This window comes from Gossypium raimondii, chromosome 13 (assembly GCF_025698545.1).
Source record: "Gossypium raimondii isolate GPD5lz chromosome 13, ASM2569854v1, whole genome shotgun sequence".
Taxonomy (NCBI): domain Eukaryota; kingdom Viridiplantae; phylum Streptophyta; class Magnoliopsida; order Malvales; family Malvaceae; genus Gossypium; species Gossypium raimondii.
The window spans coordinates 40,427,176-40,499,264 of record NC_068577.1 but is presented as its reverse complement, the minus strand read 5'-3'; the positions used below and the strand labels follow the sequence as shown (position 1 = coordinate 40,499,264).

The 72,089-nt window shown below is 33.0% G+C and overlaps 1 protein-coding gene, 1 long non-coding RNA gene and 1 pseudogene across 7 annotated transcripts; 1 reads left to right on the top strand and 2 right to left on the bottom strand.

Moving 5' to 3' along the window:
• Positions 1-19,740: 19,740 nt before the first annotated feature.
• Positions 19,741-22,353, bottom strand: LOC128036094 (uncharacterized). The gene is made up of 3 exons (XR_008192978.1): positions 21,848-22,353; positions 20,384-20,452; positions 19,741-20,284 (listed from the first exon to the last, which is right to left on the bottom strand). It is a non-coding gene; the product is annotated as an uncharacterized LOC128036094 (long non-coding RNA).
• Positions 22,354-23,804: 1,451 nt separating this feature from the next.
• LOC105783014 (protein BCCIP homolog) lies at positions 23,805-46,434 on the top strand. 6 transcript variants are annotated; one of them, XM_052626924.1, is made up of 11 exons: positions 42,009-42,154; positions 43,034-43,047; positions 43,252-43,367; positions 43,802-43,977; positions 44,087-44,157; positions 44,257-44,481; positions 45,158-45,367; positions 45,484-45,549; positions 45,636-45,725; positions 45,833-45,889; positions 46,092-46,434. In XM_052626924.1, the coding sequence occupies exons 4-11, from the start codon at positions 43,815-43,817 to the stop codon at positions 46,188-46,190; spliced, it is 981 nt and encodes a 326-aa protein (XP_052482884.1). In that variant the 5' UTR covers positions 42,009-42,154; positions 43,034-43,047; positions 43,252-43,367; positions 43,802-43,814; the 3' UTR covers positions 46,191-46,434. The 6 variants fall into 6 exon arrangements, with proteins under 6 accessions (XP_052482886.1, XP_012463626.1, XP_052482882.1 ...); XM_052626923.1 differs by having other exon boundaries at positions 42,012-42,154; positions 43,135-43,367; XM_052626925.1 differs by having other exon boundaries at positions 42,017-42,154; positions 43,016-43,047.
• LOC128036190 (rho GDP-dissociation inhibitor 1-like) lies at positions 25,194-32,238 on the bottom strand (annotated as a pseudogene).
• Positions 46,435-72,089: the final 25,655 nt, after the last annotated feature.

Sequence of the window (72,089 nt, the reverse complement as noted above, 5' to 3'; positions counted from 1 at the left end):
TTTGAGTTTATCCTACATAGTGTCAAGTTCGTGATTTAAAGACTAGAGAGGTGCTTCTCTATGGCTCTGTACATGATGGGTTATCCAAGTTACATCTCACCAATGTTGGCTCAACGATGTTACTTGCTCAATCCGCACAATGTTTTTCTGCTCATTCTATAATTTCCCTTAATGTTTGGCATTACAGATTAGGACATCCGTGTAATGTTCTACTAAAAAAGGCTCTGTCTTGATGTAATATACACTTTGATATGAATAAACATGTTTCTTTTTGTCATGCATGTCATTTAGGGAAAGAATGTAAGGAATCATTTCCTCAGTCCGTCTCTGAATACTCTGCTCCTTTACAACTTGTGGCTGCTGATGTCTGGGGACCTGCTCCAGTGGTGTCAAATTATTTTCGTTACTATGTGGCATTTACGGATGCATATTCAAGATACACATGGGTATGTTTTCTACAGAAAAAGTCAGATGTTCTTAGTGTGTTCTCAGTGTTTCATAAACAAGCTGAAAGGATTTTGGGCTGCAAGCTTAAAACTTTGCAAACTGATGGAGGAGGCGAGTTTCAAGCCTTGAAGGGGTATTTGACACAACATGGAATTATGCAACGTGTCACCTGTCCATACACGTCACAGTAAAATGGCTTGGTCGAACGCAAACATAGGCAAATTGTTGAAGTCAGTCTTTCTATGCTGGCGCATGCAGGTATGCCAGTTACTTACTGGAATGATGCCTTCAGCAGTGCTATTTTTTGGTTTATTTCTCGTCATGTCATGCTTCATAAAGACGATTTTCCATTCAAAAATCTCAGCTCCAGGCCATCAGCTCCTTTACCTGCTCCAGCCCAGTCGAGTTCTAGGCTGCTTGTTCTGCAACTTAGTCATCCTCCTTTAGTCTCATCAGTGGCTAGTGTTTTCACATCTCCCATGGGTAGTGCTAATCATCACTTACATGTTGTCCTGATTGTTGCCAATGATACTCCAGCTCAGGGTTCTTCTTCTAGCTCAAGACGGTTCACTTTAGATGTTGCCAGTAACTTTCCAGCTCAAGGTACTGCTACTAGCTCGAGACGGTGCACGTTCGATAGGCCTGTTATCACTCCTTCCGGCTTGGTTGTTCCTGCTAACTCACATGCCATGGTTACAAGGAGTAAAGCTGGTATCTTCAAGCCTAAGGTTTACTTGAGTAGTGTGGATGCTGCAGCAATTGATGTTCCTTCTGACATTCATGAAGCCATGCAACAGGCTTGTTGGCAAAAGGCGGTTCATGCTGAGTTGCAAGCTCTTCATCAGAATAAGACATGGGAGCTTTGTTCTCTACCAACTAACAGACAAGTTATTGGGTGTAAGTGGTTATTCAAAGTAAAAAGGAAGTATGATGGCACTGTGGATAGATACAAAGCGCGTTTGGTGGCGAAGGGGTTTTCACAACATGTTGGCTTTGATTTTCGGGATACTTTTAGCCCTGTAGTTAAAGCAACGACTATAAGAACTGTGCTAGCTATTGTTGTTATGAAAGGCTGGCCCCTTAGACAGGTTGACATCAATAATGCGTTCCTTAATGGAGAGCTGACAGAAGAAATCTATATGGCGCAACCACCTGGTTTTGAAGTTAAAGGTACAAATGGACAGCAGCTTGTGTATCGACTGACCAAAGCTCTTTATGGGCTGAAACAAGCCCCCTAGCTTGGTTTCAAATACTAAATGAGTATCTTGTATATCAGCTTGATTTTCGGGCTTCAAAAGCTGATCCATCCTTATTCATTCAAGATTTTGATGGTCAATTGCTACTACTCATGGCGTATGTGGATGACATAGTAGTCACAAGTAGCTCTGTTGCTTCCATTGACATAGTGATCAAGTTACTTCATGACAAGTTTGCCCTTAAAGACATGGGACAACTAAGTTTTTTCTTGGGCATTGAAGTTCAGCGTACATCTCAAGGGTTGTTCCTAAATCAAAATAAGTACATTGGAGAAATACTACACAAAACAGGGATAACGGGTGCTGCATCCACACCCACACCTATATTGAGCTCCCCAAAACTAGTGGCCTCCGACGGTTCCTCGGTGTTTGCTGATGGTCCCTTATATCGGAGTATAGTATGTATGCTTCAATACCTGTGCATTACACGGCCTGAATTGGCATTTTGTGTGAACAAACTAAGCCAATATATGAATTCTCCTAGTGATGAGCATTGGAAAGCAGTAAAACGGGTCTTGAGATATCTGGTGGGACTATGGATCATGGTTTATTTTTTTCAAAAAGACAGTTTAAACTAGAATGTTATTCTGATGCTGACTGGGCAGCCTCAGTTGAAAATAGGCGTTCTACAACAAGATATGTAGTTTTTCTCAGGTCAAATCCAGTTGCATGGTCTTCTAAGAAGCAGCCTGTGGTGTCAAGGTCATCTTCTGAAGCTGAGTATCGTAGTTTAGCTAATTGTGTTGCTGAATTACTATGGGTAAAGCAACTGCTAGATGAAATTGGATTGTCAGTTTGTCAAACACCAGTCATCTGGTGTGATAATACCTCCACAGTTTCTATGGTTGCAAACCCAACTCATCACTCTTGTATGAAACATGTTGAAATTGATCATAACTTTATTCAGGAAAAGGTGATGGCAAGAGTTTTACATGTTAATTTTGTTCCTTCTACAAGGCAAATTGCAGATGTTCTTACCAAACCCATACCCCCAACTCAGTTCATTGGTTTTCGGCAGAAGCTCCAAGTTTGTTCAAATGATAGCAATTGTCAAAGTTTAGTAAACCGGGAGAATGTTAAAGTAATTGATAGGCAGTTAGTTAGTTAGCTGGTTAGCTAACTGTTGAATGTATCAGTTGAAAGCAGTTAATGTGTTAGTTGAAAGTTGTTAGATCAATTTACTTATTTGATTCTATAAATAAGTAAATAGAAGATTGTACTGATAAGCTTTTGATGAATGAAAGATTAATTCAGTATAGATAGATATGTCTTTAGTTATGATATCTTAGCAACGGCAATTGCCAAAACATAGCTGCAAAAAGTCTCCACCTTAAAGTGGACACCCAAGACAAGAAAAAGAATCCAACATGGTCTCAAAAGAGAACGCAAGCAAGAAAATCCCTTTGTTAATAATATACCTTCTACAGTTCAATGGAGACTGTTTAAGGTTTATGGGATAATTTTAGATGTTTTTATCCCTAAAAAATTGAGTAGGAGCGGCAGAAGATTTGGTTTCGTAAGGTCTGCTAATAATGATGATGCGAAAAGAGCTGTTTGTTGTCTAAACGGATTTACATTTCATGGGAACAGGTTAGGGGTTAACATGGCCCGGTTTAAAGGGAGATCATCGTATTGGAGAAAATTAAGGTGTAAGGTGCCTAGAGATGCGGTGACTAGACTGGAAGAGAACATAGGCGAATCTGAAGCCTCCCAAAAATGAAAATTTTCATTTTAGTCCTCTTATAAATAGAAAATTATAAATTAATACATAGTGAAATTACACTTTAACCCCCCTCCAAAAGAAAAATTGTCAATTCAGTCTTCTTATAAATATAAAATTATAAATTAATATATAATAAAATTACACTTTAGCCCCCTAAAAATAAAATAAATTTTGTTTAGTACCTTAAAAAATAATGAAATTATAAATTAATATAATAAACATATATTTTGAGCTATGAAAAATTTATAATTAAATACCGACCCCTGCTAAAAAAATTTCTAGATTCGCCCTTGGAGGAGAAATCAGGGCAGAGTAGCAGCTGGTAATTCGGCCTGTGTTAATGAGCGGCCCTCAACTCCTTCAAACTAGGGATGAGCATTCAATCGAATCGAGTGAAAAAAAAATTCGAGTTGACGAGTCTTATTTTATCATCCTAACTCAATTTAAAAAATTTTCGAATTGAGTTGAGTCAAATCGATTGAAATTGTTTGAGTTAAATTTAAAAATTAAACATGTCAAATTAAAATATTGTTACAAGATAACTAATTTCATGTTAGAGCACATAAATTTGAAACCATATATATTTAAAAAAATTCAAAGCAAAATAATAAAAATACTTTAGTATGATAAACTTAAATCATTAATTAACTTATTTAAGTCCCCAAAATTATTATTCTAGAAAATGTTTAATTTTTATTTTTTATATATTTTTAGAATTTTTTGAAATTTTATAATTTTTATTATGGCCTCAACCATTATCTTTGTTAAAAAACGATCAACCAATCAAGAGTTGATATGTGACATTTTAGTTATCTAATATTCAATATTAAATAAAAGTAGATTAAATTAAATTATTATTTAATATTTTCTCTCTCCCTTTCATCTTGGAATGACTAGGGATTAGGTATCTGTAATTTTGGATTATTCAAATCTCAATCCACAAATCTAAAAAAGAAAAAAAGAATTAGTAAAGTATCCAAACCCGAATGTTAATTAAATATCATTATTAGTTGGATATCCGAATTCACATAAAATTTGAATCAAAATCCATAAAATAATATAAAAACAAACAAAAATTCATTTTAATTAAAAATAAATAAAAGTAAAATAAAAAAGTAGTTAAATAATAATCCAAACAAATTAAACATAATAATTTCACAACACATAGCTAATAAGTTGAATATAAGAAATTTGAACAAATTAAAAGTTTAAAAACAATCTTGAAAAAGTTCCCTAATTTAACATTTTCAATCATATGTTAAATATTTGAATATATAAAATATAAATTTGAAACCATGAAATAATATAAAATAAAACAAAATTTAATTTAAAAAAATTATTCATAATTTTAAATAAATAAATGTAAATTAACAATCCCAACAAATTAGCATAACAATTTAACAACAAACTAAATATAACAATCTAAAATAACTTAATTACTTAACCCATGATAATTATATATATTATAATCTACCATAAAATTTTAATAACTTACCTTAATTGCATAATGATAATTTTGTGTATATATATATATTATATTTTACCATAAAATTAATTACACGTTTAGGGTTTAAGTTTACCTATTATCAATATCATAATTGTATAATAATTATTATACATTTATAATTTACTTATATATAACAATTAATATATTATATGTAATTAAACGTATATGTATAATATGTACTAAATATAATTATATCAAATATTATAAAATAAATTCATATTAATTAATTTTTTTATTTAAAGTAATTTAACTAATTGAGTTGATCAAATAATGAAGTAATAAACATAAATCTAAGAATTTAAATAGGTTTATGAATGCAAAAGAATTTAATTCAAGATGAACCAAATGAGATTTAAGAGAACAATACGTTAAATAATATATCTTTTCTAATAAAATTATTATAGTTAATTAGAAAAATATTTTATTATATTTTTATATGGTATTTATTAAATTGTTTTAAAACATTGCTTTATATGTAAGAGGTCTTTCTAAGTTCAAATCTTATTGAAAGCACTTAGTTTGTAGTTAGTGAATTCGAATCGAATATATTTGGATATCCAATATTATTTGAATCGTCAAAATTCAAGTCGAATATTTACTATCCAAATTGTGATCCCTACTTTTATCTTCGTTTTCTTCCATTCCAATTCATCCAATTTCGTCTTCCCTCTCCCACTTTCATCTTGATCCTCTCTCTCGATTTGGTGATGAAGATTTCGAGGGTTCAAATTGAAACGACAATGCTCTAATTTTGTGGTCCTTTTTTGGGGCTTTGGATTTTCTATTTACCGTATTGATTTCTTAAAATCTGATGGTTTAATTAAATGAATCAGCAAAATTTTGTGTCTTGAATTTAAAGGAGGCAAATGGTATTGCTAAAACGGGCATGGAGGAGCTTTTTATGTTGGTTAATCTGAGTGTGATTTTTTATATTTTCTTATTGGGTGCTTTATTGCAATTGGATTGTGTATGTGCGATGTTTGGTGTAGTGATGTTTTTGTTTTGTTGGCAAGGGAGCTGCTTTTATATTGTTATTTTTGGGATGTGGAGGCTTCATGAAAGATGCTTTTAACTGGTTTTGATGTAGTTTATTGAGGGTCCTACTCCTACGTAATTTGATTTGATATTTCTTCATTGCTGCTGCATTGACTGTGTGGTGACGATGGGAGTTGTTGGTTCGATTTTGGTTCCAAGGTGTCCCAACTATGGCGAATCGTCATCGGAATTAAGCAGCGAGTGGTTCAGCCATTTGCAAAGCCAACGGAGAAGCCTACAAAGAGGAGTATGAGAAAAGTAATCGGAGAACTTGATTTGGGTTCTATGGTAACTTGGATTCTGAGTCTTGGGTTTTCTAAATATATATATATATATATATAATGGGTATTAAAACTTCGTTACTCGACATTATAACATGAATATGTCTCAACCACGAATAAGTATCTTAAATCATGGGCTCAGATGATTGTTAGTTTGTTACTGGTACTAATTATAAAATCCTTAAACTCTTTTCCATAACCCATATATTTTCTTCTTCTTTTTCAGCATGTAAGTAGTAGTTTTTTATTTTCCATTTAAGTTAATGTCATAACCAAAGTCAATTAATTTGATTTGGGTATCTGCATGATAGGTTAGTATGTCTAGTTGTTTTCTTTTTATCAACTATTATTTTTAAATTGATTTACATGTTTCGAAAGAATTATATGAAATTGGGATACCATATCATTTATATCCTTTTCAATAATTTAATGTTATTTCAGCATTTTCATATTAAATTTCAATACATCATGTTGGATTTAATTTTTTTAGGATAAAATGTTGAAAATTAGGATGAAAATGTTAAAATGACATTAAATTATTGGAAAGAGATACAAATGGCATGGTATCCCACTTTCATACCTCCTTTCTTGATCTTTCTTTGACAATGATGTTCTATTTGCTTAAGTCTCAGTTTTATATCTAATATTTAAACTTTGTATAAGATATATAAGATATTAAAGATAATTGAGGTGTTGGTTTGGTCATGATTTTTTTTACTATTTATGCTAGTTTTATTGTGCATGTTTAAAGTTCGTAATTGTTCCTCTCAGTAATATCGTCTCCAGGTTCAAACTTGCATTCTCTTATTAGGAGCATAAGGTGCCTTATCACTACACCTAACCATAGTAAATCTATTTCTTTTTTGTTTGTTTTCTTGCATTTTTTTGTTATTTCCAAGCATTTCTTTTGTGGGTATTTTTTAACTTTACTTTTACTTTTATAAATTTAGAGTATTATATACTCCATTGTCATGTTTAAATATATATGGATAACAAAATGCTAAAATTAGGTATTTAAGAAAATCCAAATAAGATAATAAATTAAAAAGACTCCAAAACACAAGAAACTAGTATGAGTCCCAAACATAGAAGAAGAGCCCATTCAGGGGCATCTTCATTGAAAAATGCAACACTTTTATTTAAATAGAAGGATTTCTGTCCTTCTTTCATGAAATAAAAAAGAATAAAAATCTAATTTATTAGAAAAAGTTGGAGCATCCTTCATCATGTGCTAACATAAGTTGGCGATCAAAGCTTCCTTTGGCTACTTTCTTGCTATCAATTCACTGTAGAAACAAAGAACAAAAAGACAGCTATTTCAACCCTAAACATAAATCGATACTTAATGTTAAAGAAAAAATTTTCATAGTCTAGTTATAAATGCTAAGATTCAAACTCTCAATTTACTGATATTACCTCTTAAAATTAATCGCATGAAATCTCATAAGGAAAAGACTTGTATATAGAATATAGAAATCGTGAATAGAGAAGTACCGGAGAGTAGAAGTGAGGTGTGAAGCTTGGGCAAAGTCATGATTTTGTCTGGCTTTGAGGATTTGGAACATAAGAGCAAGGCGGATTTGGGTATTCACACTTTGTTGTCTTACCATCGTAGTCTCCTCCCGAAGTTGCTCGCATTCCAAGTCTATGGCTTCGATTTTTTCTCTTAATTCTCCTTGCAATTCTCTGATATTCTTTTGCTCCTCATTTATTTCTTCCATCTTCACTCTTAGCTTTTTCATGCCACAGTTTGGTTCCTCAATCTTCTTGTCTTATGCTACAATATAATTCAACAACTTCATTTAGGTGTAAAAAGTTGTAGAAATTATAAACATTGTTAAAGTTAGATCCGTTGAAGAGTTTGGTTAATTTTTTCGTTGAATAGATTTGGTTCATTCAAGTCTGGTTTTGGGTAGAAGTATTCACAATTCAGCTCGACTCAGATCGAATTATTATTATAATATTAAAATAGTTTAATTTCAATTTAATGATAAAAATATTTAAAATATTTTATTAATTTTAAAATAGATAATACAAGTTATTAGTTTGATCAGTTCGAGTTTAATCTAAATGGACTTAGAAAAAAGTTTGAGGCTACGGTCCAACTCAACTTAACTTATTCACACTTAATGTTAAACTTTAGATACAGATTCATCAAATATCAATTTTCTTAAAGGTAAGAAAATAATAATTCTTAAAAAAAAATCGAACCATTTCATTGAAATGATTAGGTTTATATCGATTTGAGTTGTTGAAATTTAGTGGATGAGAAACCAAGCATGGTGGGAAGTAGGACAATTTGCGGGAACAGGGGAGAAGGTCATATTGGATGAACTAGAACATGAAAAATTGAAGACGACGATAACTTACTTAGAAGAGAGAGAAAAAACCTAAAGATGTAAACTCAAAATCTTTAAATGATATAGTGATGTGGGAATAGAAAGAAAAATATAGTGCAAGCTGATGAAAGGAGAAGTGGGTAAGATGTTAAATCAGCAGTGTTGCTCTCAAATATGGGCATGAAATAATCTTGGGGAGCCTTGGAATGTTGAATAATGCCCAATATTAGTCATTTTATACCCAAAATTTTGCTATTAAATCAAAAGTGTGTATTCTTTGGCGCTCTTTTGTGCTATATATGGATTCCAATAGTCACATTTGAAGATATAGTAACATTTGATAGACTCATGCAGATCAAATAAGGTATTCAATATCGTATCAATAGATTTATTATTTTTTAACTGGTACTTATATATATTATTATTGATCTATTTTGATATACCGTTTTAAATTTATTGTTAGTTAAAGAACATTTGATATATGTATATAAAAATTTACAAATATCAAATAATGAGATTAAATAAATCTCAAATATAAAATACTCATCAATTATATAAAATCTAATAATTATATTTAAGCACTTATATAACAATAATTCAACAAATCCAAAATAAATAATAAATTTAAAAAATAATTTAAAATCATTTTTTGGACTGGTCGGTACGAACGAAATCAACTAATACTCACTAATAAGATCGGTATCAATCAAAATTTTCACTGGAACAAAATCTAAAATTTGTTGTTTCGATTTACTTCTGAAACGACATGTTTCAACTGATACGAATGGTACCGGAAAGGAATTACAATAGTACCAAAGAATTGTAAATTTCAAATTTGAGCTCTTACAACATAATCGAATGTATTAAGCCAGATATAGTGAAAAAGAATAGCAATAAGGAACTAATGAGACCTTTGGTTAATGAAAATGTTAGAGGTCTTGGATCTCAAACATCTTGCTCCCTTCAAGATACTTTGACATTACGATTTTTAAGGAATAGACATGAACTCTAACTATAAGTCTTAAGAAAAACAAAAAACAAAAAATTAGGATGCATGTGCTTTAATAATCACGATTCAAATAATAAATTATTTTTAGTAGGCCATCAAATGAAAATGACATACAAAGTGAAGTCATTGCCCTTCTTGTTAGGTAAAGCCAGTGTGATGGTTTGGTGTTCTAAGTAAATATTAATTTACTTCCAGAAATGACAAAAAGAAATCAAGTTATAGGTAGTTGAGGATATAATGGAGGGGTCTTAAATATTTTCTAATAGTTTTTACAAAATCTGAAATAAAAAAAAATACAAACAAGTGATAGAAAATAAAGTTCAGGAATCATGATGCTACACTCGTATAAAAAGGAAGTGAAAAAAAACACTAGCCATATTATATAGTATAAATATATATGTTATATTCTTCTATTAGTCCATATACTTCGTGAAAGTTGTGAATTTGTTCTTGGTATTTTAATTTGATCAAAATTAATCATTATACTTTTTGAATTTTAAAATTTCAGTTCTGACCCAAGCAGTAGTAGTTAATGAAAGATAGTGATTTTGGTTTGTAAATTCAGCTCTATTGTATTCGACTATTGATAGCAAATATATACAAGATTACATCAGAGTGTTATCTACAGCTATTCACAATTTGAATTTGAATTTTAAGTAGAATAAGATCCTAAAGAATAGGAGTGATAACAAGTCTAGTTTGACTTGGTTAACTCTCAACAGCCCCCCGCAAACGGATGGGGGAAGTCACCATCAGTTTGTCTCGAAGCGTAAGAAACCGAGTTGTCGATAAAGGTTTCATCAAGACATCGGCTATTTGATCAATGGTCGGAATATAGGAGACGAGAAGATTCTTCTGGCGTACTTGGTCTCAGACAAAATGAAAGTCCAACTCAAGGTGCTTGCTACGAGAATGAAAAACGGGATTCGCAGCTAGATAGGTAGCGGAAACGTTATCGCACCATACTTTTGGCGTTGTTGGCAGCTTGTAATTGAGTTCCCGAAGAAGGCACTGAAGCCAATAAACCTCCGAAGTAGCTGATGCTAAAGCTCGATATTCCAAATCCGTGCCTGAACGAGCGACAGTCTTTTGCTTACTAGAAATCCAAGAGATCGGATTGGAGCCAAGAAAGACAACATATGCAGAAGTGCTCTTTCGATCAAGCTTGTCGCCACCCCAATCAGCATCCGAAAAAGCAACAAGTGAAGCTTGGCAAGAAGAGCGAAGCACGAGACCATGATCTATTGTGCCGCGGAGGTAACGTAGAATCCGTTTCACGGCTTGCCAATGATGGAGGCAAGGAGAATGCATAAATTGTGCAGCTTTGTTCACTGCCATGGTTATGTCGAGGCGAGTGAGTGCCAAATATTGAAGAGACCCAACAACTGTCGATAAAGCTTAGGATCATCAAAGGTAGAAGAAGTAGTCTTGGGTGAGGTCGACTGCGGCGTTGAAGGAGTCGAAACCGACGAGACATCTTGCATATTCGCACGATGGAGCAAATCTTTGATATATTTGGATTGCGTGAGCTGCAAACCACTCGAGAACCACGCAACTTTAACACCCAAGAAATAGGATAGTGGTCCTAAATCCTTGAGCGCAATAACCTTTCCAAGTTGAGCAATAAACCATCAGAATAAATGAAGAGGATGATCTGTCAACACCAAATCATCAACATAGACCAAGCAATATGCATACTCGTCATTACCGGAATATATACACAGCGAACTGTCAGCCTTGGAACCGTGAAAACCAAGCTGTTGTAGTGCATTCGAAAGGCAAAAATACCAAGCTCGTGGCGCCTACTTTAAACCATATAGCGATTTCTTTAGAGCACATACAAAATCGGGTTTAGAATGATCAACAAATCCCTGTGGTTGTTCCATAAAAACAGTTTCATCAAGAGTCCCGTGAAGAAAGACATTCAAAACATCAAGTTGCCGAATGGGCCAATGACGATTGACGGTAATGGAAAGAATTAACCTTATGGTGGCCGGCTTTATAACAAGGCTGAAAGTCTCAACGTAATCAAGGCCTGGTCGTTGATGAAACCCTTTTGCAACCAATCGCGCACGACATCTATCAAAGGAACCATCCGCTTTTGTTTTTACACGGTATACCCACTTGCAACCAATGATATTCGAAGCTCGAGAACGAGGAACAAGATCCCATGTGCCGTTTGATAGAAGAGCATCAATTTCTTCTCCCATTGCAAGACGCCATACTTGTTTGTTTTGTGCTTCGATGTATGAAGAAGGGGCTGACAGTGTAGTAGACGCAACAGAGCATGAAAAACCTTTGGTTTAAGTGAGCCAGTATGGGAGCGTAAAGTCATTGAATGACGCACGGTAGGTGCCTGAGCAGTGGTAGGAGAAGCATTGGGACTACTAGAACCTATCGGGAATGTGATAGGGTCATTGGGAACAATGGGAGCAGGTTGGGAGGACACGGTGGTGATGGCAAGAGATTGATCGGCAGTCGATGAGGGGTACTTTGGACAGTAGGGAGCTGTTGGTTGGGGCATGGGGCTATAGGCAGTGGGACGGCAAGTAATGAATTAGAATCGGAGCGATGGCCAAGAGAAAAAATGGTTGTCGGGGAAGGTGGAGGACCGAGAACCGATACGTGCCATCACTGGACTTGAATGGAAAAACCTGTTCATCAAAAACAACATGGCGTGAATAAAACACTTTATGGGTGGACAAAGATAAACATTTATAACCTTTGTGAAGAACACTGTAACCAAGAAAAACACATTTGGCAGACCTAGGCTCAAGCTTATTTTTGGTGTATGGATTCAACCAGGGATAGCAGCAACAACCGAAAATTCTCAATGACTTGTAATCAGGGTCACGATGAAAAAGGGCTTGGTAGGGTGATTTATGGTGTAATTTTGGAGTTGGGAAACGGTTGATAGTGTATACAGCAGCAACAAAGGCATGATCCCAAAATTTGGGAGGGACAGAGGCATGATGTAACAAGGCGCGACCAGTTTCGGTTATATGACGGTGTTTTCTTTCGACGCAACCATTTTGTTCAAGGGTATGGGGACAAGAGTTGCGTTGGATTATAGCTTCAGAGGCCAAATATTTTTTAAGGGCTTGGAATTCCCCACCCCAATCGGATTGGAACTGCTTAATGGGTAAACCAAAGTATTTCTCAACAATAGCACGAAATTGAATAAAGCAATTATAAACATCCGATTTATGACGAAGAAAATAGATCCAAGTATATTTGCTATAATGATCAAAAAATGCCACATAATATAGAAAACCATCACTAGAAGCAATTGGAGAAGGACCCCACAAATCCGAACAAACTAACTCTAATGGTTGCTTTGCTTCATAAGTAGAATCCGAAAAAGACAATTTGTGTGATTTACTAACACAGCAAGTTTCACAAAGAGATGAATCATGCTTATTAGAAGCAGACAATTTATTGAAACTAAAAACTTTATTGACAGTGTTTGAGCAAGCATGGCCTAGTCTAGCATGCCATGTAGACAACGAAACTGAATGACAAGCAGGAGATACTGGATCAGTGGCTAGATGATATAAACCATTCTCGATGTACCCTCTATACAGAGTTTGCTTCGTCCGTCGATCCTTAACCACAAAATAATCATGGAAAAATTCAACAGAGACATCATTAGTAAGTGTAAACTGAGGAACAAACAATAAATTTAGGTTAGCCTCAGGAACATGAAGAATAAATTTAGGTTAGCCTCAGGAACATGAAGATTATTAGACAATTTGAAAGGATGAGAATTAAGAGTTAAGACAGACGAGCCAACACGAAAGATAGGTAAGGTTTTACCATTGGTGAGAGTGACTTCATCGGAACCAGTGTACTCAGAATGAATGCCCAGGTTTCCCAATTCAGATGTCAAATGATGAGTGGCACCGGTATCAATGATCCATGGCTTGGGATTTGTTTGAAGAGACGAGCTATAGTTTGCTGAGGGTTTGGGGTAGGACTCGGCATATCTTGGGCTGGGACACTGACGACTTGTGTGGCCACGTCCTTTGCAGTTGTAACATGTTGGATCCTTGAGCGAGGAGGCAGCTCGGCCACGACTGGAATAATTGCCATTGCACTTACTGCTACGACCCCGTCCACGATTAGCGGAAGCAGAAGGCTGCCGACCGGCAAAGTGGGCAACGGCAATAGGATGAAGAGGCTCTTGAACAGCTTTCAATTGTAATTCCTCAGAAAGTAATAAGCCAAACAAATCATCAAAGGATGTTGACTGTAGTTTTGCCTCTAGATTGCGAACGAATGGTCGATAATCGGCACCAAGTCCTCGTAAAATATGATCGACAGGATCGTCTTCAGAAATAGCCGCATTTAGAGCCCCGAGTTGATCAAAAAACCGTTTCGCACGATCCATGTATATGACGATTGAATCATCGCCACGAGACAAGGCATGAAGAGAGCCTTTAAGGGTCCGGATTTAAGCCCGAGATCCGGAAGCAAAAGTTTGATCGACTTTGTCCAAGCTGCGAATCTTGATAATGGCTCGATCGCTGAGATAGCACGGACTCAGACAGCGAACCAAGGATCCAGCTAAGAACCATTTGGTCCTTAAGAAACCACGACTCATAGGCCGGGTTAGGAGCATTGTCAATGGTCTTGGGAGGAGCTGCTGTGTCGTCGATATGATGCATGAGTTTTCAGCTATATAAGAGAGGGGTCATTTGTGTTTTCCACAGGAGGTAATTAGAGGGAGTAAGCTTGATGGTGATTTGATTTGGCATGGAAGGTGGAGAGGAAACAGTCGAATTGGCCATGAGGAAAAAAAAAGAGAGGAGGCGGTGATTGAAACCTTTTTACTGGCAGTCTGATACCATGAAAGATAGTGATTTTGGTTTGTAAATTCAGCTCTATTGTATTCGACTATTGATAGCAAATATATACAAGATTACATCAGAGTGTTATCTACAGCTATTCACAATTTGAATTTGAATTTTAAGTAGAATAAGATCCTAAAGAATAGGAGTGATAACAAGTTTAGTTTGACTTGGTTAACTCTCAACAGTTAAATCTGTTTGGTTAATTTCAATTATTAGTCGTGTACTATGTGTACAGTTGTAGATTTGGTCTATATTCTTCAATCGGGTCATTCTACGTCCCTATACCTTTCAAATTTTAAAATTTTATTCTCAACACAAATGACAATCATTAATCTATTAACTGAATTTTTAGTGAATGATATATTGAATATCAAGCTAACATAGCATTACATATATAATAATATGGTTAGTTAAGTCAAATTTTGAAAGTAACAAAATTTAATAAATTTAATGATTATCTTCCTAGAATCTTACAATTTGGATTAATAAAATTATTCAAATCAAAATACGAGATTAAATTTACAACTTTTACAAAATACAATGATTAATAACAAAATTTAACCATATAGAAACCCACCCACTACTTTCTTATTCTTTACGACAAATTTTATTTTATTGTTTTTCTCAATCAAACCTTTTTGTTTTTAGTCTTTTGTCTCTTTAAAACATTTTGCTTTTCAATAATAAGTTGCTTTCCATCGGCACTACCTACCAAGTTATGTTTGTTTTCTCTAAAGAAAAACAACATTAGTATTACACGAGTATAAATTTATTCATTTTTACCTATAATCTACAACCTTTTATTACAGTTATCCATCTTCACTGAGGAGACAAAATTTGAATTTTGGGCATATTTTACTCAACGTATTGAAGAGTTAAAGTGCAAACAATAAAAGATATACACCATAACTATGGTTAAATTTGTAATAGAGTGCACGATCTTGATCAACTTTTGATGATTTCATTTTAGCTTTATCACTGTTAAATTGTGCTGATAATGAATTTGAGCTAACCATGATGACAATGTTAAAGTTCTTAAAAAATTCTTTTGTAATGAGGATGCACAAAATCAGTCTGAAAACGGCCCTAACTTCCTCTCTACTTTTTTGGGAAAAAATCTAACAAAAATAATTGAGCGTGAGTTTAGATGGGCGGTAAGATGTGGTGCAGTGCGTTTAGCTTACTTTTTGCCTCATGCTACAATATCGTTACAGTATCTAATCTCACATTCATCGCTGTTTTTACACTAACCACAATTAAACGTGTAACACCCAAACCCGACCTAAACGTTATGGCCGAATCTAGTGATATCACAAGGAATAGGTTTTGAAAATAGTGCAGTCTTGATAAACAATCCAATTTTTATACCTCGTGTTCGCTCATTATTATACTGAAAACGTTATTTATTTACTTTGTTTGCCAAAACACTTACTACAACAGAAGTTCGGTAAAAGCAATAAATATTTAGAAACCTGAATGTCATTTTTAGAAAAAACTTTTTTTGTGTGTGAAAATCGTCAATTCCATCAAATAATTTTACCAAGCATGCAGAAAATCAACAAACCCAAAGAAAAATAACAGTTAAAAATCATAAAGTCCAGAGATTCCCAGAAATTACAAACTCTCAGGATAAAACCAAAATCGTAAATAAAACCATAAATTAATAACTTTAAGTAGTTTACAAACGAGTGGTCACCGCTGAGTCTCCGCCATACCGAACCGCCCAAGTTTGAGGATTACCTGACAAAACAGACAACAGATGTGAGTTTACTAAAACTCAGTGTGTAACCCAACAGAATTAAGCATGCAATCACATAGATTATCACATAAGCAGTTAGATACAGATTCGGGCCCTTGCCCATTTCAGATACAGTATGAAGAATCAGATTTACAGATAAGATAATCAAATCCTACCCCCATCCTCTACACACCAACTCCGACCATCCCATCACACTATGTGGGGTTAAAAACACCCACCCAACCCTACACACCATATCGTGTCGTTACAACACATGTTAGAAAATGTGCAGCCAAGCTGCCAGAATATAGGCGATGATCGCCATTCAGAACATTTCCTCCACATATACAAATCGCACCCTAATAAATAGATGCAGAAATCAGATACAGATATAACAGAATAAACATGCTCATCATGCTTATATACAGATAACATATATGCATCTAGCATAATAATTAGACATACATAGCCTTAACATACTCAGAACAGAATATCAGAATATTATAGAATACAGATTAGGGTTTAATTAGCCCTTACTGACCCTACAGTAGTCCCACAATGTAACAGCCCGGTTTAGACCCTAGTCGGACAGTGGTTTCGAGACCACAAATTTGAGTCAGAAAAATATTTTAATATTATTTTTGGTGTCTACAACATGTTAATTTATATGTGTAAATTTCGTGTGAAAATTTTATCATTTGTGTGCTCTATTTAAAAAAAAAGACTTAATCGCGTAAAATGCAAAAGTGGCTAGCTAATTGTTAAAGTGCTTATTTGCTAGGGCTTTTCTAATGTGGGGTCCTTATGTTGATATTATACCAATGAATTTATGAGTGGACTTTTATGGACATATGTTAGTGGATTTTAAATGAATTAATAAAGGTTAAAATAGTAAATTATGTATTAATGTGTAATAAATAAAATAAAACACAAATTGGCCATGCATTTGGCTTTGTTCTTGCCGAAACTTGAAGAGAAAAGAAGTCATTATTGTTTTTTAGGTTCGGCACTTTGAGGCTTTAAATTAGGTATGTTCTTTGTTCAATTTTTGATAATTTTTACGTTTTTGAGATTGTTGCGTTGAATACTAGTTAACCCATGCTTAAATTTTTGAATTGGATGTGGATTTTGTGATTTTCCATTGAAGAGAGCTTGTTGTTTTGTTGTTTAATGATGAAAAATAAATATATGTTGTTAGATTATTATGTTTAATTAAGTAATTTTTGATAAAAATGTATATTAAGGATTAAATTGTGAAATTTGTAAATTTAGGGGTCAAAATGTGAAATAAATTAAATGAATGGGCTGCTAGGGACTTAAAGAGAATTCGGCCTAACATGGGTTTAGTGAAATTTTGAGTATTTTGTGTTTTGTGAAATAGGGACTAAATTGTGAAAAATGTGAAATGTTAGGGGGTAAAATGCAATTTGCCTATTTATGTGTTTTTGAATAAATTTGAATGAAATGTGTTATTAAATAGCCAAATTTGAATTTATATAGATCAAGAACAAAAGAAAACAGAATTAGATCGGGGAAAGTTGAAAGTGGTCGAGTAGTCGATTCCATCCATTTGTTTCCATACAAGGTAAGTTCATAAGTAAATAAATGTCGTTAATTAGAATATATATATATATATTATAAATTCCAAATTAAAATTTAATGAATATATGTGTAACGGTCGAATTATTTTATGCATGGGAGAATTATTTACGAGTTGATACAATTGAATTACGACATCCGAAAGCCCGTACGAACCACAGGATTCTGATATGTGATTTTGTGTAAGACCACGTCTAGGACGTTGGCATTGATTTGAGATTTACGTGTAAGACCATGTCTGGGACATTGGCATCGTATATGATTACGTGTAAGACCCTGTCTAGGATAGTGGCATCGTTATTTGATTACATGTAAGACCACGTTTGGGACGTTGGTATTGTACGAGCTTTTTGAGTTATCCTCGTATCCTTTTTGATTCCGAATGATTCTACGGGCAAAGACAAGGCAAAACAGAATGTGAGTTCGATTTAAATGAAACAGGTATATTTGAGTTATATGAAAGTTGGAAATAAAGGTAAGTATTGTGGTGTAAGATGAAAATGTAAACTAATTTCTTAAAAATGATTATATATATGTTTTCAAGATTGAGAGTATTCAGCCTAATTGTATGAATTATATATGTTCTTTGATAAACTATTTGCTTATAACTTACTAAGCTATTTAAGCTTACTGTGTGTTTGTTCATGCATTGTTTTATAGATTTTGGAGGTTAGTTACGAGCTCGGGGATCGTCAAGGAAGTCCGTCACACTATTGATCTCTGTTTTGGTATTTTGAAAGCTCGAAACCTTGAACGTATGGCATGTATAAGCTAGCTTTTATTTTGGTTGGTCTTGAAATTTGTAGATATTTAGCCATGCAAAAATGGCTTGATATTAATGCTAATGTTGAAGTAATTTTGGGACATGGTATATATATGTTTGGTATGCTTGGTATATGAATTTGGTATGATGAAAGAATATATATGTATATATGGTTTATGGTTAGTTCATTTTTGTGAGCTTGATATAAGAATGATGGATTTGTTTTGGTTGTGTTTTGCTAATGAAGCTATGATAGTGATTTTCGGTTCTGTATTAGCTAAACTTGTAAGTATGATTTGTAGTATAATTTATGTGTGGAATGGTTTTGAGATTTGGTTTGATTAAATAGGTAAAATGCTAGGTATATTTGTTCTATTAAGTGGCATAATTTGCAAGTGTGATAGGTAGGTCATTTTAGGTGTGAGATGATGATATGATTCGGTTTAGTTAGTTAAGTAAAAAGGATGATTATATCATTGAGGATGCATTGGATAATTCGGTTTATATGATGTAAATGTCAAGTGTGATTGTTTTTGATATGTGATAGTTATGTAATGCCATGAGAATTTGTTTATTAGTATGGTTTAAAATGTATCAATATTTGATTATATAAATTGTTTTGTAATATATTTGACAAATGATAAAATTGATTCAATCTCTATGTGAGATGAATTATGATTTTTGAAACATATTTATATTCGTCAATAATAGGTAATATATATATGTCATGGATGGATGATTAAACATTTGGACTAGTATAATGTGTATATTTAGTAAGGCTAGTTGGTAATGAAATGACAGGTTTGGTTTAACATCGAATAAAGAAAATTTGTACTACCTTTGTGGTTAATTTTGATAGTGAATAAGAGATAAATGGCTTTGAATGGTATATGTAAATTTTGGCATGATGTATTACCTATGAAGTTGGTATGTTTGGTTAGGCAATTAAGTTTAGTAATAGTTATTAATATTATGGTGATTTGTGCATACTTTAGCAGTATTAAAAGTACATTGGGGCTATGTGGTAATGTTAAGTAATATTTTATAAAATAATGATTATTAATGTCGCATGATATGGAATGAAATGGTTTAGTATGCATATGTATATAGGTTATTAAAATGTATGATAAAATAATAATAATTTGATATAAAATTGATGTATATCAATGGATATCTTGTTATATGCTTGTTTATAAAAATGAATTATGTCGATGTTTGACTATGATAAGTCGATGTATGACTTTTGATACTAAAGTGATCGTGAAATGTTCCGACATGTCCGGTAATGTCTCTAAACCCTAGCCTGACGACGAATACGGGTTAGGGGTGTTACACACAATCGATCAGAGCGAATCGTGCGACCCTAGGGAAAATTATAGAATTATGGGCCCATATACTCGTTTGGGCCCACACGCCCGTGTGGCCCACATGCCTAGATTGGTCCTGCTCGTGTGGTCCACACGTCCTAGCCCAAAATCCACACGCCCAACTTGGCCTTTCCCGTGTGGCCCACACGGCCACACTCGAGCCACCACACGGCCGTGTGCTGCGCACGACCATGCCTTCATCGATCACACGGTCGTCTCTCGCACACAGCCATCTACATGGCCGGCCACATGCCCGTGTGGCGTCGATAGTGGCCATTTTTAACCTTTGCCGAAACTGAATTTTTCGCGTTTCGAGTACACACCTGGTACGTTTTTGCAGCAAACGCAATCCCAAGACCACCAGAACCTATAATTGTCCAACAAATTCACCATATTAGTAGTTTAAAACGCGACTAAACCGAACCACATCGAAAAAGGTAACCCTTTAATTAACCAAAATCTTTACCTTCGAACGAACAGCGATGATTTCACACTACTAGATTGCCGATTAACAGCCCCCCAGCCTATTGATCTCCTAAACCACAAAACGAACTCCATCAACAAAAATATTCACTAATCGAAGCAAAAACCATACTTACCCCACTTACCAAACGCACCAAAAACACCCAAAAATCAAGATACGAGACCGCGACAGCAGATAAAAAGACTTGTAGCAAAAACACCAAAAAGAGAAAATGAGGAAGGGAAAAGACAGAGAATAGGTAGAAAGTTCACGTCTGAGTTCTTCTGGGAAATTTGGAAAAGAGAGGAAATTTGGAAAAAAAATAAACATATAATACTAAACAAATCTGTTATTAGGAATCCCACAAATCTCTCCCACTGACTTCTCAATCTCAGCCAGCATAACTCCACCATAACTCTATCATTTAACCGAGCAAAAAAATAAACTCATTCGCTCACGCAAAGATTTGAACACAAGACCTTCAACACACCAACTTCTTTACCATTCGAACCAACAAGCTCATTCTAATATGATTTAACAGACAATTTTATAACAACCCACTCAACTAAAGCAAGGCTTGGATTTAAAAAAATAACCAAATTTTGCTAAAGGTAAGGCTTGAACTTAAGACCTCACACACACCCAGAACACTTAATCACTAACACAGACATATTTGTGTTAGATATTTATAGAATTAGGGATAAGTTGATCAAGACATTACAAAACGCACCACCTATTCAAACCCACTTAAGAAAAATACTAAAACTGCAACTATTAACATCTCTTTTAGAGAAAGCATAGCAGACTATTGACGCTACTACTTCTTTCAAGTAAAGTAGAACGAGTTTTATTTATGAATATCATTTACTTGGTAGTATCTAGTGGATCTTGTTTTCTAGAAAAATCACGACGAGAATAGCTAAAAAATACTAAAAATAAATTACGAAAGAGAAAAGTTCGTATATTTTATAATTAAATTTAAATAAAATGTAAGTATAGTCGTATATATCAAAACTTACAACACAAATTATAGATATAAAGAAAATTGAAATTACAAAAAAAAATATATGTATATATTCGAATTTAAATTAGAATAAATATATTTGTCAATCGGCTTCGGGGATTGTGGTCAGAAACAGCGAAAGGGATGTTCTTCTATCGAGCTCAGAGATTCATCAAGAAGTGACCTCAACCTTCGCTGTTGAGGTGCTTGCTTGCCGCAAAGCAGCCCAAATTGGAATAGACATGCAATGGCCAAAGATCATAATAGAATGCAATTCATTAACAATAATCAAAAAGTGCAAGGCAAAAAGACAAGATAAATCACAGGCAGGAGCATATATACAAGATATTCAATAGATAACGGCTAGATCTAAAAACTTAATGTTTGAATATATTCCAAGAATAGCAAAGAGTTTAGCACATACATTAGCAACTGAATCTTTGAAGAAGAAGGAGGAGATATACCTGTTAGGAAACGTCCCTGAAACCAGAAAGAATATGATAGAGTGCAAGAACCAGACTGAAAATGGGCGGAGTAGAAGAGGAAGAAAGGAAAGTTTGGAACGGGTAGATCAATGGTTTAGGTGATAAATGCTTTCCTTGAAAATATGGAACCGTCATAAAGAAGAAATGGCAGATTGATAGACAAGACGGGCATTAGAATTCTCTGCTTGGGCAAAGTAGCGGTGATAATTATGAGATTCTAGAATTTTCTTAATTTATTTTTTTGAATATTTATTTTATTCGGGCCATTGTTAAAATGCCCTTAAAAATCTGTTAAAATTCATACTCCAATTAAAACCATCACTCTCGTCGCCGCTTCCTCGGCTGTATCTCTTTATTCCTTCGCTTTTGCTACGGCGGCGCCGTTCGCTAGAATCTCCTCCAAACAACAAACAACGACGACGAAAGCTACGGTCCTTTTCCCCTTTGGAATCGCCTCAAAAGCCTAAGCTTTGCTCATATTTTGCCAAAGGTATGTATAAATTCCAACTCTTTTTTTTTTCTTTTTATCCATTTTATTTATCTTTTCTTTGAATTTGGTTTTGTTCAGCTGAGCTTAAGCTATATTTCAATGGTGAAAGTAAAAGTACTTAGCTTAGTGTTTGAATGTGTAATTAATTTTTGAATATTACTATCTGATGTTTAAAATTGTAGTTTTCTTTCTAAAATGTTTTATGCTAACTTTAAAATTGAGTGAAGTAAGATAGTTTGTTCTGTAAATGATCAATTGTTAATGCATTAGTAAAATCTGAAAAAAGAAAGTACAAAAATATGTAATCATGGAATAAGTTATTTTATTAGGCTCACCAAAATTTTGCCACCAAAATTTTGCGAGTGTCCTGTTTCAGTGTCAGTATGGGCAGATTTATTAATCCCGAATTTATTACAGGAATCTAATTTGGAGTTCCTATAGTGGCTCACTTGGGTTTTTGCTCAAAACACTCCCTCCAAGTGTAGATTATTCTATCGTGCGCTATGGGAAATCTGGGGAGAAAGGATTGCTAGAATGCATGAGAAGGCAAGTAGAACTGGGAAAGAAATAGCGAGCTTGGTCAGTCAGTAAAGGTAAATTTTGATGGAGCATATGATGGGCAACTTTGTCAATCGGCTTCGCGGATTGTGGTCAGAAACAGTGAAGGGGATGTTCTTCTATCGAGCTCAAAGATTCATCAAGAAGTGACCTCAGCCTTTGCTGCTGACGCGCTCGCTTGCCTCAAAGCAGCCCAAATCGGAACAGACATGCAATGGCCGGAGATCATAATAGAATGTGATTCATTAACAATAATCAAAAAGTGCAAGGAAAAAAGACAAGATAAATCACAGGTAGGAGAAAATATACAAGATATTCAATAGACAACGGCTAGATCTAAAAACTTAATGTTTGAATATATTCCAAGAATAGCAAACGGTTTAGCACATGCATTAGCAACTGAATCGTTGAAGAAGGAGGAGGAGATATACTTGTTAGGAAGCGTCCCTGGATATGCTGAAAACCAGAAAGAATATGATAGAGTGCGAGAACCAGACTGAAAATGGATGGAGCAGAAGAGGAAGAAAGGAAAGTTTGAAACGAGTAGATTAATGGTTTAGGTGATAAATGCTTTCCTTGAAAATATAGAACCGTCATAAAGAAGAAATGGCAGATTGATAGACAAGACGGGCATCAGAATTATCTGATTCAGCAAAGTAGCGGTGATAATTATGAGATTCTATAATTTTCTTAATTTTTTTGAATATTTATTTTGTTCGGGCCATTGTTAAAATGCCCTTAAAAATCTGTTAAAATTCATACTCCAATTAAAACCATCACTCTCGTCGCTATTTTCTCGGTTGTATCTCTTTATTCCTTCGCTTTTGCTACGGCGGCGTCGTTCGTTAGAATTTCCTCTTAAAAACAAACAACGACGACGAAAGCTACGGTCTTTTTTTCCTCTGCTCCAAAAGCCTAAGCTTTGCTCATATTTTGCCAAAGGTATGTATAAATTCCAACTCCTTTTTTTTTTCTTTTTATCCATTTTATTTATCTTTTATTTGAATTTGGTTTTGTTCAACTGAGCTTAAGCTGTATTTCAATGGTGAAAGTAAAAGTACTTAGCTTAGTACTGTTTGAATGTGTAATTAATTTTTGAATATTAGTATCTGATGTTTAAAATTGTAGTTTTTTTCTAAATTGTTTTATGCTAACTTTAAAATTGAGTAAAGTAAGATACTTTGTTCTGTGTGATCAATTGTTAATGCATTATTAAATCTGAAAAAAGAAAGTACAAAAATATGTAACCATGGAATAAGTTATTTTATTAGGCTCACCAAAATTTTGCGAGTCTCCTGTTTCAGTGTCAGTATGGGTAGATTTATTAATCTTGAATTTATTACAGGAATCTAATTTGGAGTTCCTACAGTGGCTCACCTAGGTTTTTGCTCAAATCACTCCCTCCATTTATAACAAGCCCACATCTTAGTCCTGCATTCACCGAAATGCTCTGGCCTGAAAGTCTACTTCTTTAGGGAGTGGTTCTCTATATCTCTTTCTGTTTCACTTCATCTTTTTGCAGCTGGGGACAATCTCGAATAAGATGATCAGTAGCCCCACATTTATAACAAGCCCCTATCTTAGTCCTGCATTCACTGAAATGATGTCTTCCACAATATTGACACTTAGGTTGGGGAGTATTCTGAACACTGCCCACACTTGCTGCAGGTCTATCGAATGCCCTGAAATCAGATTGTTTTGATCTACCTCTACCCAATCTTCCCGGCACTGATGTAGTTCGACTAATTTCTTCTCTAGATTTCTTCACCGGCAAATCTGAAAATGATTTAAAAGCACCTCTTTTGAATGGCTCTTTACTTTTTCGATCCCGCTGCATTTTCCTGTTATATACTTCTTCAAGCTTTTGAGCACGGTATGGCAGAACTACGAACTCCTGTATTTCATTGCTCCCAATCATCATTCTAATCTCATCATTTAACTCTTCTTCAAATCTAATAAACATTTCTTCTTCAGTAGGTATAATGTTTCGGGCATATTTGCTGAGGTAGACAAATTTTCTTTCGTATTCAGCCATTGACTTATTTCCTGCCGTAGGTCGAGGAATTCCCTTATCTTTTTATCCAAATACCGTTTGCCCACATATTTCTTCTTAAATTCATTTTGGAAAAATTCCCAAGAAAATTTCTTTGCCGGTACCACGGCGTCAATCGTTTCCCACCAACTATAAGCTTCTTCTTTCAATAGGGATAGAACACATCTCAAATAATCATCTGGTGAGCAAGCCATTTCTTTAAAAATTCTTATCGAACTCTATACCTAGTATTCAGCTTTGACGGGGTTATCATCAGTCTTTACTCGAAATTCTTCGGCTTCAAGTTTTCTAAGCCTTTCCAATGGAGAACGCTTACTGGATTCAATCATTGTAGGAGGTAGAGGAGCAACTGGGAATACCATTGATGGAGCAGAAAGGGGAGGAGTTGGTTGAGCCTGATTTCTTTCTTGCATTGTTTCAGTATACCACTGATTCATAATCCCATAAATCATATTCTTTAGTTCTTACTCTCGCATTAGGGAAATCGGAACATCACTGTGTCGAAACCATTTTTTTTATTTAGAAAACGGGGATCGACTTTGAAAATGAAAATGGGAGTCGCCACCGATCTTTTACTGAGGTGTGATCGGTTCACCATTAAAAACGATTTTGGTCCGCGAAATTTGAGAAAACAAGTTCGGGAGTCGATTACGCACGAGGAAGGATTAGCACCCTCGTAACGCCCAAAATTGGTACCAAATTGATTGTTTAATGTCTTAGGGTCGAAATGTTGAAAAGATTTTAAAATACGATCATTTGAAGTTTAAATTTGAATAAACCAAATTGAATAATAAGACGCACTCATCTCGAAGAAATAAATTGCCACACTCAGTGAGTTAGGGTGCAACAATTCAATCGTCAAAATTATGTCTTTTTAATTTGTAAATTTTAAAATTCTTGTATCTTGAAAATGTTATTTGGTCATTTAAGTCAAATGAGAAATCAGAATCCAGTAAGTTAGGATTCAATTTCTCGAAATTCCTAAACATCAAACATTGCCTTTATTTTAAAATCGAGATAACAAAATGCCATATCCAGTAAGTTAGGATCCAACATTTTGAAGTCTCAAAAGCTTTGTTTTAAAATTGTAGGTTTTACTAAAATAAACACTTGGCTATTCAAATTCATCGAGAAGAATTGAAGCTCAGTAAGTTAGGGCACAATTCTTTCAATAATTATGAACACCAAGCTTTTTTAAAAATTAAGAAATAAAAGGATTGTAGTGCTTTAATAAAATACAATTTTTTACAAAAGAAGCATGATTGAATAGCAATACATAATGTAAAAGATAAATAGCAACCCAAACCTACACTAAGAAGTAACAGCAAGATAGATGAATACAAATAGCAATAATAATTTTAATATTATACAAACACCAATATTAATAATTAAGCATCAAATAAATCGATAATCAATCTCCTAAAACATACCTCAAAACAATGAAAAGGAAAAATTTGTAATCAATATATCCATTATACAAAATTCAAAGATAAATTGCATACATGACTTCAAAATAAACTCAAAAGATATTAAATAGTTAATATTTGGAACAAATTAGGAATAGGTTTAAAGTAAGCAATATTTATTAATTAAACATGATAATACATATAAAAATAATAATGATACATACATACTAATATATAAAAAATAAGTAAAATATATTACAAAATTTTAAAAGGAATTAATTACATATAAATAAAATTGATTTGAAAGACATATGCAAATATATTAAAAAAACACTTAAAATTAATTATCATATAAAATCAAAACATTAATACGTACTAAAATAATTTAATAAGCTACATACTTATATGAATAATAGTATTATAACAAATATTATTATGTAAAGATGTACCCTATAGTAATATATATAAAAGAGAAAATAAAAAACAATATAAAATAAAATATCAAAAATTTGTTCAACTTACAATAAACTCCAATAAAATACATAAAATACTTAATAATGAAATAAATAATAATATATTATATTTAAAACAAAATACCGATGAATTTAAAACATCAATGTATAATAAATTTAAATAATATTAATTAAAAATTAAAATAATAGCACATTATATTTTAAAATTACACTAATAATAAATTTTAAAACAATATCAAATTTAAATATTAAAATAATATTGTATTTTTAGAAATAAATATGTCAAAATAAATCTAATTATATTTGAAATTATGTACTAAAAAAAACTAAACTAAAATTGTAACCAAAATTAGAAGAAAAAAACAAATTCGAACTAAATTGTCAATTGATTCAACACTAAGAGACTAAAACAACAAATAACCACACAAATCCGGGAATTCAAATCTTGTCAGTGAAAATGACGACGTTTAATTGTAGATCTAATTGAGAATAGAATCAAATGCGAGGTAACAAATTAAAAAAATCAAAGAAAAAAAACTACATTAGAACAATGAAAAAATGGGAAGGGCTCATTGCGCAAATTTCCCTTCGATCCAAAAACGCGCGGATCTGGTCTCATCCGAGTCGGGTTCAAACGCAGGTCATGGCCACCGAAACGGTACCGTTTAGAAGCTACTGATGCAAACTTCAAACGGCGTCGTTTCAAAAATCAGCATAAAAAAATAAAAATAAAAACCTTAAACTAAACCTGATCTGCCATTTGAAACAAAAACCTAAGCAGTCTCCTCTCATTGCTGCGCTGTTTCGTGCCTTTAACCTTCTTCCAGCTCCGATTGCGACAAAGTAGAAGGCAAGTCGGCCACCAGGTAAGTGTATTCTCCTTTTATTCATATTTTCTTTCGTTTTAGCACATAAAACCATGAAAAAAGAAAGGAAAACAAAAAAAAAATAATGAAATCACCTTCGAATTTCTGCTATATGCTTTTTCTTTTTTTATTGATTTTTTTCAACATCGGATCCTTTTTATAGTGTAATATTTGACTTTATATAGCCGAATCGGAAAAAAAGAAAAATAAATAAATAAAAATAACATCTCTTTATCTGCTATTTCTGTTTTTTTCGATTTTTTTCCTTTTTTTCTTTTTCCTTTTCTCTTCTTTGTTTGTTTGTGTGTTGCTTGTAGTGCAGTGCGTCTGGAGGTGGTGTGCGTGCGCGCATGAGAGAAAGACCGAAAACTTGGAGGTCTTCTTGGCGATAGGCTAGCTAGGGTTTCTATTTGTGATTCTTTTTGTTTTGGGCTTTAATGTAATTGGGCTGAGGTATTTGGGCCACTGTTTGTATAACTAGACGTTTGGACTTTAGTTATATATATATATATTTTATTTGGGTTTTAATATCTGTATCGGGTCGGACAAATTTGGGTCATTACACACTATTTGTTCCTTGTTCAGAAATTTGTATTCTACTGTTAACTTCTTCCTGTTCAGTACGTTCAGGTCTATCTGACATCTTAATAATCGGATCTATAAAAATGACAAATATTACATCGGATCATACACATCACACTATCATAGATCTATATGGCATGTATTTCTAAACACTTTACACATCACACATGTTCCGAGAATCGGCTAAATCAGGCTTTGATACCACTAAATGTAATACCCCCTATCCATATTCGTCGCCGGAATAGGGTACGAGGCATTACCAGGGTTTACCGAATTAATTTTCCATTATTACGAGCTAATTACTATTCATTTTCCATACAGAATTTTTCGTAAAATCCCAAATTTTGTTTATGAATTCAATATAATCCCTTTATAAATATCCAACCTTCCCTGCAATTTTAAGACCGAGACTAATCCAAACCAACCAATCCAATTTAATCAATTTGATACCAAATCATACTTCTATTATAATTATACCATTTAGCATATTCATCACTTTTTACTTTAATACATATTCATTAAACAAGTTTTGGCATTTATATAATCATCAAACCATATACATGCCATATAAATCAAAAAGGAAATTTACAAAAGCTACCGGAGATAATCTGGATAATGTGATCTTTAGTGTTGATCTGATCCTTCATATATTTTCACGTCAATCTACAAGAGACATTGAATGCACTCAAGTAAGCTTATAGAAACTTAGTGAGTTCATAGGCATAAAACATAAATCTTACCAAACATTCATACACTTATACATTATACACCATTACTAAGTTTACCTGTCAACCACAATCATTAGTGAGTCCCCTGGTATAAACTCACTACCACTTATCCATTTACTATAATTCTTTTGGGCCCATTTGTCACTTACCATCCTTAATCAAATTAGGGAACGGTTACGGAAAATTGAGTACTTCACTTCCACTTTGTCATAGTATAACTATGGTCTTGCGTATGATCACTTATCACTTTCCGAAGCCATAGCCCTGCCACGGTTTTACACGGATCACATTTATCACTTGCCACTTGTCACTGATCAAATAACTGTAGCTAAAGCTACCACTTATCACTTGTCACTTGTCACTGATCAGATAAGTGTAGCTAAAGCTACCACTTATCACTTGTCACTTGTCACTTGTCACTGATCAGATAAGTGTAGCTAAAGCTACCACTTATCACTTGTTATTGATCAGAAGTACTCAAATCCGACGTTCCGCTCAATTTGATCATTTATTCAGTTTTTGCATTATTATTTTATTCTCAATTCATCAAAAAATATATCTCATCAGACAGTATATAATTGATGAAATTAACATTTAATCATTAAATTTCAGCCATATGAACTTACCTGGGTCGATTTACAGAATTTGTGAAAGTTCAGGGACTAATCAGCTACTTTTTCTTTTCCTCGACTTGCTTCGGGTTCTCGTTCTATCATTGTAAAATCATTCATTTATCAGTATTGACTTCACCTCCACTCTATTTCACATCCTTAATGTTTATAACCCGCTTGTAAGTAACATTATCTATAATTTCACTATTTACTTATGTATATTCAATGTTGTCCATCCATGTCATAGTCACTAAATTATTTTTATCTTGAGCTACAGAACTCTAAATTAGGATCCGCTAATTTTCCCTGAAACTAAACTCATATATATTCTTACCATAAAATTTTTAGAATTTTTAGTTTAGCCAATAAGTACAGTTTATTCTTTAAAACCACCTTTGTTCTGCTGTTTGATAGTTCCGACCCTTTTTTACCAAAAATTAATTATCTCCTCGTATAGGATTTGGATGATGTTCCTGTTTGTTTCTCTTGAAAATAAACTCATTCAAGATTTTAAATATATAAATTTAATCCCCTAATTATTTTTCTACAATTTTTGATGATTTTTCAAAGTCAGAATAAGGGAACCCGAAATCATTCTGACCTTGTCTCACAAAATTTATTATATTTCATTATTTACAATTCTATTGCTTACACCGTTTCTTCTATGATAAACTAAATTCAATAAGCTTTAATTTCATATTTTATTCATCCTTTAATTCGATTTCCACAATTTTTGGTAATTTTTCAAAATTAGACTACTGATGCTGTCCAAAACTATTTTAGTGCAAAATGTTGATTTCCATTTTGCCCCAAATTTCACAATTCATACAATTCAGTCGTTGCTCAATTAACCCCTCAATTAAGCTAATTTTTCTCAATTAGTACTTTACCTAGACATTATAAGTTATTTCACAAGTATTGAAATTCAGAATTTTCACATAAAATCCTAACTTCAAACTCTTTTACTATTAGGTCCCAAACATTCACTTTCTATTCAATTCTTTCAATAAAATCGGCATATAAACAATTTAAAGCTCTAATTCTATGTTAAATCATCATATACTTCCAGCACATATTCATAGCAACTTTCAATTTCTTTCATAGAATAAAAAACTAATGAATTCAACAAGTGGACCTAGTTGTAAAAGTCACAAAAACACAAAAATTTCAAGAAATAATCAAGAATTGAACTTTCTTGCAGTAAAAATATGAAAAACCAGCTTAAGGAAACCCTTCTGTGGTGTTTTTGCTGATGAGAATGCAGAAAAATAAAGAGAAATCTAGATAATTCCACTTTAACCCTAGCTTTATTAAGTAAGTTTTGCAATATTCCAATTTTGCCCTTAATTCTCCTTATTTTCTTACTGATTTAATGCGTCCAGCCCAAATAGACCTTGAGTCTATTTACCTTTTAAGCCCTCTTTCTTTTATCATTTAAGCTATTTAATCTTTTCCTATAATTTTGTATTTGTTACAATTTAGTCCTTTTTGTTCAATTAACTACCGGAACTTTAAAATTTCTTGACAAAACTTTAATACCAACTTTTTAACACTCCATAAATATTTGCTAGATTTAAAATCTCTGAGGTCTTGATACCTCGTTTTCGATTCTAATTATTTTAATATTTATTTCTAGTACACTATTCAATATTTCAAAAATTTTCCTAACTTCACATTAACTTATACTCACTAAATTAATAATATTTTATACTCACTTGTCGGATTTAGCTCTAGCAAACAAGTGTATGGATCTTTTCAAGGGCTAAATGTTCCCAACATCACTTTCGTTTTCTCTACTGCCATGTTGTTTCATTAATGGATCATGTTAGAATTGTTGTGTTGGAGATTTAAGTTGGGTTCTGACGAGATATCTTTAAATATAGATATGGTTTGTATCTATACATATCCTAACATGAAAGTATATGATACTCACCTCTAACACCGGTTTTCCAGACAGTGTTAGTGTAGTTAAGACCAGAGACAACGTTGTGGGAGTCAGTGAAGGAGAATTTGAGACGATAACGACTTCCTTCCTTTAGTATAAACAAGCTGCTTTTAGGGTTTGAAACAAATGAAATGGGCAAAACAATATCTGGTCGGCCCCGACATACGATTGACAGCCTTTCTATCTTCACTTCTGCCGCCCCATCTCTGCTTTCCTCACAAAAATATAATTCAACACGTGTTTGCTCCTTGAATAACTGATAGGAAAAACAGTACCTCCAAGAGCAGACATATCAACGCTCCCAAGAAGCTGTTCTTTCCATCTCCTCAGACTTTCATCATCCTTTAGAATCAATAAATACAAAACACAGTGCTTTACTTACTTGGCTTCATGCAAATACATGCATACACACACACACACACACACAGTGAAAGAGGAGGGCCAAGATCCAACTCCTTCTCAGGTTTCAGCTTGGGATCATCATCTTCTTCATCAGCCTCATTCTCATCATCAACATTATTGTTCTTTGCTTCATTATCATAACAAACTTCTTGTTGTTCTTCTTCTTCTCTTCTCTCGCCTCTTCATTATTGTTTCATTCATTTTTCTTCAAACCATCTTGTTTGGATGCTAAGAAAATTCCTACAGCAGCTGACATTTTTCTTTCTTTCTTTTTTCCCTACGAACCTTTGCCCAAGGAAACCATTTATATATATATGGTAGGGATTAAAGAAGGAAGCTTCACATTCAAAGTTGGTTTTGTGGGGTTGAAATTGCACCAAATTTTAGATGATTTAAAGGAAGAATTTATGGATTCTTATTAATGATTATTTTGTTTTTATATCCATCAACATTCCTTGTTTGAGATTAGCAAAAAAGAAAAGAAGACATTAATTCATGACACAAGACCTGACATGAAAGGCAATTGGAACAAAAAAAGGATGGTAATTAAAAGTTAAAAGTTAATTTTAAGTCTCTATCCATATTCGAGTTTGCTTGTATTATTTTTTATTTAATTTTATAAAAAAATTATGGAAAGTAATAAAAATTGTATAAAAGGAAATCAATTATGGGCTTGAAATGGAAGCAGTGGCTAGGCTTTGGAACCATTGGCTTGTGGTGGCAATAGCGCAGTGGTTAGGGTTGGACCAGCTTTTCTCGATGACCTACTCAAACATCCATTCATTCCTACTTGCTTAAAAACTCCACCCTCTATTTGAAAAAGAATATTTATCATCTAATAATATTCAAGAAACTAATCCATCAATATTTTATTTATTTCATCATTTCATCTCTTCAACTTGAATTCGGAAGTACAATTCAATAAAATCCTTTTTTTTTTCTTTTTTAAATTGTTGAAATTCAAATCATATAATATGGAATTAAAATTATTTATTATTTGTTGGGTTTTGAAGCTTGAAAACAAGCTTATCATTTAAATTAAAATTACATTTAATTTTTATATAAATTTATTACATACTTATTTTCTCATATTCTTTTAATTTAGTAATATATTATTTGAAATTTTTTAATACTCGTTATATTTGTATCTCATATAATATGGATGTATGACCCATACATAAGAGGAAAAAAACTTTAAAAAATATATAATTGTATTAAACACATACTTACATGCGAAATCCAAACAACGTATGTAAAATAAGTAATATTTCAAAATTAATTAGGATTCAACATCTTAAAAGTCTTCATTTAATTATTTTAAACACAATTCCAAAATTTATTCAAAACAGAATATAAATCCAAAGCTGTTATTCCAACTTAAACAATAAGCAAAAAGTAGGGACATTGATGCTTATCAGCGAACTGCAATAACAAAAGAATTATGGGGTTACCTTTCATTCTCAAAGTTGAAGAAGACATCCACAAGATCGAGATTTCCTCGATTCAATGGCCATCCTCAGATTTACATAAACTGACTGGCAAAAACAATAGACCGAACCTGCAGGGACAACCCTTATTCGACTGTCTTTAAATAATAAACATAAACTACTTGACATATTAGCAGTACCTCGAGATTGATATAACCTCGTCTTTCAGCTTCCATGTACAAGTTTTGTAATCTATAACTTGTGATTACGCAATCTATACTTTATATGCGAACATAGGTAGCTTAAAACCGCTTACATACTGGGTATGTAAAGCGTGGAACGCTTGAAAACGAAGACAATGCTTGCATTGCCAAAGATTGGAAGTGCTTATTTTCAATGTGGATGACAGTCTAATTAGATGCCTGATAAGCTACTGGCCATTAGTGGGGTTGGGAGCGTGTCTGAACCACATAAATATCTTCCCCGAGAAGACATCCTTCAACATCTTGGGGGCACCCAAACTTCTGCTCCAGGAAAAGCCCAATGGCATCGAGATGCTGACTAAACTGCTGACGGAATTTAGGATCAATTGTTAACGGTTTTTTGCTGTAGTCTTCTGTCAAATGGTGAACTTCCCCATCAGCAGGGTCTGCACCTGTGTTGGTTTTAAGAACAAAGAACAGATAAGTTGGCTGAGACTTGAGCAGCAAGGCTCGATTCTTGCTGAAGAAACAACATATTTTCAAGACAGAAAATTGAAAAGAAAAACAAAGAACAATAAAGAGTATTGGAACAAAAATTGATATATTTCATTCAACTTTGAACAATGGCATAATACCAATACATAAACCAAGCAATTTGCTTGTCAAAATCAATATATGGTCACCTAATTGCTACCTACTACCACTAATACATTGAAACTTGCAAAAACAAGCTTGCACACTTAAACAAAGCTGAGTTAACAGCTCATTCATCAACAAATTACATCAATCATTAACCTAACATAGTTCAAAATGAACTAAAATGCATCACATCAACTTAAGAATACAAAATAAACTGAAAAGGAATAGTTGCACTTACTCTAGCAGCTTCTGCATGGTTCGATCTTCATGGCCTGCTTGTTGTTTGCTTCTTTGCTACATGCTGACCAACCTTCAACACTCCTCCTTGGTTAGCATGTTGCAAACTCCTAATTTCTTCCTTAAGTGCTCAAACTTTGTTATACTAAGGGCCTTTGTCAAAATGTCAGCAAGTTGATCCTCTGAATTGCAATGAATCAATTTCACTTCCTATGCTTGCTCCATTTCTCTAACAACATGGAGTAGGGGTGAGCAAAACTCGATTCGACTCGAAAAAATTGAAAAAAATTCGAATTTCAAGTTAAACGAATCGAGTTATTCAAGTTAATCGAGTTAGTCGAATCAACTTGATTTTTTTTTGAATTTCGAGTTCGAATCAAGGTTGAGTTTTCGAATTCGAATAATTCGAATATCAAACTATAATATTTTACATTTTTACCCAAACTCTCAAACCTTTTTACTTTTCCTTCAAAACTTTTACTCCTTTCCACTTTCCCCTAAAACTTTTACTCCCCTCCCCTCCCAACCTCCCAACCCCCAAATCTACCCAAAATCCATTTCCCACCAAAATTTTACTCTCCCATTTACTTTTTCTCAAAATTTTACTCCCCAAAACCCTCAAAACCTTTTATTTTCCCCCCAAAATTTTTACTCCCTCTCACTTTTCCCCTAAAATTTTTATTCCCCTCCCATCCCACCTCCCATCTATCCCAAACCCTCCCCTCCAATTTTTTTAATATTTTCCTCCAAAATTTTACTCCCCTATTTACTTTCCTCAAACTTTTATTCCCCAAAACTTTTATTTTTCCTCTAAACTTTTACTTCTCACCCTTTACTCTCAAATAAAAAATCAAAATTATCTAAAAAAAAATCACTAAACACAAATAGTAATAATTTTATTTATATCTACTATTTATATTATTAAATTAAATTTCACATTTTATATTATTTATATTATTGAATTGTTTAGTCATATTGAATATTTATATTAAAATTGAATTATTAATTATGCCATAAAATATTCGTGTTAAAATTTTATATTGGTATCAATTTCACATTTTATTTTTAAAATAACTTTTATTAAAAAATCATATTTTTACATTTAATATATTTTTAATTCCAAAATACATAGTGACAAGAATCAAGATAATTGAAACAACTAAGCAAGTAAAGAAGCTAACCAAGATATAAAAAATTAATAAATAAATTATGAGGTAATGAAAGTTAATAAAAAATTTGATTAAGGTGGACAAATTTTATTACGATGGGTGACAATAGTTACAAGGACCTAAAATTATTTTTTAAAATTTAACTCGAACAAATATATTTGATTCGATTCGATTCGAATTCCATCTTACTCGACTCGATTCGAGAAAACTTCAAATAAAGTTAGGATGATAAAATGAGATTCGAAAACTCGATTAACTCGAAAATTTTCGATTCGATTCGATCGAATGCTCACCCCTAACATGGAGTTTGATGCTGAAATGCTTTGTTCTTCCATGGAACACTGGATTTTTTGCAATTGCAACAGCAGATTGATTATCACAAAAGATCTCTGTTGCTTCCCTTTGATACACATTCAAGTCAGCCATTATTTTTCTTAGCCAAATGGCTTGATTGACAACACTTGCAGCTGCAACATACTCGGCTTTAGCAGTAGATTGAGCAACTAGTGTTTGCTTCTTCGAGCTCCAACAAAACATGGCTGAACCAAGATTGAAAGCATATCCTGAGGTGCTTTTCATGTCATCCATTGAACGAGCCCAGTCACTATCAGTGTAGCCTACTAACTTCAGTTTTTTAGCTTTGCTATACATCAAGCCATGGCTTAATGTACCCTTGACATACCTGAGCACTCTTTTTGCAGCTTGAAAGTGCTTCTCATTGCTACAATGCAAGAACCTTGAAAGCAAACTTACAAGAAACATAATGTCAGGCCTAGTGGTTGTCAGATACAACAAACAACCAATTAAGCTCCTGTAGGTTGTTTCACAAACCTTCTCAAAATCACCATAACTCGATAGCTTCTCTTCAACAGCAATTGGAGTATTGGTTACTTTACTATTTTGCATTGAGAACTTGGTTAGAATCTTGGAGGCAAAGGCTTTCTGACTTAGGAATATCCTATTGTGCATCTGTGTCACTTGTATGCCAAGAAAATAGGTCATCCTTCCTAGATCAAACATCTGCTGCATTTTGGTATTGAAATCAATCAGGATTGCTGGTCTCCTCCTGTCACCAACAAGTCATCAACATACAGGGACACAATGAGCTGTGTTTGTGCCCCTTCCTTCTTGACATGCAATGTTGGCTCACTCTTGCTTCTCTCAAATCCCAAACTAACCAGGTAGCTATCGATCCTGCTATACCAGACCCTTGGAGCCTGTTTCAAGCCATATAAAACTTTCTTCAGTTTGTAGACCATGTGTTCTTTACCAGCTACTTCAAAGCCCTGTGGTTGTTCAACATAGATTCTTCCTCAAGAAATCCATCGAGGAAGGCTAAATTCACATCGAGTTGGTAGATTTTCCACTGCATTTGTGCTGCTAAGGCAATCAGCAGTCTGATGGTGTCTAGCCTGGCCACTGGTGCAAAGGTCTCCAGGTAATCCAGACCATACTTCTAGCTAAACCCCTTAACAACCAACCTTACTTTCAGCTTATTCAAGCTCCCATCAGCATTATGCTTGGCTCGATAAACCCATTTCACCCCAATAATCTTCCTTTTGACTGGTCTTTCAACTAGTTCCCAAGTCTGATTCTTCTCAATCATGCTGATTTCATCAGCCATTGCTTGCTTCCACCATTGCCGAGCTTCAGCCTCTTTAAAACAGCTTGGTTCAGCTATGGCTACTTGAGCTCTTTCATAAATCTCAACCAATGGTCTAGTACCTCTGACTGGTTCATTATCAATGTCCATTTCAGGATGATTTTGATCTGGCTTAGTTTGGTCTGTTACAAGGTCTTCAGAAACTGCCTGTGGCTCATTATTTTCCCAATTCCAGCGTAACTTCTCATCAAACACCACATCTCTGCTTATAGACACTTTGCTTGTTGAAGGATTCAAGATCCTATAGCCTTTTTTGACTGTATTGTAGCCCACCAAAATACCAGGTCGAGCTCTTTTAGCCAGCTTATCCCTTTTAACAGCAGGCACATGTGCATAACAAATACAACCAAAGACCTTTAAGTGAGCCAATGATGGCTTGAATCCAAACCAGACCTCAAAAGGAGTTTTGTGATCCAAGGCCTTGGTAGGAAGCCTATTTTGGATGTACACAGCAGTGTTAACTGCCTCAACCCACAAGGTTTTAGGCAAATTCTTCTCAAACAGTAGACATCTAGCCATATCCATCAAGCTCCTGTTCTTCCTCTCACTTACACCATTTTGTTGAGGAGTATAGGTGTTGGTGAGCTGGTGTTTGATGCCTGCCTCATCACAAAAGGCCTGGAACTAAGCTGAGGTGTACTCAGTCCCATTGTCAGACCTTATGGTCTTGAGCTTGCAGCCTGTTTCAGTTTCAGCACCAATCTTGAGCTTTGAAAACACTGAGCCTACCTCTGATTTCTGTTTCAAGAAATAAATCCAGCAAAATCTTGAAAAATCATCAATAAACAGAATGAAGTACCTACTTCCATTCAGTGAATTGGTCTTCATAGGGCCACACACATCAGTGTGCATGAGCTGCAGCCTTTCAGAGGCTCTCCAGGCCTGATTTGAAGGAAATGAGAGCTTAGCTTGCTTTCTTAGCTGGCATACTTCACAAACCTTTTATTTTTCAACTGAACCAATGAAGTTTTCAGCCAAGTCTTCTCTGGATAGCTGATCCATTGATCTGTAGTTGACATGACCAAGTCTTTGATGCCAAAGCTTGGATTCATCAGTTGTGGCTGTATAGGCAATGTCTGAGCCATTTGTCCAATCAACAACAAAGCTTTTATCAGCCATAGTGACTGCCATAAGCTTGGATCCACTTGGATCACTGATTTGACACTCCTTGCCCTTGAACACTATAGAATACCCTTTCTCTAGCTATATGCTTTTATTGCGATGAACAATTTTGAGACGCAACTTAAAAGCGTAAAGCATAGTGAAATGATAATTTTTTGAATGAGAAAAAAGGGAAAATTAGGTAAAAATGTCAAAATAAAAAATAAAAATCATGGTAATAATTGATTTTAAAGAAAGAAACAAAACGCATATTAAAAGTACTTTTCAAAAACACTTTTACAAAATGTTTTTTTTAATGCATCGTTTTTAGTTAGATTGTTAAAGGTTAGTGGTTTTGTTTTTAAGATTCGTGTTCGATTCTTTTCCTACTCATATTTGTATTTTTATTTAATGTTATTTTATTTTTATTTTTAATTAATAAATATATTATTTTAAAGTTTTTAATTAATAAATTTTATTTATATAAATAAAATAAAATTATATAATTATGTAATTATATAATAAAAATAAAATTATATAATTATATAATAAAAATATATTTTATATATATCGTTATGTTAGTAATATTTTAATTAATAATCTCTTTATTTATATATATTTTAACATAACGATATATATAACATATATATTTTATTATATAATTACTTATTTATCATTTTATTTATATAAATAAAATAATTATTAATTAAATTTTTTTAAAAATAAAATAATATTAAATAAAAAATACAAATATTGATTACTGAGTATAAGAAAAATTGAAAAAAAATTATTAACAGTTAAACTGACAAAAAAAAAACTAATGTATTAAAAAGAACATGTTTTTTGAAACAAAGGCTTTTATCATTCTGCCTTGGGAAATTCGGGGGCAATTTACACAAAAAAGCTCTTTTTTTAAAAAAATTACCGAAATGGGCCCATTATTTAATTATTTACCGGAATGGTTCATTTTTCGGCAATCAATGTCTATGCCCGGGGGATTCAGTGCCACATGGCGACCGTCGACGATTATGCGCTGGATTCCTCCTTTCTCTAGCTTCCGACGACAGTTGTTGTTCCTCTGGCGGGGATTCTGGTTCTTCCGGTACGGCATCTGGTTGTCGGACTTGGGACGATGATCCACCTTTAAAGAATAGTGTATGTGGAGGTGTTTGCATCACGAACAGCGACGGTGTTTGAAACCCATACGTTGGTGGGGATTGGTAAAAAGGAGAGCTCCCCGACAGCCCCTCTTACGATCCCTCGTGCGCCGCTAGCCTATACATCAGCGGTCCACTCGGCATAACAGGAAATGGAGCTGAACCGGGCATTTGGCTCCAACCTGCCATAGTACTTGGAAAAGGATACATATAAGGGTTAGGAAACGCACCTGGCATCATCTGAAAAGGCGGTTGCGTGGGTATCATCGGTTGAACTGCTGTGTCGGGTGACTGTGTCGGTGCTCTCGTTGGGCCTGGTGATTGCATGGCCGCTGATGATGAGTCGGGTGAATGTCTGGGCCTCGTTGAGGGGCTACCTTCGTCATCTTGTCGTCTTGGATTTAGAGGCCAGCGCCTTTCCCTTTCGACACGTATTTGACGCTGCCTCTCCTCTAGCATCAGTAAATACGGCTTGCCATGGATCTTAAACCATGGCATGTATTCTGGAACGCACGCTAACTACGGAACGATGATTGGTTCCCGAGTAGGTATATATTCATACTGATCTTCCCACATTTCCATGTACTAGGACCAGTATCTCGGCCAATCCGTATTCAATTGCCGAAGGTCGACTTTGTGTTGATCGTCAAACACCTCAGGATCCACGGGAATCGGTTGTCTACATTCAAACTGTCGTAGCACTTTGTCTGATTGGTGCGGCTCCACGGTTGCATAGTTGATCAACACGACTTTCACGTGCCAAGCTTGTGGATTTTGTAAGAACTCTTCCTGAATTATTGCCCGAATTTCCCGATCCTCGTATGGTGTCCATTGAAACTATATGAACATGATAGAAATATTAGTTATATACATAATTACTTGTATGAAAATATCTATTTTATTTAATACTTACTTGTGCTTCCGACCGTTGGTCCAATAGAAGCCGTATATCTTCAAGAGAGGTAGGTAATCGAGCATGACTTGCCGGATGGTTCCACCTAATTAAATAAATTTTTAGCATACTTTTATTTTTAAAATCTACATAATAATTGTAAAATTTAATATAAAATTTACCTCGTTATGAGTGGGAATGTATATGGGTGGTCCACTCGAGGACGTAGAAATGGAAAGCGAAACCGTGACCATGACTGTAGTAGTGACAGGCAACCTCCGATTTTTGCTCTCCTCGGTCGCGTCGCCCCGCACATCTCCCGATATAACGTTGCCAAGACGGCAGACCCCCAACTCAATTCACCAGTTGCTCTAAAATCAACGAGTTTCAGTAGCCATCTTAGATGTACACTGCTTCGTGACGTGTCGGGCATCAGATAACCTCCAATTAATTGAAGAATGTATGCCCGAGCATATCGGATTCTTTCATTTTCGGTTGAATCTTCATCCGGATCAGGGAATGTGTCACGTAACCAGCCCATCTCGATCTTACCTCCCTCCATTTTCTCCGGAATAGCGCCCAAAAACTCGTAGCACACCGCCCCCCAATCGCTAGATTGGGCAGACCCGGTGACTGGGTACCCGTCCACTAGCAATCCCAATTGTAGACTGACATCTTCTAGAGTGATAGTGCACTCTCCACATGAAAGATGGAATGTGTGCGTCTCGGGTCTCCACCTCTCGATCAACGCACTGATTAGTTTCGGGTCCACCTTGCATCCCCGACCTACCGCCACACGTGCCAAAACTCGCTTCCAGCAGTAGTTCTCTACCAACGGTGATGGAGGACCATGCATATTCCGGATATTGCATTCCAATACCTGATCTACAGACTTTTATAACAAATAATAAATTAATAATTATCTAAAAATGCATAAATAAAAAATTCTTAAATAATATTTAAAAATTAAATTTAATACTTACCATTTTCATTTGTTCCACCGATATGTGATGCTTATCAAGACGAGTCAATTCTCCGGCCATTGCTGAAATCGTACAAATTTAAGAGAGTTAAGAGAAATTTAAAAAAATGGAGTTAAGAGAAATTTAAGAGGAACTTGAGAGAAAATTGAAATTAAATATGGATTTGAGAGAATTTTGGAAGGAAATTGAGAGGAAGTTTGAGAGATAGTTAGTTTGTGAAAAAAAAGGGATGAGGGGTATTTATAGTTTTTTTTGACCGTTGGGGGGGCAACGGTCAAATTTTTGACCATTGCAAAGATTGTTCATCTGCGGGACAAATCAGCGCACATCATCAGCTTTGGCGACGTGGCGAGGACTTCTTGGCGCGCACACCGACATCGCTACCGACGTGGACGAGATTTGACGGAAAATGGACCATTCTGGTAAATAATTAAATGATGGGTCCATTTCGATAATTTTTTGAAAAAAAAAGGATTTTTTTTGTGTAAATTACCCGAAATTCGGACGTAATTTTTTTTTTAATTTCGGCATTTTTACCTAATTTAAGAAAAACCCTAAAACTTGAATCCTTCATATTCTCGACACTTGAATTTCCACTGTTTGAAGAATGAAAAAAACAAGCTTTATACACTGAAAAATCTGCTCATTGTAACAACCGCCAATCTCCACGGCGATCGTCACCTTTCTCTCTTCAATCAGAGGTATTTTTTTATATCTATTCTTTCTTACGAATATTCATTGTTACCCCTTCCTGTTTAGGGTTCAGTCTGCCGATTTCTTTAGGAACTTGTCACTTAAAGATGTTTTTAGCAAAAAAATAATGTTGTTGTTCTTCTTCTTGAGGTAAAATTAGCTATTTGTGGTAATTGGGTAGTGTAATTGTGAACTGTTCTTGAGTTAATTCCTTGTTGCTTTTGGATCCATTAAATTCGGATTTTTTAAGGTTTTCTTTACCCCAATCTCAAACTTGGTGCCCTTAATTCAGATTTTTAAGAAAATATTGAGGAAAATGTTCACAAAAAATTGGAGCAATTTATTTCCTATCAAATTTGAAAGTGAACAACTAAAGAGGATTAATCGTGGCATTACTGTTGTCCGTCAATTGTACATTATTTTGATTGTTATAATAACAAATATAGCTCTCGATGTTTATATATTGTAAATGTTCACAAAGTACATAAATGTTGTGAGCTAAATTTGTTAATCAAATACTAAATTGATAGAATGCGTTAACTTTGAAGAAAAATATTAAGTTGTGATTAGTTGTTCTTAGTTGCTTATTGTCGAAATTGATAGGGATTAAATTGTTCTGAGTTTTAGAGTGATCAATTTGCTCAATATCAAAATTGAGAGGTACTAGAGAGGTCTTTTACTTCTTTTCTCAATATACAAAGATGAGTACATTTTAACTTAAATATGAAAAATGCCTATATATATATGTATAAAACTGTTTCATTTTCATGTAAGTTCTATTCTGTATCTTTCCTTGTTCATTTTATGTTTATAATGTTTATGCTTTTATTCCTGTAAAGACAAATACATCTTTGTTTTTGCTAATTTAGGGTGAAATTATTTTTCAGGAGTGCTAAAAGAGGTACATTTTTGTGTAATTCTTTTGTCCGATTGGAATTTGATTAGTGTATATTCTAACCTTTAAGGTCTTACTCGAGTTTTCTTATAGTTGAAGTTCAGGGCAAAAATGCCTAAAAATCTGTTAAAATTCATACTCCAATTAAAACCATCACTCTCGTCGCTGCTTCCTCGGCTGTATCTCTTTATTCCTTCGCTTTTGCTACAGCGGCGCTGTTCGCTAGAATCTCCTCTGAAAAACAAACGACGACGACGAAAGCTACGGTCCTTTTTTCCTTTAGAAACCGCTCCAAAAGCCTAAGCTTTGCTCATATTTTGCCAAAGGTATGCATAAATTCTAACTCTTTTTTTTTTTATCCATTTTATTTATCTTTTATTTGAATTTGGTTTTGTTCAGCTGAGCTTAAGCTGTATTTCAATGGTGAAAGTAAAAGTACTTAGCTTAGTGCTGTTTGAATGTGTAATTAATTTTTGAATATTAGTATCTGATGTTTAAAATTGTAGTTTTTTTTTCTAAAATGCTTTATGCTAACTTTAAAGTTGAGTAAAGTAAGATACTTTGTTCTGTAAATGATCAATTGCCAATGCATTAGTAAAATCTGAAAAAAGAAGGTACAAAAATATGTAATCATAGAATAAATTATTTTATTAGGCTAGGGATTTAAGGTCTTTGATTCGGCACCTTTTCTGCAAAATCTATAAATGTCTGTGTGTGTTTATACACACTACTAACCCTTGATTTGCTGCCAACTTTTCAGCTGATTAACGAAGATGCCGCGGAAACCAGCTAGGCATCATAGATTGTTACCAGTTCAGCCTTTAACTTTCTCACCATTTGCTCGTTCTGTTGCTCGAGTTGCTACTGCTTACCTGGTTAAGCATCACATGCACGATGCCATGCAGCAATCTGCTGGTTTGTTTTTTTCTTTATTTGGTGTGTGCTTAAAGTGATAAATAATTGCTTTTCTGTTGCTGTTATCTGCTTGACTTTTACCGGTATTTTCGATTTTTGCATTCTTATTATTTTCTGGCCTAAACTGTAGGTGATGAATTTAAGGAGAAGTTAAAAAACGTAGACAGACAATCCGTGTCATCTGAGGATGAAGAATTTGATGTAAGTACTTAATTACAGGTAACATTGATTATACTATGAAATATGTCTAAAGGTTTTTAGTTAATTTGTCCCTTTTCTTTCTCCTTCTGTCTTTAAAAGGGAGTTGTCCAAGCAGATTTTGCATTCTTTGACCCAAAACCAGATGATTTTCATGGTGTGAAAACATTGCTGCAATCCTACCTTAATAACAAGCAATGGGATTTGAGCGGTTTTGTAGACTTGATATTGGGACAAACCACCGTTGGAACTGTTGTTAAATTAGAGGATGATGAAGACAATGGAGTTTTTTCTATAATTACTGCCCTTAACTTGGGGAGATACAAGGTAAGAAAGTTATTCTTTTGATCTGAATGGCTGTTAACTGTTCTTTGTTGAACTGTTTCCTATTGGCAAGATTAATTTACTGACCCTAACTTGAAATTGATATACTAAAAGGTAATCCATACCATTGATCTGCTAAATATTGCACCATCCTGGTTTTGCCATTGTTGGAATAGATTAAATAGTCACCTTGTACTTGATTGTATAGAATCTTAGTTAAAATCCCATAGCTAGAATAATGGACCAAGTTAAATGACCAATATCATTCGATGTGATAGATCAGGTAGTAGACAACTATGTTGGGTCTTTCTTTTCATTGTTCTTAAAGTGACTGCATCTGAGGCATATTTGGATATAGGTATGAGAATATGATCTTCTAAGTACATTTCAAATACATGGAAATGTTGAAAAAAATTTGAACATACCCATTTTTTATCCTTCTCGTAATCCAACACTCACACCTGAGTCTAGGTAACACAAACAAACAAAACTTTTAAATGAATCTTTCTTGTTGTACTGGTGGTTGATGCCTACCTAAAGGCTAAATATCTTTTATTCCTTCTCGAACTGTGGGTTCTTCGATAAAGTTTATCTGTTGAGGTGCTATTTCTTGTGTCAACATGCGAAACCCTTATATACCAAATGGTGTAGCTAAAATGTTGTGAATGTTGTTCGCTAGGATCACAAATGTATTTCAGAGCTCAAGGAGTTCCTTCTTAACATATGCCATGAGAAAGATAAAATAGGAAACTTGAGATCACTTTTGGGAGATGAAGCACAGAAAGTGGGTCTCCTGGTTTCCCAATGTGTCGTGAACCTTCCTCCTGAACTCTTGCCGCCTCTTTATGATGCACTCTTTGATGAAATTTCATGGGCTACCGAAGATGAGGTTAGATTTTGAGTAATGTGTTATACTTAATAAAAAGTATTGTCTTCTTTTTCTACCAAAAGCCCTTATTGATAGTAAACTTATATATATATATGTTCTTGTTTCACTTTTTGAAGCCCACAGAGGAGTTGCGTAATTCCTTCCGGTTCAAATTTTACGTAGTAGTAAGCAAATTTTACAAGGTATAAGATCTTTCTTGTGCTGCTTTTACATTTCATATGAGCATATTTTGATTATTCTTTCCCTGACTTTCGAGCTGAATCTACAGCACAAGAATGCAAATCAGAAAAGGTCTTCAAGCACTGACAAAGATGAGGCTTTCGTATATATTAAGCCTGAAGATGAGATTTTGCATAAGGTATTGATTCTTTGATCCATGTAATGTGTAATGCCATATGTTTTACGTGTCTATTGGTTTGTTTTCGTTTTTACATTTTAATGATTTCCTTTTAAAACGCATTTCAGCTGAGCATGTGGTCCTTCCTTTTTCCATTGCAAACTCAACAGGTTGCAACTCATGAGGTTAGTAGAACTCAACATCAAATTTATCATCATCGATCCATTTTAGTTCATCTCTAAATTCTGTTTTTGAGATCTAAAATTTTGATAGTTCATTAACTTGTCTTTACCGTTCTTTTTCAGACCAATGGGGTATAATTACCTTTGTATTCTTGTTTTTGATCAATAACTATAATTATCTTCCAACGGTCGATCTTTTTTGCAGCTAAAAAATTACCAGCTAACAGGGATTGTTATGGCTGTCAAAGCAGAAGACATTTCCTCATTCCGACAACAATTGCATGCATTGATAAATGAATCTTGAATCTCGTTGAAAGAATGCAAAATTTTTGACACTTTAAGTACTGTATTTCTAACTTAAACGATTTTGCACGAGTTTTCTGTTCCGATAAATGTTGAAGATGCAACCCGATAATGGAGGAGTTGCAGGAAGGTAAGAATCAGACTCCAATTTGCAAGCATAGCGAACACTCGGACCTGATTTAGGTGACATTTTTGATGGAATGAATTTTGTTGTGATATAAAAGCTATTTATGTTTGTGACTTAAGATCCTTCAAGGACCCTTCAAATATCTTAGGGCTGGGCACGGTGGATTTCCTCAAATTTGATATTGATTCAACTTGAACTCAATTTAAAAAAAAAAAAAAAAAATCCGATTCTAATGGATTGGGTCGGATGTTGGATTTAGGTTTTCTTTTTTGTCATCCCTACTCTTAACCCGGTTGAGCATTGTTAAAAACATGTAAAATTATGAATTATATAGTTTCCAAATGAAATGATTTTAATTATTTGAAATAATTATAAAATATTAGCTATAAGGAAGACAACAGTTAAAAGAAATACCCAAGGGATATGGCTTGCCTGTCTTTGCCTCTGCCTCCAATGCATTGGAAGGCATACTCAGTTGTTGCACAGCTTAGAGGTTGGAGATTTCTTAAAGTTTCTTTGCGAGTGCATATCTCCCGACCCTCCTTGGATGTCAGTATATACACTCGCTAACCCCTCGGTGACTGCACGTTAAAATTTGGTTTAGACCAATCAAATAAATCCTATAAAATTATATCTAATAAATATCTTCTGAGCTTAATAGAATAAAAAAAGAAGCTTTTCACCTATTTTCTCCATAATCTTTTGCATCTATATAACCTCTCATAACCTATAAAATTCACCTGTTAATCTTTTGGTTTTTAGATTTAACGGTTGGTTATTCAATTTTAACGTTTTTGCTAATGCAAAAGAATATTTTCAGAATACAATAAAAGAAAAATAACTTCTCTTTGTTCTCTAAATTCTGGTGTTTTGCAAAGTTGCACGAAAGGAAAATTCTTTCTAGGAGAATGTGTTAGACAATACACCTTAGCGAATAAAAATAATTAATTATAAATAAACACATATAAAATAAAATATGAACAAGATTATTTATAGTTAATTTATCAAATATGAAAATCAAATAAAACCATAATAAACAATAGAAACAAAGGAGAATTGAGATTTTACAAAACATTGAGGCTCGTGAAACACGGTTTCCTTAAGACAGATTCGGCTGCTCCTACGGTACTTAGAGTAACGTTGATCGAAAGTCTCCTAGGATGCAACAACAACAGTGATAGAAGTAGTAGCATCTCTACCACGATCAATCGAACGAACAATGCCTTTTTCTATCGCCGGAGTATTTATAAAACACGAAGGATGGAAAAACAGATTTTTGAGAGCAACAAAATTTCAGCCGGAGAAATTCTAAGAGAGTATATAAGTGTTTAAAAACCCTTCAGAATCATGACCTTTTATAGGCATGGAGAGTGTTGGAATTTTAGAAAAAATATCCCCAAAATCTGCCATTAAATTAAAATTTTAAACAGATTTATTGGAATCAAACCAATAAGATAAGTTTCCATATATAAGCAGATTTTGTATGCTAAGGAAAATAAATTCGTGTTGGGTTAAAATATCCGTAGGCCCATTTAGGCCCGACCGGTTCAGACATTTCATGCCGCCCACGTCGTGCGGGTGCGTGCGCCCCAACCCCATCGAGTTTGGACCTGCACCCCCTGTAATGACCCAAAATTCATGGGCATCAAAAAAGTGCAGTATCGGGCCTCCGTCTTAGTAAATCGAGTTCATAAATATTTATTAGGAATATTTGTGAGTCTAGTTGTGTGTTTCATTAGGCTTTAATTAAGTGAATTTAGCTTAATTAAGAATAATTAAGGAAAAAGACTAAATTGAATAAAGGGAGAAAATTGAATTATAGATTAAAAGAAAATATAAAGGACCAAAATGACAATTATGCCATTTGTCCTAATTGAGGCGGCAAATGAATTGAAAAATTTAAGATTTTTCTTAGATTTCATACATTAATTAAGTTATTATTATTATTTAATAATTGATATTATATTATTATATTATGAAGTAAATTAAAATAAAGACAAATGTATGATAATAAAAATATACATGTGTAATAATTATATTTGTACAATTGTAATATATTTATTTAATTACTTTTTATTTAAGTAAATAGATTTTGTTATATTAAAATATAAAATTATATAAAATAAATAAAATAAGGACAATTGGATGGTGATGATAATAGACAAGTGTAAAATATATGTGTGTACAAATGTAATATAAATATTTGTTATTAAATAGATATTTATTATAAAAATTATTATTATTATTAAATTAATAAAGTAAATAAACATAAAAGAATAAAGAAACTAAAAGAATAAAAGAAAGAAATGAAGGAGAAAAGAAACAGAGAAGCATTCGAATAGGGAGAAAGAAAAAGGGAAAGAAAAGAAAAAGGGGGAAACTAAGGTTTTAAAGCTTGGAGTTTAAATTGGTAAGTCAATTAAGTCTTTTTTACTTAATTTGGATGTTTTAGAAGCTTTAGAACAAGGTTTTGTTGAATTTAAGTTGAAGTTTTGAAAGTTCTTAGGTTTTTTAGTATAGTTCATGTTGAACAAATGATTGAATTAGGGATTAAATTGATAGAATTCTTATTTAGAATTGATTACATGATTAAATTGTAAAGTAAGCTATAAGTTTTGTGTTTGAAGGACTAAATTGAAAGAAATTTGAAATTAGAGTTTTATCATGAACATTGGATATTTATGTTGAATATGATAGAAAATTGAGTAGAAATAAAGTATGAATTGAGTTAGAAAAGTAAGTGAACTTAGTTAGGATCAAATTGAAAATAAGGTAGAAATTGAATAGAAATTCAATTATTCAATATAAATTAGTGTTGTATTAATAGTATAAATTATTTTAATTTTCGTGGCTAGCAAAGAACCCGAGGCATTGGCTTCGAAAGGAAAAGAGAAGGTTATCGAGGAGTAATCGAGCAAATCACGGTTTGTATTATTATAATTCAAACTACTATTTATTAGATGTTATATTTAAATTTATGTGTATGGTAAGTAAAATTTTAAGGTAAGTATCAATATTGAATTGAATGAAATTGAGATGAAGTATGATTATGTATGAATATTTGATAGTATATTGTTGGAAAGTGGAAAATTGTATCGAATTGAATTGTACATTGAAAGTGAAATTTAAATTGAGAAATGATTTGAATACCCTATTAACTAGTCAGGCTGAGTCGAATATAGTTGGCATGCCATAGGATTGGAAGAGTATGGGAATTTATCAGCTTTGCCGATCAGGCGCTATATGTGTCATATTAGGCACCACGTGTGTCATTTTAGGCATTTTATGTGTCGTATACTGCTTCTGATTTATTGATCAGGTACTGAGTACCATTTTAGGCACAATGTGCCGTACTGGTGTGTTTGGTTGGAATCGTGTATTCGCCTAGGTTCGGGTTTGTTAATAGGGTGAATAATTGAAATGACTAAATTGAATAAATTTGATTAATCATATGACTGAAAGTATGAGAAAGAAATTGTTAGTCGAATTGTGAATTGAAATTGTATGTGAGATTTGAAAGCATGAACCTAAGTTTCATGAATTGATCAAGTTCAAGTTATTAAGATATGATATTGTTGATGAATTATTATATATGAAATATGATATTGAATGTAAATTAGTTCTTATGATTTATAAATTTTACATGTTTAATGTTATATGATTAATATTTATAATTCATTAAAGTTATATAGTTTGAATTATAGTAATACCACTGAGTATGAAATACTCAGCGTACGGTTGTTTCCGTGCGCAAGTTAGTAGAAGTCAAAGGTTTCGGTTCAACATCCAGATCAATCCCGACTTTAGCACAACTTTGGTGATGTATTTTTCCTTTTGGTAAATATGGCATGTACCTAGGTCATATATATAGGTCATATGACGTTGGTTATAAAATATGGATGGTTTGTAATGTTTTGAACTTAGTTTTAAGTGAAATGGTAAAGAGTATATTATAAAATTTGGCATTAAGTTTGAATGGAAAATAAATGAAGTTATTAGTCAATTTGAATGATATTATGAATGTTTAATTATTAAATTACTATGTTAATGAATTGGTTATGATATAAGTGTATTTGAGTATAAATTGTTTTTGGTTGTGCCATTGGTTTTGGATTGATTGCGGTTTGAAAATTGCAGGAAATGTTAGATGTTTATAAAGGGGTTATATTGAGTTTTTTTTTTAAATTTACGAAAAATTTCTGGAGTACTCGAACAAGTCTCGTTCCACTTCTAATACATATTTTGGGCCTCGAAGGTCCATCAAAGGGACTTCATCATTAAATTATAATATGTATGTTATTTATTTGTGAATTAATCGTAAATTGTCTGATATATTCGGTAATGCCTTGTAACCCTGTTCCGACAACAGTTTAGGGTTAACGGGTGTTACACCCCCTGCATGCGAGGCAAGGTTACAAGCTTAGTCATTTAATTATCCTTTAAGAGAGTTCACATGTATAAACATATCCCACACTTGGTATTTAACTAATGTGGGATCTAAGCCTTTTATTTTTCCTCAACAAAATGTCCAAATAGCTTATTTTGAGCATCAATTTTTCATTCATCACTAAACCATTTTGAGCATATGATATACCGTTGTAAATGTCTCATGGAGTAGAATATGAAACCATAAAAATATGATTCAAATCTCCACCTTTACCTATTGAGAATATGCCTCAAAGTTACCATAAAATGTAATTTTTCCAACAGAATGGGTTTTAAGAGGGATTGTCTATGACCCCTCCAATCTTTCTTGAGAATTAAACCTAGTGTGGTTTCATCGATTTATTCCAGTTTGTTTTCTGATCAGGTTTCCAATCAACTGCTTTTGTTTTTTTGGTTTCCATTCTTTCGAAAGAGCAATGTCAATTGTGTTCCACCTTTTTATTCGTGTGTATGAATATTGAAATACTGTGTTAACTTTGGGGGCAACGTTCATTACACGATTAAATCGATCAAAATGAATTTTCTTCTAGGGTAGTGGTTGTTCCATAACACAGTGATTCCTATTTTATTTACACTCAGTTTAGTTTGTTGTTAGCACTAATGGTTTTGTTTTGCAGTAATATATTTTCAACAACTATTAATGGTTCATGTGTCAATCCATTTTGTACACTTGTATATTAATTAGTTGATATAAGACTATTTTGTCTTACATAAATGATTTAAAATTTATAAATAGAAAATTATAGAAAAAATTTTAAAAAAACTCAAATTAAATTAAGAAAGAACTTTTAAAAGTTATAAAAGGTCAAAATAAGGTGATAATATAGATGCCCCACAATTTAAGCCCTACCAAACACAAATGTCCACATTTTTTGGTGTGCGCTATGCATGATCCAATCCAACAAGGCGCTACCGTTTTATTGAACGTGTAGTGTAATGACCTAAAATTCACGAGTATAGAAAAAGTACATTATCGAGCCTCCGTCTTAGCGAAATGGGTTCGTAAATAATTACTAGAAATCCCTATAAGTCTAGTGATGTGTTTAGTTAGGCTTTGATTTGGTGAATTTAGCCTAATTAAGAGTAGTTAGTAAAAAGTACTAAATTGAATAAGGGTAAAAGTTGAATTATAGATTAATAGAAAATAAAATGGGCCAAATGGGAAATTAAGCCTATTTAAGAATTTGAGGCGGCAATTACTTCATAAAAATATTAGATTTTTATGATTAAGATTTTATGATTTAATTTTATAAATATCTTAATAAATTATAATGAATATTATTATTTTATTAGATAATGTAACTTATATTAATTAAAATTATGATATTATATTATAAATTAAATCAAATAGTGACAAATGTAGGGTGATAAAGTTGTACATATGTAATAATATATGCATATACATTTGTATTATAATTATTTATTTACTTAAAAATTAAGTTAAAAAATATTTTGATAAATTATAATTATAATTATTATATTATAGAATAAATTAAATTAAAGACAAAGTGTATGTTGATTAAATTAAACATGTGTAAAATATATAAAACACACTTGTAATAAAATAAAATATTTTCTTATAATTTAAGTAAAAGATATTTATGAATTAAATATTATTATATTATTATAATGTATTATTATTATTATTATTATTATTATTATTATTATTAACTAATACATAAAAGAAATAAAGTAAAAGAATAAAAGAAACAAAAACCATTCGAAACCGGGAAGGAAAAGAAATAAAGAAAAATAGAAGGAAAAACTAGGGTTTGAGGCTTTAAGCTTTAATTTGGTAAGTCAATCAAGTCCTTTTTTTAATTTTGATGTTTTAGAAGTCTTAGAACAAAGTTTTGTTGAATTAAAGTTAAAATTTTGAAAGTTCTTAGATTTTTGAACATGATTCATGTTGAACAAATTGTTGAATTAGGTGTTTGATTGATAGAATTTACGGTTAGAATTGATAAAAGGATTAAATTGTAAAGTAAGCTATAAGTTTTGTGTTAGAAGGACTAAATTTAAAGAAATTTGAAATTAGGGTTTATTCATGGACATTAGATAGTTAAGTTGAATTTGGTAGGAAATTGAGTAGAAATAAAGTATGAATTGAGATAGAAAAGTAAGTGAATTTAATTAAGACCAAATTGAAATTAAGGTAGAAATTGAATAGAAATTCAATTATTTAATATAAATTAGTATTGTATTAATAGTGTAAATTATTTTAATTTTGTTAGCTAGCAAAGAACCAGAGGCATCGGCACAGAAGGGAAAAGAGAAGATTATCAAGGACTAAACGAGAAAATTCGAGTTTGTATTACTATAATTCAAATTATTTACTATTAAATGTTATATTTAAATTATGTAGTTGGTAAGTAAATTATGAGGTAAATGTATTATTAAATTATATGAAATTGAGTTACATAATTAATATGTATTGAAATTGAATTGCATGTGGATTGAAATGGGAAATGTATTGAGTTGAATTGTATATTGAATTGAAAGTGAAATTGAATTGAGAATTGGAATACCCTATTAACTAGTCGGGCTAAGTTGGATATAGTTGGCGTGCCATAGTATTGGAAGAGTTCAGAGATTCTTCAGCTTTGCCGATGAGGCACTGGGAGTCATTCTAGTGTGTTTGGTTGGATCATTCTAGTGTGTTTGGGTGGATCATTCTGGTGTGTTTGGTAGGAATTCGTGTATCCACCAAGGTCCGAGCCTTGTTAATAGGGTTGAATAAATTAAATGAGAAAATCAAATGAATTTGATCAATTGAATTATAGAAAGTATGAGAAAGTGGAATTATGAATTGAAATGTGAATTGAAATTGAGATATGAGATTGAAAGCTTGAACCAAAGGTTCATTATTTGATTAAAGATTTAATAGATGATATGTGATACCATTTGATGAAAGACTATTGTTGATATATGAAATTAAAGTATAAATTAACACATATGACTTATATTGTTACATGTTTGATGTCTATTATTTATTATAGTTTTTATAATTTGAATTATGGTAATACAATTGAGTATAAACATACTCAGCGTACGGTTGTTTCCATGCGCAGGTCAGTAGAAGTCAAAGGTCCCAGTTCAGCATCCAGATCAATCCCTACTTCAGCACAAACTTGGTGATGTAATTTTCTCTTTTGGTAAAAGTGGCATGTACTTAGGAGTTGTAAGGGTCATTTAAATATGTCTTGTGATTTTGGTTGTAAAGAGCTGTTTACAATGTTTAATGGTTAAATGAAATGGTAAGAAACTTTATAAAATGTTTTGGTACTTTGGCACCAAGTTAAGTGGAAAGATGAATGAAGTTTATTAATTAATTTTGTTTGATATTATGAAGGTTCATAGGTCAAATTGTTAAATCAATGTTGTAGGCATAATTAAGTATGTTGACTATGGAAATTGTATGAATTGTGATATTGGTTTTGAATTGGTTGCATTTTGAAAATTGCAGGAAAGATTAGATGTTTATAAAGGGGTTATATTGAGTTTTTTTAAAAAAAAATTTACGAAAAATTCCTGGAGTACTCGAACAAGTCCTGTTCCACTTTTAATACGTATTTTGGGTCTCGAAGGTCCATCAAAGGGACTTAATCATTAAATTATAATATGTATGTTATTTATTTATGGATTAATTGTAAATTGTCTGATATATTTGGTAATACCTTATAACCCTGTTTTAGCATCGGTTTAGGGTTAAGGGGTGTTACAGTTGTTGGTATCAGAGCTATTCAGGTTTAGCCGATTCTTAGGCTAAATCGAGCTCGGAAGTGAGTCTAAGAGTACATGCCACTGTTGAGTCGAAACTGAGTTGGGATTTGGATGATGACCTATTTTTTTTCTGTTTTATAGATTAAAGATGTCAGATGAACGAATAAATGATACTGACCAAGAAATGTACACCTAAGATGAAGAATCATACGAGTTAGATGAAACTGAATCAGTAACATCTAGTATAAACCCGATGAGAAATCAACCCGTTAGAGTAGATAAGGGAAATGATAGAGATAGAGATGGATCTCAATTATTACGAGTCATTGTTGATGTAACACCCTTAACTCGTATCTGTCGCTGGAAAAGGGTTACGAAGCATTACAGAACATAACACGGTTCAATACATACATTTATCAACAATTATCATATTGTAATTAATATCATAAATACTCTCATAACATACTTCAAACAAGCATAGCGCTATTAAACATTCTAAAACTATAGCTAAATAAACATAATTAGTTTAACACATCACAAGGCATTCGGTCATACATCTGCAACATTTAAACATCAATGACCATGACACATGTAATACCATTTCAACATCACATTTCGATACCATTTATCTCATTCAAATAAGCAACCAAAACTAATTTAATATATGCTCAATTCGTAACATAATCATGCAACCATTTTTAAATACTTTTTGCCTAAATAGAACATACCAAATTTGCATGTTAATCTCACGAAATTAGCAACTGCCAATACTAAACACAAATGCCAAATCAAATCATACCAGAACCTCAACTATATCTTATACTAATTATACCAATTTCATTCTTCGCATAATCAATCATATAAACAATAAGACATCTCTAATAATTTGGCCAAATGCATACTGCATCACAAAACATATATATATTCATACCATATACCAAAATCTCATACTTTATTTACCATTTATGTCTGTACCTAGATAACCATCCAATAAATTATAAAATATATTTGTACTTTGCCATCATAAATCGTACCTAGACAACCAATATGCAAGCAATCACTTACACATAACTTAGCTTATGGGAACATATGCATTATAGAAAAAACACATATTCCATCAACTAAATCATTACTCAACCAAAACATATAACCAATACACCATACATATATACCATGAAACATACTTCCCAAAATGAGCTTATACCATGACCGAATATACACAAACATTAGCATCATTATCAAGCCATTTTCGCATGGCTACATATATACAAATCAAAATGAACCATATCGAAACCAGCCTATACATGCCATATGTCAAAAGGACAAACTTTTAAAGTACCGAAATAGCGATCGATAGTGTGACGACGATTCTTGACGATCCCCAAGCTCGAGCTAGCTTCGATTATCTATAAAATAGGGAAAGAACATACACAAAGTAAGCTTTCAAAAGCTTAGTAAGTCATAAGCAAATAAATAGTCATAAAAACATATATAATTTATTTCAATTAAGTCGAATATAACTAGTCTCAAACACATATATAAACACTTTTCTCATGTAATTCACTTTGTCTCGTTAAACAACATCACTTACCTTTTTCTTTCAAAGTTCATATCAATTTCATACATACTTGAACCGTTTCTCTTGTCGAAACTATTTTTTTGTCAAAGGGGGTCGACTTTGATTTTGAAAACGAAAACGAACATGGGAGTCGCCACCAATCCTTTTTGACTAGATGGGATCAGACCACCTCAAAAAATTGGTTGTTTTTAATAAACGACTTGATTTATTAAAACAATGATTTTGGTCTACGAAATTCAGAAAAATGGGTTCGGGAGTCGATTACGTACGAGGAAGGATTAGCACCCTCGTAACGCCCAAAATTGGTACCTAGTTGATTAATTAGTGCCTTAGTGTCGAGAATTGAAAACTTTGAAGAGATTTAAAATACAATCCTTTGCTAAAATATTAAATTTTTTTGAGAAATGACATATTTCACGTTAATCGAGAAAGAGAATTACGTCCCGTAAGTTAGGACAAAATGTCTTAAATTCCCGATACAAGAATACATGCCAAAAGAAAAATTACAATTTTAAAAGATATTCACTTATCTCGGTTTCAGAAAAGACCATATTCCATAAGTTAGAACACGATCTTTTATTAATTCCCGAGATTATTAAAACTTATGTTTAAAAAAAAGATTCGTGAATTCGGATTTATTGAGAGGATCGAAACCCCGTAAGTTAGGGAACAACTTTTCGAATCTCAAAATATGACATATTGCTTATTAAAAAAATTTATGTATTGGGTAATGATTAATGTAACACGAATTGGTAGAAATAAAGTACGGTGTTAATATGCATAATGAATAATAAATGCATTAATACGAAAGACAATAGGAAAGACGAAAATTGAATAAAATAAATAAAGCAAACAAGCTAATAAAAAATAAAAAAGTAATAAGTAAAAAACTAAAATATAAATAAAAACTAATAGTGAACAAATGAATAAATAAATACCATGTAAATTAAAAGGATAATAATGATAATGATAATATTAATAATAATAAGAATAATAAATAATCTAGAATTTGAAAATATATAAAAGATATAAATAAATGGATGATAAAATAAATGTATGTAAAATATTTAAGTAAATAAAATAAAAATATAATAGAAATAATAATGCTAAAACTTATTAATCTAATAATATGATAATAATAATGAGTAAATAAATAAAAAGGAAAATAATAATAGGAATAATAATATTAAATTAATTTGTTTAATAATAAAATAGCAAAAATAACAAAAAAGGGACCAAATCGAACTTAAAACATAAATTTGGGGAAAATAAAAAAAATAAAAGGAAAATGACCAAGTTGAATGCACGAATAACAAGGAGGGACCAAATGGGCAATAATCCCCACCCTCCAAAACGCACAGCTTCATGGTGAACCAAATTGAAAGCCAAAATAAATTATAGGGCAAAATTAAAAAAAAAAGAAGCTTGATTGTAAATAATAAAAAAGTGGAAGGGATAAACGCGCAATTAACCTTTTTGATCAAAAACACGTGGATCCTAGGGAGCGGGTCGGGTCGGCTTGCGGGTCAGGCCAAAACGACGTCGTTTTTGTGCTTGAGAGGCTTGCCCAAAACAGCGTTGTTTTAGAGGCCTATTTAAGTCAATTTTTTTTTTCAGAAAATTCATTTCAATCCTTATTTTAAAAAAATTTCCTTTTCTCTCCATTTTCTCTCTAGGCATTACCAAAATCTGAAAATCGGCCACCGTGGTGACCGTCGGTCATCGGCGATAGTGCCGCCGTTCACGGTGGCTGGAAAATTGCCCCAAAACCTTTTAAACCCCCTTTTTTGTGTAGAACACGAATCTAGGGATAACAATATCGAAAAAAACACTTCGTAGTTCAAAACGACGATGAAACCCTTTGGTTTTCTGCATTTTGAAGGGTGTCCGACACCTTCCCGGATGAGAACTCCGACGAACCAAGGGTGATTCGGAGGACGGTGAGTTTTTTATCCCCTTTGTTATGTTTTTTTAAATAACATATTTCGAAAAAAGCAAAAAAAATAAAAATCACCTTTGAACTTTGTTGTTTTTATTTGAATCGATTTTTGTGTTTCAAGAAAATCTCCCTTTTTTTTTCATGGCTTATATAGCCATTTACAAAGTTTTCATTTATTATTGTTGTCTTTTCTGCTGTAGGTGCAAGTGGAGTTGGTGCGGCGCTGACGTGAGAGGAGCGGTGATAGCAGAGCAGTTGGCGGTGGTAAGGCTGTCAGGAGCTAGGTGCGGCGTAATAGGGGGCTAGGGTTTCTGCTGAAGAGTTTAGGTTTTGGGCCACTTGGGCCGTTAGGTTTTTTTTTAGTTTTGGGCCATAGGAAATTTGGGCAGTTGGGTTTGGGTTTATTTTTGTAAAATGGACCTTTTGTTAGGCCCGGGCAAATTGGGCCTACTACATCTCTTATACCCATTCCGTATTGTATCGACTTTGCCCGTTGAACCATTTGGAATTGTTAAGGATACTCGAAAACACATATATCACATACAATGCCATATCCTAGATATGGTCTTACATGTTATCACATATCGATGCCACTGTCCCAGACAGGGTCTTATACGAAATCATATACGATACCAATGTCCCAGGCATGGTCTTACACATAATCTCATATCAATGCCAATGTCCCAGACATGGTCTTACACGAAATCACACCTCGGGAGTCCTAATGTCATGACATTTGTATCTTATACTTTTCCTAAGGTTCATACGGGACTTTCAGACGTCGTAACTCTGTCAATTCTGGCTCGTTTTCATCTTTTCAACATTTGATACAATTCAATGATAATCAAACATAATTAACACAATTTAAACGCATTTATTTGCATATGAACTTACCTCGGATACGGAACGAACGGATCGAATCGACTACTCGATAACTTTCGATTTCCCCAAATCTAAATCTGATTTCTTTCTTTCTTGATCTATATAAATTCAAATTTAACTTATTTAATCATGTATTCATTCAATTTCATCTAAAAACACATAAATGTGTATTTTTCACTTTAGCCCCTAAAATTTCACATTTTCTCAATTTAGTTCCTATTTCAAAACTACACAAAATACACAAATTTTCATCATACCAAAGCATAGTCGAAACTTCCCTAGGTCCCTAACAGCCCATTAATTCCATTTATTTCACACTTCAACCCCCCTTTTACAAAGTTCACAATTTAATCCATAATAAGTATTTTTATAAAAAATCACTAAATAAAATATAATAATCTATCAATAAATATTTATTTTTCATCATCAAACAACAAAAAGCTTGAATATTCATCAATGGCATTGCACAAAATCATCATCAAATTCGAAAATTAAAGCATGGGCTAGATAGAATACAAAGCAACGATCTCAAAAACATAAAAATCATCAAAAATCGGACTCAAAACATACCTCAATCAAGACTTTAAAGTGTCGAGCCTAAAAGCTTCAAAATAGTTTCTTTTCTTTGTTATTTTCGGCAATAGTGGTGAAAAGATGAACAAAATAATGTTTTTGTTTAATTTAATAACATTATTTACAAAGTTACTTTAATGCCATTAATGAAAACATTACAAAATCATATAATGGATGGCCATTTATGTCATTATCCACTAACTATAGTCTAATCACATCATAAGGACGTCACATTTAATCAATCTGTAACAGCCCGATTTTGGGTGTAGTCGAAACAGTGGTTTCGGGACCACAAATCCTACGAAGATAATTATTTTAATATTATTTTTAGTATTTAAAACATGTGATTATAAATGTATGAAAGTTACGTAAAGGAATTTTACTGTTTGGATGCTTTATTCGGTAAAAAGGACTAAATCGCGTAAAGCGTAAAAGTTGTGTTCTATAAGCTAAAAGTGTCTAATAGCTATGCAACATTAAATTTTAAGCCCTTATATGGTAATTAGACCATTTATTTTGATATTGGAATATGATGGCTTGGCATTATTGAAATTTGTAATGTTTTTAAAGGTTATAAAAGTAAATTAGTAAATAAATGACAAGTTAAGTAAAATTAAGTAAATGTATCATCTTTTTCCATCATCTTCAACTGAAATTTCAAAGGAAAGAAAGTCATTGAAGAAGCTAAGGTTTTGCCAACATAATTCCTATTGCATGTGAGTGATTTTTTTTTCCGTTTTTAATGATTTCTATGTTTTTTGATCGTTGAAACTAGTACTAGCTAGCCCGTACCTTTGATTTCAAAAATGTTAAAGATTTTGATAATTTCCATTGATGAGCTTGTGCTCTTTGATGTTTAATGGTGAAATATGAATATTTGATGTTAGATTTTCATATTTTATAAAGTGATTTTTTGATGAAAATGCAACTTAGGGATTAAATAATGAAAAGATGAAAATATGGGGTTAAAAGTGTGAATAAATGTGAAATATGAGCTTCTAGGGGCACTATGGTAATTTTTCCAAGCATGGGTTTTGTTGAATTTTATGAATTTTGTGTATTTATGAAATAGGGACTAAATTGTAAGAATTGTGAAAGTTTAGGGCCAAAGTGTAAATTGGCTTAAATATGTGTTTTTGGACTGAATTGAATTATTATATGATTAAATGAGTTAATTTTGAATACATATAGAGCAAGAAAAGAGGAATCCGGAATTAGATCTGAGGAAAGGCAAAGTTATCGAGTAATCGATCCGATTCGTCAATTCCGAGTACGAGGTAAGTTCATAAGTAAATAAATATTTTTGAATTGAAATGTATATGTTTTATACATTTCCGAATTTGATTTGTATATAGATATACATTGCCAAATTTGAATTTTTTATAGATATACAGTGTCGAATTTGATTTGTATATGGTTATACAATGCCGAATTTGATTTGTATATGGATATACATTGACGAATTGATTTGTATATAGATATACATTGCCAAATTTGATTCATATATGGATATATATTGCCGAATTGATTTGAGAATTGGATGACTGGTTTCATGCATGACTTGATTTAATTACGAAGTCGAAAGCTCCGAATGAACCTTAGTAAATGTATTGGATATTGATGTCATGATATTAGGACTTCCAAGGTTTGATTTCGTGTAAGACCATAGCTAGGCTATTGGCATCGATTTGAGATTTTGTGTAAGACCATAGCTGGGCTATTGGCATCGATACGAGATTTCCATGTAAGACCATGTCTGGGACATGGCATTGGTATGATACATTATGTACGAGTTTTTCCCACAAGTATGTACGAAAAATTCATAAGTAATGAGCTCGATGTATATTGGCATTTTGGAAATAATGTATATGAGTAAGTCATACTTATGAGAATGATCTTGTGATGACCTTGTGATTATAGGTCTATGCTTATGAGGTATAAATATGTGGTAAAATTGATTGATGAATGTGTGAGGCTTTTAGGCCAAATTAAATTGAAACATGATATGTTTAAGCCTTTGTTCTTGATGTATAGGTGAAATTGGCCAATGAATGGCATGTGAATATATGATAATGATTAGCTATTGGAATAACTAGTTATGGATATGCTTTGGTGTTATGTGTGTCGAAATAAATGTTAATACAAAGAAATCCTGAAAGAGTAAAATTTGCAATAAAACAGTTTTGGACAGCAGCAGTTATATAATTTTGAAAAATCACCAAAAATTGTGAGAATCACATTAGAGGTTGAATAAGACATGAAATTAAATCTTATTGAGTCTAGTTTTACATAGATGAAACATGTAAGCAAAAGAATCTCATATTATGAGATATTTGAATTTTTACGAGATAAGGTCAGAATGATTTCGGAATCCCTTATTCTAACTTTGGAAAATCATTAAAAATTCTATAAAAATAATTATGGGTTATAATTTATATGATTAAAATTCTTAATGGGTCTACTTTCAATATAAATAAACGCAAACATCATCCGAATCTTGTACTAAGAGATAAACGCAAACAGCAGAACATGGATGAATTTAAAGAATTAACTGTGCTTATTGGCTAAACCAAAAATTATAAAAATTTTATGGTAAGAAGATATATGAGTATAGTTTCAGTAAAATCAATCGAATCTTAATTTGGAGTTCCATAGTGCAAGATATAAATAATTTAGTGACTATGACTCGTTAGATAGCTTGATGTGAACATGAGTAAATAGTGGAACTATGTGCAATTATGATTGTATTATCTTGAGAACATATTGTGAGGATTGGTAAAAGCATGTTAATAGATTGCTTATTATTTGCATACCAACTTACTAAGCTATATAGCTTACCCCTTTCTTTCTTTTTCCTATAGTGTCACAGATACTAGCTCGGGTTGGAGATCATCAGAGATTCTATCACACTATCAAGCTATTGATCGGTATCAACGTATTCAAGAACTTTAAGTTTATAGCATGTATAGGGACTCAGTCATTTGCGTATGAGTTATTATGTTTTAGCCAAATGTTTTGGCTTGTGATGGTTAAAGGTTTGGCTTATGTGTAGCCACGTAACTTGGCTTATATTGGCTAATTGGTTGTAAGCCTATATATATATATATTAATTATATGTCAAAGTCTTGTGATGTAAGTTGTATTTGCATGATACATGATGAGTTGTGGGACCCTCATTTGTTGATGACGTCATAAGCAGCTAGTTACACGGGCTAAGGACATGGGAGTGTCTCGAGCCACATGGGCGTGTGACCCTCCAAAACATGAAAATTTTCTTAGTGTTCCAACGTTTCCGGTTTAGTTCTAAATCACTTCTAACATATGTTTATGTAATAGCCCGATTTTGATCCTAATCAGAACGGTGGTTTCGGGACCACAAATCCGAGTAAAAAAAATATTTTAAAATTATTTTTGATGTTTATAATGTGTGAATTAGTATGTGCTAAAATTTTGTTTAAAAATTTTATCGTTTAGATGTCCGATTTAATAAAAGGGCTTAATCGCGTAAAATGAAAATTTAGTAGTTTAATGTGCAAGGGCCGAATTGCATTTGTCTTTTTAACATGGAGTGTTTAAGTTGAAATTTGGCCATAATTTAAGTTAGTGGACGGTTTTGACTTATTTATATAAATGTTTTATATTTATTATTAAAGGTTAATTAAGTAAATGATTTAATATACTATATGTTATAATATAATAAAATGAAAGTGGTCATTCATTTTGTCCATAAACTAGCCGAAAATACTAAGAAAAAAGAAGAAGAAAAAGTTCATACATTCGGCCGTTGTTGAAGCTAATTTAGGGTTAGTTTTGTTTCGGTTTTTGATAATTTTTACGTTTTTGAGATCGTTGCTTCGAATACTACCCGACCCATGCTTCAATTTCTGATTTTGATGAATATTTTGAGTTATGCTATTGAAAGATAATTGTGTTTTGTGATGTTTAATGATGAATTATTGAAGATATGTTTTGGGTTAGTATGTTTTGTATTGGAAATTTTGATGAATTTGAGTAATTAGGGCTAAATTGAAAAAATAATAAATTGAGGGACTAAAATGTGAGATAAATGGATTTTGTGGGTTTGTATGGGCATAATGAATATTCGGCCAAACCTTGGTATGTGTAAATTTTGTATGTTTTGTGTTTTATGCAAATTGGACTAAATTGTAAAAAGTATAAAATGTCAGGGGTAAAATAGTAATTTTCTCATTTATGTGTTTTTGGATTAAATTGAATGAAATTGTGTTTAAATGAGCTTAATTTGAAATTGTATAGATCAAGAACAAAAGAAATCAGACTTGGATCGGGGAAAAAAATAGTAGTAGAATAGTCGTTCTATATACCCGTCGATATCCGAGGTAAGTCTATAAGCAAATATATATTGTTTATTTTAATTAAATATGAATTTTATATGCTGAAAGGAAATATGTGAAATTATACATGTGTTAACCAAATGAAAATAAGCTTGGAAGCTATGTTTATGAATTCGTTTCGACCGAGTTACGACGTTCGAAAGCCCCGTACGAACCTTAGGAATAGCTAGGATACATATGTCATGAGATAGGATTTTCGATATGTGTTCTCGTGTAAGACCACGTCTGGGACGATGGCATCGATATATGTGATTACGTGTAAGACCACGTCTGGGACGATGGATCGATATATGTGATTACGTGTAAGACCATGTCTAGGGCATTTGGCATCGTATTTGATTCGTGTAAGACCCTGTCTGGGACAGTGGCATCGATATGAGATAGCATGTAAGACCACGTCTGGGATGTTGGCATTGTTCAATATATGTGATTATCCGAGTATCCTATTAAATCCCGAATGGTTCAACAGGAAATGATAAGTTGTGATCGAAGATGTAAAACGAGCTAAAACGATCAGGTATGAGTTAGTTGACTACCTATTTAAAATAAGGTATGTTGGCCAGTTGGTATGTGATACAAATTATATAAGTTACTAATGTGAACATATGCACATTGGTGAAGTATATTCGGCCATATGTTATGTATATGCATATGATGTTATATTTTGATTCAAAATTATATGTATATGTGCGTAAATATATATTCGGATGTATAATGATATTATGTCTTTGAATTGAATGACACTTTGAATATATATACATATACATTCGGTTAAGATAAGATTCACTTAAGAAAACACATGTTTTATATGAAACGTTAAGCTTGAGGTTAAATGTGATTATCTTGGTATAATTTAATTTGGTTAAAAATGAGTTGATAATGTAGTTTATATTCGGTCAAAATTGATATGTAATAATGAGGTTAAAATGAGAGCGCACATGTGAATGACATTATATATATATTCGCCAAATGTTAAACTTATGTGTATTCGGTTAAATATGGATTTGATGTATAGTACGTGTTTGATAAATGAATTTTTCGATTATGGAAATGGATATGAATATTGAAAACATTATTTGATTTTGTTGTAACTAATTAAATGTTGTTAAGTTATCTAATTGCTCATGACTTACTAAGCTGTAATAGCTTACTCTGTGTGTTTTTCCTATGTTTTTAGAGTTCCAAGGCCTTGCTCGGGTTAGAAGTCGTTGGAGTCGTCATCACACTATCCGGTTATCGCTTCGGTAAATTAAAGCTTTAAGTTTTTGGTTATGTGGCATGTATAGGCAAGTTTTAATTTAGTTTTTGTATATATATTCATCCATGCGAAAATGGCTTGATCTAATGCTAATGATCCAAGGTTTAAGTAATTTTGATCATAGCAAAGGTGTGGGGTATGCTTGGTACATGAATTTGGTAAGACGTAATGCTATATATATGTATGGTTTATAATTATTTTATTTTGGTAAGCTTGATATGGATGATGGATGTGTTATGGTTGTGGTTTGTTAATGATGCTAATGATAGTGATTTTCGGTCATGTATTAGCTTAATTTGTAAGCATGAATTATGGTCTAATTTGTGTGATGGAATGGTATTGATATTTGGCTTGATTAAATAGGTAAAATACGATATATATTGAAGATGAAATAATTGTTATTTCGATTTATGTGATGTAAATATAAGTGATGGTCATAATCTAGTTTGTGATTCGACATTGGTGATCAAATCATGTAGTTAAGTATTTAGTTATATGTTAATTTTGAATTTGGTTGTATTCATTATGTGTGGACTATGTTATGCTATGAATATTTGGTAAATTGAAATAGTTAATTTGAGTAAATTTGTAATGGCATGAGTACATTGGTGAAATGGATTGAAAATGGAAATTGATATATTATTATATATATATTCGGTTGATGAAATGTAAACAAATATATATATGTCTTTGATAAGTTATTTGATAATTCGGTATGTAAAGGACTAATGGTTTTAATGCTTGAATTACAAAATGTGCTATAAGTATACATAGTGGTATGATCGATTATGGCAATTGACTTAAGTATGAAATATTTGCATTGTATGTGTTCTTTTAAGTTTATGAAATGTTTAGGCTTAATATAGGATGGCAAAGTTTGTATGTGATTTAAATGTTATATAGAAGTTAATTTGCATGACCGGATATATATATATATATATATATAATAAATTGATTTGGGTGTGTATAAGAAATTTTGACATGATTTATATTGTATGGAATTGGCATGTTTTGAATCGGCTAAAGTACTTGGAAAATGGCATGATTTATACATATTTTAGGCTTAATAATTAGCATGCGAATTGGGTGTAAATTGTATGGTTAGTTTGCTAGCCAAATAGAAGATAAGATGAATGGCAAAGTATACACATGTTTTGTACTTAAATGGGAAGTTAGGCATGTATGTCTTATTAGTTGAGTTAAAAAAATGGTGCATATTTGATAAGGTTAAATGCATTTTTGGCTAAGATGTTTATATGGTAAACTTGACTATTTGGTGAAATTGATTATGCTGCATTTTCTAATGGACAATAAGCCGAGCGATATGGATTGTTTGGTTTTATGCACATGAATAGAAGTATGAATTGTTATGTTTGATATTCAGCTTAAGAAGTAAAAAAAAAATGCTTGGATGTCTTAATGTATGCGCATGGAATTTGTAATGTGATGAGTCATCTTATAATTTGATTTTTGAATGATATGAGTAAGAGGTATATATGTATCGAATGGTGGGATTTTAAAGCATGTGTAATATGACTATTTTGAGTCGTGTTTTATATGGTAATGCCTTGTAACCCTGTTTTGGCGACGGATACGGGTTATGGGTGTTACAGTATAGGGCCTCGTAGGCCCTTATAAGGGACAGTATGCATGTGTATAAATAGTTTCAAATTGAATGAAATTTTATGGCCCGTTTTTGTATGATTGCTTGTGTTTAAGACCGATAATGCCTCGTATCCTGTTCCGGCGTCGGACACGGGTAAGGGGTGTTACATAATCATAGCAAATAAACACTTAAACAATTAGCATGCCACTTTTGCATTTTATGCGGTTTAGTCCTTTTATCAAATTAACTAACCAATCGGTAAAATTAAATCACGAAATTTTCACACATATCAAATAACATGCTGTAAACACCAAAAATAATATTAAAATAATTTTACGACCTCGAATTTGTGGTTTCAAAACCACTATTCTGATTAGCTAAATTTAGGCTATTACAGCTTATGCCTTACAAAAAGTAGTGGGGAATGCTACTGCCCCAATAAAAGAATTAAAAAAATACAGTGCCACTGAATTCTTGGGTCTAAAAGGAGTTGATCCATCCACAACAGAGAATTGGATGGAATCAACTAAAAGAGTACTTCAACAATTGGAATGTACCCCCTGAGAATGTCTAATCTGTATTGTTTCTCTACTGCAAGGTGAAGCTTATTTATGGTGGGAATCTATAATACGGCATCTACCTACAGAATAGGTAACATGGGATTTACTTTAGAAGGAACTCCAAAAGAAATATTTCGGGGGATTATATATTGAAGATAAAAAGCAAGAATTCTTGATGTTGAAACAAGATGATCTATCAGTGGTAGACTATGAACGGGAATTTTCTAGACTCAATTGATATGCTTCATAGTTTATACCGACAGAGGCCGACAGTTGTAAGCAGTTCCTACGAGGTTTAAGAGATGAAATCAGAGTACAGTTGGTATCCCATCGAATCACAATATTTGTAGACTTGGTTGAAAGAGCAAAAATGGTGGAGCAAGTTCTGAGATTGGATAAAAAGTCAAAAATAGCTAGATTCATCGAAAAACGAACTGGAACCATTAGTTCTAATCTTTAGCCAAAAAGATCTAGAGAATCTCAAAGTGGTTAGAGGCCAAGTTTTAGATCGGACCGAGGTGACAGAAGCAGGAAAAAGCAGACTATAGTTTCCACTGGTAGTGCAAAAGGCCCTTCTCGAGACATTGGTATTCTAGACTGTGAACATTGTGGGAAAAAGCATAAAGGTGAATGTTGGAGAATAAGTAGACAATGCTTCCGATGTGGGTCTACAAATCATTTTATCAGAAATTGCCCGAAAGGTGAAAGTACTACACTAGCAGTATCATAAAGATCAGTATCCACTGCTCGAGGTAGAGGTTCGGGCAGAGGTTGTTCTATTTCCAGAGGTGGAGGTACAAGAAGAGGCAATGACATAGTTACTCAGCAGTCAGAGGCTAGAGCATCGGCCAGAGCATACGTAGTTCAGACTCGGGAAGAAGGTGATGCACATGACATTGTGACAGGTATATTTTTATTGTATTTTGAAGCTGTATATGCATTAATTGATCTGGGTTCATCACATTCATAAATTAATTCAAAACTGGTCAAGTCGGGGAAATTAAAATATGAGATGTCTAGGGTATTAATAGAAGTGTCTAGCCCTTTGGAACAAACCGTGTCTATGGACCGAGTGTGTTGAAGATGCCCGTTGATAATACAGGGTAAAGTGTTTTCTATTGATTTGTTGATTATGCCCTTCGGTGATTTTGATGTAATCTTAGGCATGGATTGGTTGTCTGAACATGGGGTGGTCTTGGATTGTTATAAAAAGAGATTCAGTATTCATACAGAAGATGGAGGCAGAATTGAGGTAAATTGCATCCATAATAGCAGATCAACACGTATCATTTCTGCAATAAAGGCCAATAAATTGCTTTAGCAGGATTGTACAACCTATCTGGCTTATGTTATTAATTCTGATTCAGTTGGTAGCCAATGCAGTAAAATCAGAACCGTATGTGAGTTTTCGAATGTATTTCCTGAAGAATTACTAGGTTTACCACCTGATAGAGAAGTTGAATTTGCTATAGAGGTTTATTCGGGTACAGCTGCAATCTCTATACCTCCGTATCGAATGTCGCCCACGAATTGAAAGAATTGAAGGTACAGTTGCAGGATTTGCTAGATCGTGGATTTATTAGACCGAGCATTTCACCTTGGGGAGCTCCGGTATTGTTTGTTAAAAAAAAGATGGTTCAATGCAGCTTTGTATCAATTATCTGCAGTTGAATAAAGTAACGATCAAGAATCGGTATTCGTTGCCCCGTATAGATGATTTGTTTGATCAGTTAAAGGGAGTTTTGGTATTTTCGAAGATTGACTTAAGATCCGGGTATTATCAGTTAAAAGTAAAAGAAAGTGATGTGCTGAAGACTGCATTCCGCACTCAATATGGTCATTATGAGTTTTTGGTGATGCCATTTGGTTAACTAATAATGCTCCAGCTGCTTTCATAGATTTGATGAATCCAGCCATATTTAGATCAGTTCGTGCTAGTCTTTATTGATGATATATTGGTTTGTTCGAAGACAGAGTTAAAACATGATCAGCATTTTAGAATAGTTCTACAGATTCTACAGAAAAAATAGTTGTACGGGAAGCTAAGTAAATGTGAATTCTAGTTGTCAGAGGTGGTATTTTTGGGACATGTGGTGTCTGCTGATGGGATTAGAGTTGATCCAAAGAAAATCGAGGCAATTTTTCAATGGAAGGCACCAAAGGATGTATCTGAGGTACGTATTTTTCTGGGATTAGCTAGATACTATAGGAGATTTGTTAATGAGTTTTCGAAAATAGCATTGTCGATGACAAAGCTGTTACAAAAGAATGTTCCTTTCATTTGGGATGATCAGTGCCAGAGGAGTTTTGAGACATTAAAGAAAATGTTAACCGAGGCACCAATTCTGACCTTACCGGAGTCAGGAAAGGACTTTGTTGTATACAGTGATGCTTCTCTGAGCGGTTTGGGCTGTGTATTGATGCAAGACAGAAAAGTAATAGCTTATACATCTCAACAGTTGAAGCCACATGAGCGCAACTACCCGACAAATGATTTGGAGTTAGCTGCTGTAATTTTTACGTTGCAGATTTGGAGGCATTACTTGTATGGTGAGAAATGTTACATTTATATTGTTCATAAGAGTCTTAAATATCTTCTATCACAAAAGGAGTTGAACTTGAGGCAAAGACGATGGATTGAGCTTCTAAAAGATTATGACTGTGTTATAGACTACCATCCGGGGAAGGCAAATATAGTAGCAGATGCATTGAGCAGGAAAGCTGCAGTTGAATTATTGGCAATGTTCGTTCGGCTTAGTGTTAATGATGATGGAAGCTTGTTAGCTGAATTAAGGGTTAAACCGATAATGTTTGACCAGATTAGAGCAGCCTAGTTAAAAGACGAAAAGGTGGTGAAGAGAAAAGATGTGGTACAGAATGGTATAGTAGAAAATTTTAGTATTGATGAACATGATTGTTTGAGGTTCCAACTACATCTGAGTTAAAAGAGTTGATTCTCCGAAAAGCACACTATGGTACTTTTGCTTTACACCCTGGTGAAGTGAAGATGTATCAGAATTTACGGGAGTTATATTGGTGGCCAGGAATGAAGAAAGATGTAGTCGAGTACGTCGGTAAATGTCTAACTTGTCAGCGGGTAAAATTAGAACATCAACTGCTGATAGGTTTGTTACAGCCTATTAGTATTCCCGAGTGGAAATGGGACTGCGTTACTATGGATTTTGTTACCGGATGCCACTGTCAGCGAGTAAAAAGAATGCTACTGGGTGATTGTTGATCGACACACGAAGTCAGCTCATTTCATAGCAGTTAGAACCGATTGGTCATTACAGAAGCTTGCTGAGATTTATATCTGGGAACTTGTGAGATTGCATGGTATTCCTACGTCAATAATCTCAGAACAAGATCCACGTTTTACATTGTGATTTTGGAGGCAATTACATGACTCTCTAGGTACTAAACTCAATTTCAGTACTGCATTTCATCAGCAAACCGACAGATAGTCTGAACGAGTGATTCAAATTTTAGAAGACATGTTATGGGCTTGTATTATTGACTTTGAATCAGGTTGGAAACGTTATTTACCATTGGCTAAATTTGTTTATAATAATAGTTTCCAATCTAGTATTCAAATGGCTCCGTATGAAGCCTTATATGGTAGAAGATGTTGGTCACATTTATGTTGGACAAAATTGAACGAAAGAAAGATAGTCGGGCCAGAGTTAATTCAAGAGACAGAAGAAACGGTTAAAAAGATTAAAGATAGATTGAAATAGCCTTCGACAGACATAAATCTTATGTGGACTTGAGATTTGGCCGAAAAGGATAATTGAGTCCTTGTTATATTGGACCGTTTGAGATTATAGAAAGGATTGGACCGGTTGCTTATCGACTAGCTTTGCCTCCAGAGTTACAGAAGATTCATAATGTTTTTCATGTTTCTATGCTTCAGAGATATAGATCAGATCTTTAGAGATACAGATCAGATCCTTCTCATATTATTCCCACTGAAGATATTGAAATTAGACCAGATTTGTCTTATGAAGAAGAGCCGGTTTAGATATTAGCTTGAGAAGTGAAAAATTTAAAAAAATAAACGGGTTCCTCTAGTAAAAGTATTGTGGAGAAATCACAATGTGGAGGAAGCAACTTGGGAATCGGAGGAAACTATGAGAGCACAATATTCTCATCTCTTCTCAGGTAAATTTCGAGGACGAAATTTATTAAGGGGGAGAAATGTAATGACCCAAAATTCACAGGCATCAGAAATGTACATTATCGAGCCTCCGTCTTAGCGAAATGGGGTCGTAAATAATTACTAGAAATATCTATGAGTCTAGTGATGTGTTTAATAAAGCTTTGATTAGGTGAATTTAGCCTAATTAAGAGTAGTTAGTAAAAAGTACTAAATTGAATAAGGGGTAAAAGTTGAATTATAGATTAATAGAAAATAAAAGGGCCAAATAGACAATTAAGCCTATTTAAGAATTTGAGTCGACAATTACTTCATAAAAATTTTAGATTTTTATGATTTAATTATATAAATATCTTAATAAATTATAATAAATATTATTATTTTATTAGATAATTTAATTTATATTAGTTAAAATTATGATATTATATTATAAGTTAAATCAAATAGTGACAAATGTAGGGTGATAAAGTTGTACATATGTGATAATATATGTATATACATTTGTATTATAATTATTTATTTACTTAAAATTAAGTTAAAAGATATTTTGATAAATTATAATTATAATTATTATATTATGGAATAAATTAAATTAAAGACAAGTGTATGGTGATTAAATTAAACATGTGTAAAATATATAAAACACACTTATAATAAAATAAAATGTTTTCTTATAAT

Excerpts from the sequence above, each read along its gene's own strand:
- LOC105783014 (XM_052626926.1), top strand. The coding sequence starts at position 43,815 with ATGCCGCGGAAACCAGCTAGGCATCATAGATTGTTACCAGTTCAGCCT. Across the intron at positions 43,978-44,086 it reads TTTGTTTTTTTCTTTATTTG|GTGATGAATTTAAGGAGAAG; the intron begins GTGTGTGCTTAA and ends CCTAAACTGTAG. Across the intron at positions 45,368-45,483 it reads CATGGGCTACCGAAGATGAG|CCCACAGAGGAGTTGCGTAA; the intron begins GTTAGATTTTGA and ends CACTTTTTGAAG.